Raw genomic sequence first — 70682 nt, 5'->3', positions numbered from 1 at the left:
ATGGGATCAAAGTATTCAGTTTGCTGCAGAAACAGGACAGTAATAAATAAGACCTTGTGGTCTGTGTGATAAATTACACATAATTGTTTTCCTCAGGGTTAAGATTAATTATTTCTGTCCCCCCAAGATGTGAAATGCTTTGCCTTGATATTAACTTTTTTTTTGTTTTCCCCCACCTCTTTTGTAGACTTTTTTTTTTAAGTAATCTAGAATACTTAAAGAGAAAAGAGAAGAAAAGCTTGCCATGTGTGCATTGGCAGGTTGCTTCTTGCTCATTTAAATGCATGCAATCAATAGTGCAAAGACTGTCTCTCAGAGCCTGTGTGAGAGTATCATTGTATGAGAGGAAACCTGAAGCGAAGATAGCTCCCCTGCAAGGGAAGATGTGCTGTAGTGTATCCCAAAGCATAAACCAAACTCTAGACATACTGGGAAATGCCACAGCCAGATTAAATAAGGATGGGGAAACATTTTGTGTTCTTTTCCCTTTGAGCAAAGTTGCAAAACTTTTAGCATCTTCACATCTTTTAACCTGGGTCTGATCTAAATTCCTCTGGAAGAATGATGCCAGGGATTGTTGTTAAGTGATGTGGGTGATATGTTATTTAGTCTGCTCTGGAGCCAAAGCTGAACTTTTAGAGGGGGCCTGTGGGCTCCAGGGAATTCTTCTCTGAGAAACCGTTTAAAATGTCAGCTATCAGCTGTTGGGTAAGGTGTACGCACACCACTGCAGAGCATCCTCACACTAGTATTGGGCAAAAAGAAAGGGGAGAAAACACGGTAGAGGGGTCCTTTACAGCTCTGCCATCTACTTACAGAAACCATGCCCAGGGATGCTTGAAAACAGGGAGATACTCACTTCTCGTTACTTCTCTAGAACAGCTAGCATATAGCATGTTGCCATACTGCACATCTGCTGGCAGCTAAGTAAAACCAACCTGAGCCCTGTTTGCTGAGGCACCCTTACAGGTGCTACTGGTATCAAGATCCACTCTCAGTTTTGATTAGCAGCCTGGGGAGCCAAGCAGTGCTGTGGGAACGCCATATCCAAAACACAAGACAGGAGGAAGAGGAAACTTGAGGAATATTAACAGCTTTAGAAAGGGCTCCCACCTGAAGTCCCACTGTATGGAATGGGATCTTGCTAACTGGACTCATTGGAGCTGTAATGCTATTCATAGTAGTAAAAAAACATGCTGCCAAAGACTGTTGAGTATTTCTCACTAATAATAGACATTTTCACGTAGGGTAATAAAACATAATAATTGTACTTAACTTAAAAATTCTTACACTGACAATAAAGGTGATAAGTTAGTGTCTTGCACAGAGTCATTCATATTCACTCGTTCTGAAATAGAGGATTTCCACTTTTGCATGTGTATTGTTTTGGTAAATGTTGCTGGTTCGATGGTTCCGCAAGAGACCTGGCTATGAGTATTTTGGAAAAGCATAGGTTTTCATCTTTCCTGGGAGGAATGTGCAACAAGATCCAACACAAGCGAAGAAACTTGAGAGAAATGTCATATATGGCTATCTTAAGCATCTGCTCATGAGCAACATTGCAGAGGATGGACGATACGAACATCAGGTGTGAAGCAGCATAGCTGTTCTTGTGTTCCTAGTGGCCATAGTAGAAAGAAGCAGCTCAACCCTGGAGCACCTTTTAGTTGTAACATGCAAATTAATTTTGAAAAACTATTTTTGCCATTTGGCACAAAATATGGCTACTACTGCCCTATTTCTCCATTATCTTCAGTTATCTTGCTACACTGCAACAGTGTGTATCTGAAACCAGTGTACCAGACTATGCTTTTGGGCACTGTTAAGACTACGAGGCACTTTGAAATCCCATGAAAATATTGTTCACAGGAGATGTTGAGTTTATTTTTAAAGAGCTTAGCTGTGAAAAACGCAATGCAAATGATTCAAATAGTTAGTGGTAAGTGCTGACAGGAAAATATTTGTTTGTGTAAAGTCAGGAACTTTCCACTGAGGGAAAGCTACTATGACTTCAGCGTTTTTCTCCTGTCTCTCTTGGCACACTATCAGGGGTTGGCATTTTTTCTCACGGGTTTCAATTCTCTTGGCAAACACTGATCAGCTAAAAATTATGTTGTCACTTAAAGGTGGGTACAACAGACAGTCACTGCTTTTTTATTTTTAGGAAAAACCAATGCAGGGGGAATTAAGTTATTTCCCTAAGGTCAGGGGAAAAGGCAGGAGAGAATGGAAGAATCCCAACTAGAATTTAATTCTGAAACAGCTACTAGTGTTTTGAAATGAGTTTTCTGAATACCCAAGCCTACTGGTAGAGGAGATCAGGAGGTGTGTGGAGTGGGATCTACTTCCAGAAGGCCTTTCTAAGTTTCTCCTTTTCTTTCCTCACAACTGGCCAGTGATTCCTGGAACCTCAGAAATCTGCCTGTCAACTTTTTCCCAGCATTTCCGCCATTTCAGCTGTGATAAACCAGCGTGTTCCATTGATGAGACATTTCACCAGAACATCTCTCAAAGGCTTCGGGCCAGTCTTTTTGCACTGTGCTGTAGTCATCAGGCTCAGTCCCCACACTCAGAGTGAATGCAAGAGCTCTCTTGAAGAGTTTGAGAAAGCATCTTCCCCACCTCCTATTAGAAACATGTTAACAAGAATTGACAATATCCACATAGATCAAACCCAAGGTCAGTTACAGCAAGTGGGTGGTTCCTGTGGGCTGTCTTGAAGAACAGTAAAGAAGCTTTTTCCCAGATGGTGTGCTGAGCAAACTGCCTCTCACAGCTTTATGGCTGGTGATATTGGCATTTTATGTTGTATTGAAGTTTATGGCTCTGGACAGGAAACAGGACAGACGAATGCATGGGCAGCCAAGTGATGCTGGTGTGCCTCGGGGGAGGAGTAACAATGCTGCAGGTCAGATTTTCACCATTTATGATGTGACATTAAAGAAAGATAATTGAGCTATGAAGCTAGAAATCATCATCTCTTTCGCTTCTTGAAGAGAATTTTAGTGCTGCTGAGAAATGGCAGATTGGCAGCCCTTGCGTCTGGAGTCCTTTTGTTTATCAAAGAGCAGGTACTGTATGAACAGCAACAATATGTTTTCGCTCTCCCTGAAAACTTCCAGGGTGATGAGACTGCTTGCTTACAGTCTTTTTCATTTTCTTTACTTGCTAGTGAGAATGCCTTCAAGGTAGCCAATTTTATTGGTCATTTTTGTGTGTGCACTGAGTGCATAAGCTGAATTTAGGTCTGCTCCAAAACCCACTGGCATGGATGGACAACTTTTCATTGGTATAAGAGAGACTTGTCTGGAGATCTATGAATGGTGATGAGAATCCTTTAACTTACGGTCCGTAAGCTGCTAAACACCCATTTGACAGCATCATCACCTGAAGGACCCATGGCCTAAGCATCCTGATGGCCTGCTACCAGGTTCACCAGAATGATTCCCTCTTCAAATTGCAAATGATCACATCATATGCCTTCTGATCTCCCTCAGATGACTGCACCTCATAACATGTCTACACACCATTAAGTACCATGAGCAGACTCTACTAAACCAGTAATGCTAACAAATCAAAAGTTTGTCCTGAATGTCTTGACCTTTCTGGAATTGCAGGTAACAGCTGCCAGTTTCCAAGTGCCCTAAGCATGTTCTTTGCCTTCAGTTATTTCCCTGTATATATGTGAGACACCCAGGGGATAAGGGTGTCGCCATCAAGCCCAGAAATGTCCTCTTTTTCAAGTGGAATAACAAAGTAGTAAAAGCCATATGTATGTATGACTTTACTAGACACTGGCTTTTAATTTTATTTTTTTTTACTGAGTGGTTTGCATAGAAAGGTGAGAGATGTATTCAAAATAACTTGCATTCTGCCTTCCCAGACTAAATAATTGTTTTCTGTTTATTTTGATGCTTTTCTTGACCTAGATCTTTGGCATTTGTTACTTTACTGGCTGCTTTTGACTTGGAAATGATACTTGGACAAAAGAAGGTAGCATCTCAGAGAAAAAAACACTCAGTCCAGCCAGCTTTATTGTGCCTAGATATCAACATGTTAAACATCTGCTGTAAGCTGATTGTGGCGATTTCCCTCCATACTGCAACACAGACACCACAAAGCTCATCCATTCTGTCTTTTTTACTCTAACATGAGTTGAATTATCTATTGGAAATGCCTGTTTGCTCTTTGCCTATAAAAATAGCTTAGGCAATCAGCTGTAAAACAGAGGCTTTACTTTTAGGCAGTTAAAATTAGGTGACGTCATTCCTACCCCCAGTGTGCAATACAATCATTAACATTTGTAAAAATTATATATGGAAGCAATGTTCACCTTCCTTGGCCAAAGCTGATGTAGGTTGTACAAAAGATTTGCTTTGCCTGAGCTATTCCTGCTCAAGTGACAGAAGGAGACTTCTGCTTCACAGGGAGTAAATCTCACATCTTAGTCGGAGAACAGAAAAAACTTACTTAGAAAGCCTAAACTGAATGAGTTTATTGATGGGGATAATTTAACTTACTGCAATACATTCCTTTCTCAGCTGTTTCTTTTCAGCTGCCATGAAAAAAAGTCTTGTTCTTGTCTTTGGCTAGATTGGTGGATTTTTTTTTTGCTTTAAAAAAACTTTTAACTTAGTACGAAGTGCACATTTCAAAGTTTGTATTAAAATTTAGAGGGTTCTTTTGGCATATCAGAACTGTGCAGCTAATGGCCCCTTGTTTTAGATTGGTCCTTCCTGTTTGAGTTAGGGAGCTTAGATCTTCTATACCCTGCTGAGAGTGAATGTTTAGATATTCAGAGAAATCAAAGTTTAAAGGATTCCCAGGGATTTCAAGAATGGACATTTCCTAAAATAAAAAAGTCCTGAAACCATTGTTCGGAATTATGAGCTAAAAAGGAAAGGAAGGCTGAGCATAACATGAATGAGCAAAAATAAAGAATCAAACTTTATGGACTTCTGAAAAGCCTTTTAGTGTTAAAGGTCAAAACCCATCTGTTTCTCCCATCAGCTTAGTCTTAATAACAGAAATAACTTTAAAAAAAATCATAGCAGAAATCCTACTACACAGATTTATAGAGAGTTAAGGAAGGTTTTAATCCTTAATCCACTTGGCTGTGCATGAACATGAGATAACACATGCTTTGGGAGATCTCTTGTATTCAAAATCTAATGCAGTAGTTGGGCAGTGGAAGCACAGAAGCAGAAGCTGAAAAATGTGTTACCAGTAAGTCATCTTTTCCACCTCTTGTTAGAGCAGGACCATTTCGACTAGTCAGTCAAAAACCTATTTTTCCTTGTTACATATGACAGACCTCTTTCCTTTTCCTGAGATTTCCATAATTTACAATTTCATTTTAGAATTGTAATGAAGTTTCTTGTTTGTTTTATTCTCTTTACAAGTTTTCTTACCCTTACTCTTCAAATGCATGAAGACAGCTGTCATATCCCTTTTCACACTGATGGATTTACAAAAGGCATTATCTTTTTTTATTATTATTTTTCTTAGTAGGATTACTTGTAAGGTGCCTATGGGCTAATTCTAGAAAATACAAATTGAAATAGGTTACCTAGAGAGGTGACTGATGCTCCATCCCTGGAAACATTCAAGGTCAGGTTGTACAGGGCTCTGAGAAATCTGATTCAGTTGAAGATGTCCCTGCTTATTGCAGGAGTTTGAACTAGATGACCTTTAATAGTCCCTTCCAACCCAAACCATTCTATGATTCTAGGTCTTATCTTGGCTTATAGACAATAATGTGAAATATGGGCATGTGGGGAGGGTAGGATGAGTTTCCTTCACTTCCTAATATCTATAGTACATTTCCTCAGCCACCAAATTATATTACATTTTGATTCTGCACAATGAAAAGTATGTGGAAGGAATCCAGGGTAGGGGGGTCACATCCCAAATGAGATGCACAGATCTCCGTTTAAATGCAGAGGCCCCAAATACAGGTGGATACAGTGGGTTATAGCAGTAACACAGCTTTGTCTGGGGTGGCAGGAGGGGAGGGTGAAGGAGAAGAGCCGGTGTTACAGTACCAGTAATGCTGGTACCATCAGATATGGTATGTTTGTGGAAAGATGGAGGGTACTTCAGTCTCACTATACTGCAACTTTAAGCTGTGACACAGTGTCTGAGACAAATAGAAGAAGCAGTAACAAAACAGGCTTATTTTAACCAGATATTTGATTGGTTGTTTTGGTGTTCTACCAGGCAACTGGCTTAGTACGTTCCAATGCACCAAATACATTGGGGAAATTTTATCATGTAAACACAGCAGTGTTTTCTCTTTTTGTTCACACTTAGAAACAACAGTTGACTTAACTTAGCTTCAGGAAAAAAAAACCCATACCAATTTACAGGTTGATGAACAGCCCTCTTTTTCCACTCATTGCTGCAGGTGCAGCTCCACTATAAAGGCAGGAAACAAAGTGTAGAAGGGTGGGAAAGTGAACATATATGTGTTCCTCTTTGTTTTTCCCTTAAGTACTTTAAAGAAGGATTTAATGTCAAGTTGTAACATAAATGTCTCATAGAAAGACCACTCCGAAATAAATCCACCTGTTCAGCCATCACTTCAAGAAAGTGTTGACAGCACTACACTGAATTTAAGTAGCAAATGATGGTTCTATTCACCTGACTTATTTAATTTTTAGGACTGTCCTTAAAGAGGTCCTACAGATCTTAAACTCACTGAGGAGCAATATGTTGAGCCGGGTCTTAATGCTCGAATTGAGCTCTGGGTGGCAATGCTTGTACAGGAGACAATCTGTCCTTTGTTACCAGGCAGAGTGACAGATCCGAATGCGAAGCAAAGAATAGGGGGCTTGCTGGTTTTTGATGGCTTTTTGGCTAGAAATCAACCTTGCACGTGTCATTATTTCAGTGTGCTGCATATAACTGTGATTCTACAGTGCTGTTGGGAGAGGAGCCCAGTCAGCTTGTGAAATGCAGTGTCAGGAGGGAAAAAAATGAAAATGAAATCTCTTTCACTCTTTGTTGAGTGCTGTCATTACAGCTCTCCTGGCCTTTTTTGTCATGTGAGTAACTATGAATGAAAACTCTTAATCCTTTGTATGTCTAGATTTCGACCAAAGGAGTTACAGAATTTACCTGCAATCTCTACTCCTGTATGTGCAACCCCAGAACTGTGCAGTGTGACTATAAGTGAAGAATACCCCAAATGACCAGGAACTGTATTCAGTCAACAATTCACAAAGTTTCTATGAAGTACTGTTCAGATTGTCAAGCTTTCACTAGCAAAATATTCACTACAGAAAACTTGGTATGCTTCTTGCCAGTAATGTCCCTGGACCTAAATCACTTCATAGGCATATTACTTCCTGCAGATCAGTGGAACAGGTAGTTTGAGACCTTCAGAGCTACTTGAATGAATCTAGCCCAAAGATTAAAACCTCAGTGCTGGAGAAAATTCTGCACCTCATCCCATACTGACCAAAGCAATAATGTACTAACATTTATTTTAATGGATAAAGATTGTACTTCAGGGCAGCTGGCTGACATTTGCTCATCCGCTTGGGGAGAGTAGAGTCATTTATGGAGGATTTGGCCTTTTTCTACTTGTTTCATCTCCCAGTAGGGGATAGAGGATCCCTTTGCATCTGAAGTGGACAGAAGTGTTGACTAACATTATAAAGGAGCCACAGTTCTTTTCCCAAGTAACTTCAGGAGACTTAAATGTAAAGGTCAGAGCTTTCCTTTTATGTTGAATTTCTGTTGCTTTTCAGTGGACTCTTGAAGGATTCACTGGCCAGTTCCTATCTGTTAATACTTAAGTCAAATATATACACCTCCTGCTTCTTTTCTCAAGGTCAGACAGTTATATTCAGACAGCTACACAAGGAAGTTCTACAAAGCCCATTTTTATATTAGAAGACTGTCCTGCAGCTGCTGCCTCTGTTCATGACGCTCCCTGAAGCAGAAAGCCACTCCTAGGAAAGTTGTAGGCAATAGTATAAACCCATCAAATTAATGTTAATTTAAAGTTCTCCAATTAAAACTGGCATATGGACCTTCAGTTTTTTTAAGATGGAAGGTGAGGCATTTAGAAGGCCAATGTTAGTGTTGCTGCTGAAGGCATAAAATAAAAAAAAGTATATCCTGGGGAAATGCCTGTTTACCTTTCACTTCCCTTTACTAGGACAAAACAGCCAGGTCTGGCTTCATCCTGTCTAACTTCTGGCAGCTGAGAGCATAGTCATCACCTGAGTCTATGTCTGTTGTCAAAGGATGGAGACAAACACCTCCAGATGATGATTCAGTTTTGAGGTATGGTGAAAAGCCCATTTTATTCCACTGACCACTGTGAGTGACCCTAGATTTACCGTATGCTCAACCTGACTTCCTCAAAAAAGTCACAAGAGGTAGATGGAGTTATATAGATTAAAGCCAACTAAAGTTTGACCTAGTGATAAGTATAAACCAAATTGATTTGTTTCTAGATATGCAATTGCTTTGAGTAAATGTGCTGGGGAAAAGATGAGAAGGATGGTTTAGTTCTGAACATGAATTCTGGTCTTTTCTCTGTGTTAGAGATACTCCCCACTATCTACACTTGAAAAATAGGATGGGTAGGAGAAAAAGAGAAAGATAAGCCAAGCATTTAAACAAAAAACCACAGGAAGTTGGATTTGGAATAAAATGTAATTGAAAACCATTGTGAGCCTTCACTGAACTACTGAAAACTGATAAACAAACCATTATTTTTATTAAAAGTATCATTGTTCTTCCCCTCAGACAGCTATTTTCTATTTAAAACTGCAGGAATAGAGCTGACCGATCTTTAAATAAAGGCGAGAACTCATAAAGTAAAGAAATAATAATAATAAAGGCCTGATGTTCAGTAATCTGAAAGCACAACACAAATATTAATTTTTGAGAAGGCACAATACATTTGTTAGTCAGAGTCAATCCTGGTGACATATGAGGCAAAAGGAAATGTAGCTGCAGGTCCATCACAGAAGGAATGAAGAGATGGTTTGCAAAAGTGGGAAACTGAGCAGACAATGTGTTTTAGGCAGGTGTCACGTGCTGGAGATGAAGAGCTATGGGGAGATGACAGCTACCGTGAGACACTGCCATGGGACTGGTGTCTGTCCCTTCTGTCAGACTCAGCGATAATGTGGAGCAATGTTTGTCCTAGTGTACCCTTAAGTGGTGACAACATCCGGTCTGTCTGGGGAGAGGACAGGGTGTTTTCCTGTTCCCTTGTCCCCACCATGACCACTAGAAATGAGACACTGTCCATGTCAGAGACTGCTGCCAGACCCCGAAATAAGTCAGCAAAGCTTTTGCAGTGACTGCAGCCTCAAGAGGACTGACACAGCTCAAGACTCTGTACGTACCATGTCTTCCTTTCTTTTAAAAGCTATAAAGTCACAGCCAAGATGATGTACTTTCATGCTAGGTGGCTTATGGACGTGAAAGCCCATATCAAATAGAATTGATCAAGGTAACTGGAGAAACCAAACCTGGCAGCAGCTTGTCTCTTGCGTGCATTTTGCCACCAAGTGCTCGCAGAGAGTTACAGGCTTAGCTGGCCCCACCTAAGAGACAGGCTTTGCAAAGTGTTCTGCTGTGCAGCGATAGAGACGGTGGTAAATAGCATTAATGGTGAGTGACAGTCACGCCCTATTTTCTCCACATCGCCCAGCTGTGAGTCAGTTGCCTACATTAGGTGAAAGTTTCCTTGGACTTTGCATAAGGCTGAATTTTATGTGGTGCATAGTCAGGGGGCAGGGATCTGTTGAGGCAAATGGACTGGAAATTTTGGGTTATGCACATACACAGAAAAGAACAGAGAGAAAAGAAATGAGCATCTGTGAAATCTGGTACGCACAGGATCCGTACAACCAGACATAATCCGTAGAACAACTGCGGGGGGAAGGGTATACTTCAGCAAATAAACTACTTTATTAAAAATGTAAATGACACGAGTTATAGAATGAGAGCCAACATTCCAGTTTACTCGGGAAGATGACAAGGAAGTATGATTGACAATTTTTTTTCTGCTGTTTAAATTCTCCTTTTTTCAATATCCAAAATATGAAGCTATGGGCTGTAGAAAGTGTTTAATAAACCTAAAACTGAGTAATTCAAACATTTGCATGAGCCGTAGTACCGTGATAAATGAGGAAGAATTGAAATAAAAGCCGTACCAGTGGCGATAGTATTATTTTCAGAAAGGCTGAAAAAGGGCGTTGCTTCTATGATCTTAAATATAGGGATTGCTATCATAGATAAACACTTGAAAAGTCATAGCATGAAAGTGTAGGTGGTAGAGCTGACAGGATTAAATGTGTATTTGATCCTGGACCTATGAGATGTACAATAGAAAGTCTAAGTAACTGATGTGATTCTTTTATGTGTGTACATAACCGTGGTGCGATTCTCTGTGCAAATAGCTTACAAATGCTTTGAGATATTCCGTGATTACTGCCACTAAATAATGTGAGCTGTGATCATTATTAATCATTATTTTATTACTGTTGTAGTAAAGCTCTAGAAACAGACACATAAGATGTAAATCAGCACTGCTCTGTTGACTTTTAATTTGGTCATGCCAATGTGCATCACCAAGGAGTAGTTCAGTATTTGGACACAGATATAAGGGCAGCTTCCCACCCATAGAGAAAATGTGTTTCTCTTTCACCTAATATATATTTGTATAACACCTTTTCCCTCACCATTATTAAAATGTGTACAATGAAACACTTACCTGTAAAATACCAAGTATTAAGTTAATATAAATTCAAAAATTAGCAGGTGGTAAAAATGAATTCAGAGTAATCCTGGTGTTTCATTATTAGATTTGATTGTATCGGCTTTTCCTGCCTTATGGGCTGGAGTTCTGTAAAGCTAAGGTAATAGAATCATGTGATTCATCTTTGTTACATGAAAAAGCAGTTTTGATTTGCCACGTGAATGACATGGCCTATACTGTGGGTTTGAGATCACTGATCAGACCTGGTCAGAGAGTTGCTCCTCCTCATATGGGAGGCCTTGCAGGGAGAGGGATGCTGCTCCAGGAGGGGTGCTGCCAGGATGGGAGGTAGGAGCCCCCATACGCACCCGGGCTGAGCCAGAGACCCCAAAAGGCTCCAGGGCACCTCCTGCAGCAGCATGGCTGTTTCTTTGGAGAGCCCAAGACACCTTCTGAAAGGGTAGGGCTCACAGCTGCCATTTTCTAGTGAATTGCAGCTCATCTGTTTGCTTTTTGCTCTACTGAAATTCTCCACGTAGTTCCCGTAACACGGGGTGCTCTCCAGCTCTAAAGATACGGGACGTTTTGGGTGTTGAGCAGCCACATGTCAGTAAGGGGGCTCAAAGTTATTATTCCTGCATACACAGTATCTGCACTGCCTAGGGATCCAGTTCTTCTGGATGAAAAGAGCTATAAATGTAAGGTATTATTAGCACATGGCTTTGTAGTGAGCCACCCTCAGGCCACATTAAGGTTTTTGATGTTTCTCAGTTGCAGCCTCTAAAGGGATCTTAACATGATTTCAGAAAAGGAAAGAAGAAAAATAAAGAACCCTCAATCTCTTTTTAAATTTTAAATAAAAATGAAAAAAGCTTGTATTTTGATTTCGATTTCTGTTTGGAGCTGATATTTTGTTAAGATGCAGGCTGAACCTCCTGATTATTCTCTTTTAAAAGTGACCTTGATCTTTTAAAAATGTAAATTAAAATAAAAGTTTGGGTGACCTTTTTATTGAGGTCTCCAAAAAGCTGAGAGGAGCCATCCCTCTCTCCTAGAGTTGCAGGAATACCTCCTGCTAGGGAACACAATATCAGACTGCGTTAAAAATGCCCCGAGGGCCATATTGATGAGGGGAAACTCACTCTCCACGGCCTTTTTAACATTCAGCAACGGCGTAACTTGTTTGTTTCCTCTGTGTTGGAAATGTCAACAAATGTCACCCAAGTTCTTTGCTTTCCTTTCTTATCTTTTGACATATTACTTGATATGTGCGTGAGAGTGTAGAGTGTATTAATAAAGGAGCTGTATTCTCCAGTGAATTAACAGAGTGCAAGGCTGTGCTGAAGAAAGGTTTCTTCTATTAGTTTTGCCATTAGGAAAAAAATACAGCTCTACAAAAGACTTACTGAAGAGAGAGATCAAAAGAAGACCTGTTAGCTCAATGTGGTCTGTCCTTCTTCTAGCAAGGGGTCTTTGTTCATTGCTCCAGGATTTTCCTTGTGACAAATTTTGAGTGCTTTGTCCAGACCATTTAAATATGGTTTTTAGCAATGCGACTCCCGCTGTTTTCCTGGGAGACTATTTCACAGTCAAGACTTCTGGGATCAAAAATTCAGAAGTCTTTAACTGTCTTTCATACCTAAGCAAAAACTACATAAATTGCTTAATTCCCCAAAAGTGAGATTCGCAAAAGTTCTCAATGACAGCAGGAGCCTGTAGGTGCCTTAATCACTTTTGGAAATAGGTCTGCAGTTCCTAAACCACTAAGATTCTTTCTTTTGCCTTTAATGAGGCTGCTGATATTCAGATTAAATTATCCTTTGAAAACAGTAATTTATTATTCATTATAGCACTAGGTACATAATATAATTAGAATAGGTAGCATATAACATTTAACATTTATAAGGTACTTTTTGTACTAGTATAATTGTTTAATTAGGGCAGTGCTGAGAGGCCCCCAGAGCAATTGGATTTATAATTTGCACATGTTATATGAATGCATAGAAAGAAACAATTTCAGCCCAAACTACTTTCAAGTGTGTTGACAGGACAGAAAACCAATGAGGGGTGAAAGCTTTTGCTTTCATTGTAAGGACAGAGAACTCACTTAGAAGAGTACCGAGAGACTTTCCAAAGGACAAATACCAGTTGTCTGTGATAAAGCAGTGAAATTAAGTCCATGTGCATGACAAGATCATCTTTCCTTTTCATCTTCAGCTGTATTATGCACATTAAATTCTGATGATTTATATACCTTTGCAATGTATTAAATAATTCTTTTTCATCTTTAACAGTCAGATGTTTCAACTACTTGTAGACATCCATTTCTATATATATTTCATTTTTGTTTTGTTTTTTATTCCAATCTGTCCTCCTAAAAAAAATAAATACTTCTGTTAAAACATCCTTGGATCCATCTGTGAAATTATACCCTGTAAAACATTTAAAGAGTATGTACCAGTGATGTGCTGTCTCCTTAGTGAAATGTGCTCTGACTGCAGTTTTCAGCAGCCAGGGTGGGACATGATGGCAAGGTGAAGCCCCAGGCAGGCAGCTGTGCCACTGGCAGCAGTCCTCAGTCTCCTGCCTTTCTTCCAATTTCCATCCATGGAAATTTCCATGAAAACCTCACAAAAGCAAGTCTATAAAAGGTCAAATGCATACATCGTCACTCCAGAATTCCTAATATCAGGTATCAGGGATCTCTTGAAATAAATAAATTCTTGAAGTAGTATCATTTTAAACAATTACTGTTATGAGAGGGTGAAAAAACCTCACAGGAAAAATAACAAGTCTTGTATAATTCTTCTATGTTCTATTAATTTGTGACCACTTTAAAGCACCCTCTTAAAACCCTATAGTTAACTTCTACCTTCCTTTTGCACTATAGGATGGAAAAACCTGTTTAAAACTTCATAAATGATTGGGAGTCTCAGAAGGGGAAACTCATCAGACCTTAATCCTGATGACCAAACTTTGTTAAACTGGTGGAACCAGTACATGTTATTTTTTTACTGAATATTTTAAATGTAGAATGGTGAACAAGGGGTTAAACACTGAAGACTTTAACTGATCCCAGTTGCAGCCCACCTGCAATTGAGGTATAACTGGAGCCAAGGAGTCCCCAGTTCTTTGCTCTGCCAAACCTGTCATTCAGTTCATTTCTGTACAGAGTGGAGGGTAGCTTGTTAAAATCAGCCCTGTCATTACAGTATATTATCCCCATGCCAGAAATCTCTTGCAGAAATGACAACTTCTTACAAGGAAACAATACAAACGCAGTGGTCTGGATATGCTGGGAAACAGTGAATTAGGCACCTGAAATGAGATGGGACCTTTTGCATTTCCTCCCAGCTCTTTGTGCTTTGATTAATCGTTTGCTTGCATTTTGATAAGCAGCTGTACTGTGTGAGTGTAGCCGAACCTTGAGCTGCTCGTTATTATTTCAGTGTATTGCATCATAGGGGAAGCAGTTTCCAGATGCTTCCTGACTCATATTGGTAAAGAAGTAACTCATGCTTTTACTGGATTTTAAGGATGGCAAGTTCCTAGAAACCAAAGGCTCCTAAGCGATGGACACTTGATAAAGAGAGGTTAGATTTCTTTCATGCTTCAACAAAGCAGTTAGGTTTGTCAGGTTATGAACAATTTGACCAAGGAGTTATTTTGGCTGTAAGATGGCTTTGTCAGAGGGATGTAAGCTTTCTGTATTTGAGGTGAAACATGCTGTAAATACTTTGCAGGCTTGCATGTCACTGCAGCGATGATGTACCCAGTTCCAGGGGTAGCAACAAAACTTGTTTTGTTTTCAGGGCCTCACGTATTGGAAAGCAGTAAAGCAATTCACAGGTATTACAAGCTCCATCACTGATTAGGGTGTGCCTTTCTCATTGCAGTGTTTGACCTTGTTCTTAAGTATGGACTGTGGCCAAGTGGAAGATATGATACTTGAAGGGAATATTTCTATATATCTTAGGTTCAGTCTGTTTTCTGAACATTTGTGTCATCCCTGTATTCTGTGGCTCTTTACATTGTGCCAGACATGAATCTGTATTTCTGGAGATGGAGCTTTTCTTTAAATGTTGGAATTCCTTAGATTCAGCACTTTTTTCTGGAGAGACATTAATTCCAGATGACCTTTACTCTTCACCTTTTGCCAGAGAAAATTTGCATGTTCAGGGAAGAGGCCTTGCTGCAATGAACCACATGCACTGAACCATCAGGCCAGGAAAGATGGGAAGTCAGTACAAACCAGAGATTGAACTGCCTACCTTTTACTCATCTCTGTGCCATAACAAAGCCTATTTTATCACTGTTCTCACTTTGCCTCCTTAGAGTGACGAGCACAAGTCTCCTTTCCTCCTCCTCCCCACCCATTGCACTCCCACGCCTACCACAGGCTTAGGAAAAAGTGAGATGATGACTTCTTTTGCTGCCAGAATTTATCTAAACTGAAAAGAAAGAAAGAAAGAAAAAAAATTAAAAATTGTGCAATTTAAGTTGATTTCCAAAGTAGATAATAATCTCAGAAGAGGGAGTCTATGATCCTTGCTTCCCTGACCATCATTTTGCTGCAATCATTCTCAGTCATTTTAACAAAGGATTGATTTCTAGCAATGGCTTTACTGTAACTTATCAACCAGCACAATCTGACCCCCACTTTGTGTCTGGAATATTGATCCATGAAAGTTGACTCTTCTTGGCTCTGCTTGGTACCTGAGCCAGGACTACAAAGTGTGATGGATGGGGGAAATTGTTAGCTTGTGTTCTGGAGAGAGGTATTTGCTATAATTGCCAGTTTGACAGAATCATCTTCACTAGAAAGTAATTTCCTTATGAATAGAGTTCATTATTGTAGAATCCACTAGTCCAGTTACTGATCTCCATGGTGTTCAAAGTTGTGTATGAGAGAGGTAATGTTACAGACAGCACAAGGGCAGAAACTGTTCTGGCTGTGCACTGAGATCAGGAACATCCTTGAGATAAGTAGCATAAAAATATGCAACCAGTTTGCACCACAGAATCACAGAATAATTGAGTTTGGAAGGCATGTCTGGGGATCATTTAGTCCACCCGCCTGCTCAAAGCAGGGTCCAGTAGGACAGGTTGGCCAGGACTGTGTCTAGCCAGGTTTCGAACATATTCTGGGAAGGAGACTTCTCAACTTCTCTGGACAACTCATTCTGGTGTTCAGCTGCTTCCACAGTAAAAAATTTTTTTTGTTGTGTTTAAATTAAATTTTCTGTATGCTTATTTGTGCCCGCTTCCTCCTATCCTATCACTGTATACCACTGAGAAGACTCTGGCTCCACTTTCTTTATTCCCCACCCATCGGGTCTTTGTACACATTGGTAAGATCCCCCCTGAGCTTTCTCTTCTCCAGGCTGAATAGTCCCAGCTCTCTCACCCTTTCCTCATAGGAGAGATTCTCCAATCCCTTAACCATCTTCATGGCACTTCTCTAAACTCCCTCTGGTATGTCTATGTATCATCTTTTGCCCTGGGGAGCCCGGGCTTGGATCGAGCACTCCAGAAGTGTCTCACCTGTGCTGAGTAGAGAGGAAGGAAAACACCTCCTGTCCTGCTGGCAACACTCTGCCTACTGCAGCCCAGGAGGCTGTGTCAGACTCATGTTCACCTTGGTGTCCACCAAAACGTCCAGGTCCTTTTCTGAAAAGCTGCTTTTCAGATGGTTGGCCCTACATTGCCACAGCTGGGGGTTCAGGATGTTGTACCTACACAGTCTTGGAGAAGATCCAGTTGATCTCTTTCTCACAATTCCTGATGCTATGTAGCCTGCTGACCTTCTTCCACAGTTCCATTACTTGGTGATGCAGACCTTTCACCAGGGTAGGGCTAGGCAAAGACCCCATCTCCCTCAGCCCCAGGCCCACCATGAGGTCCCAGGCACCCCTGCAGTCCCAGACATGCAGAGTTGCATCCTCCCTCGAGATCTTGGCCTGAGGTGAAGTCTCTGATGTACCAGGGGTAGTTGCTCTGGTGGGTGCTGGGGACTGTGCCCTGCCATGTGTCACCACCATTTCAGGAGCCCTCAGCAGAGGTTCTGGTCTTGCTCTGTGCACAAACTGCTGTGTCTATAATCTGCTTCTGTTCACTGTGCTTGTGGTGCACACCAGAAAAAATGTGGGTTGCTGTTGAATTAACTATGTGAACGCTGACATATATTTAACACTTCCTATTGTTCTGTCTTTTTTTCTAGGTCTCAGTGTGTCATCACCAGTGTTATTAATCCCTTATATTGAATATGATTTTTTGAGTCTCAGTGCTGTATACCAGGCAACATAATTTGCCTCTTCTGTTGTTGGGGAAAATAAAGCATAGAGGGTGATAGCAGCCAGAGGTTACAGATTAAATTGTCAGCAGAGGAGATCAAGCATCCTAACCCTTAGCTCAGTGTTTGCATTAAGTTTCATTTTTGTTTGCTCCAGTTTAGTAACTATTTGCTGTTACAAAGGAAATGTGAGACTCCTTGGCATCTAGCACACCCACAGTGCATCCTTACTATTGATGAATGGGAAAGGGAGCATGAGTATACTCCAGTGCATGTCAGAGATCCAAGAAAAAGCGAGCTATTGAAAAGAGAGAAAGTAAACTTGATTTCATTCAGATAATCTTGAAATGCCTTCAGAGGAGGTCTCACTGTTGTGATCGTTTAGAGCTCTCCTTTAGGGCTCTCCAGCCAACTCAGAGATTTATGATGATTCTTTTGGCAAATAAGTGTCAAACACTCACTAGTGTCCTGGCAATGAAACCCTGGAGAGGGCTTGCCACAGATGCTGTAACAGACACCACTAAGTCCCTCTGTACTGGAGGAACTGAGACATCTTTGTGACACAGCGCTCAGTTAACATGATGGTGTACATTGGACAGGATTTTTTGCCATTTTTTGGTGCCTTTTCCAAGGTATCTGTGGCTCAGAGGTCCGCGTCTTGAAATCCTTACTCATATTTTACTTGGGCAAACCTACCACAGATTTTGAGAATGGAGACTCCAGAACTTAGTCCAGAAAAAGGAGGGGACAGATCAGTCTCCAGAATTCAGACAGACAGAACATCCTCCATGAGCCAACAGGCATGAGGCAGCATGAGCGGGGAAATACCAAGCAGGACCTGGTCCCTGCAGGTGGACACCTCCCTCCCCCTTCCCATTTCAAGTAGTTGTTACAACGATGTGCATGTGTTTGCAGACCTTGCTGTGAGTGAACTCAGAAGTGGAAGAATGAGTTGGGTGTGTGTTGGGCAGATAAGTTTCATCAGGAAGACAGGTTGCGCTGAGGTGTTATAAAATATTTCTGAGACTGAAAAGTGTTACGCTGTGAATTGCTTTGGTTGAGGTAAGAGATGTGCTTCTTGGGACACTTGGACACACATGGGAAAATCAGTGGGAACTGTGAGATAGTAGGATGGATAATCCAAGAGGGTTTTTTTATTTATTTCTGAATTATTATTATCTGATTGTTTTATTCTCTTCTTTTATATGAACATCCAACTACTGGGAAGAATTTCTGTGACTTCTCATTATGTGGTTAGAAATATACAGATAGCATAAGGGAGGTGAGAGTACTTTTCTCCTATATTTAAAATAAAAAAATCAACACAAGCAAAAAATCTTCCATCGGTATGAAAGACAACATCTTGTAACGGTCATGGTGAGCAAGGAGGGACTGTCAAGATCTCTCTGGATTTCAGCACCTCTTACATTGAAGTCCAGGAGGCCAGCACCTCTTCTCTTATGGTAGCAGATATGCCATCCCTGTTTTAGCCTTCTGCTTTGGGGGATGGATGCTGTGGTCCTGAAGCAGCTCTGGTTTTATCCAGAAGCTCAGCTTCCTTGACACCTGTCAGTCAGGGTCAAGCGTAGCAGTTGTGCTGATCTTATTCAGGCTGTTAGCTTTTGGCAGCAGGCAAGGATAGCTCATTCAGGCTGGTCTACTTAGATTTGACATCATCCTTGGGTAGAACTGGACAAAGTGGATTGAGGCATCTGTAGATCCTGTCAAGCACAGAGCTGTATTTAATTAGCTCAGTCTAATTCAGAGAGACCTTTGCCACACCTCGTGCTCACTGAACACCCAGTGTCGCTACTGTGCAGTTGTCACTGAGCTCTTCATCCTTCTGGATCTCCACTAAATGCAGACCCTATGGAAGCAAGGGATAACAGCAATCATCACGGACATTTTTTCCCCTTTTCTTGACTGGAATATTGCAGTTTTCCCTCCCTGGGATAAAAAAAATTGTATTTCAGTCTTCCATAACTTTTTCTGCTGCAGAGAGAAAGCTTGTACAGCTCTACTGAAGAATGCAGCTGTTTATTTGCTTATACGGGGGAGTTTTTCACATATATCAGCCTGGTATTTTATAAACCGAGCTAGCTTCTACCCGCTCTGGGTGCCATCAAGACAGCATGTTTTACTCTGTAAATATTCTACAGGACTCTTGTTCTTTCTTGAAACCATGCATTTGCCTTTCCACTTCAAAGCTTGAAACATCTTTCTGATTATTTCCCGAATGGTGGATGACAGGAGGAGAATTTAAGAAGGGAAAGTCTGACAGTGTTGGATGTTGTTTTCATAATAGCCCAACAGAAATTAAATGTACAGACCTTTGGGATGTGTTTTAATTTACTGAAAAATGCAATCTATTCTTTGAGGATGCTTATGAATAGTGAAGCAAGTGCTTTTGTTGTAGTATGAGAATACCTCTAATTGTTTCCCCTTGATTTCATGTTAATGCATCTAGACTTAAGGGCAGGGAAGAGCGTATTGTATCCACTGCAAATAAATCAGTACAATTAACTGCTGATATATGCAAACTGACCTTGAGAGCTAATACATGGCTGCTTCCAATATCAGGAATCTAGTTTAGAACAGACTGTACAGGGATCTGGCCCTGGATCAATGAAGGAAATGTCTTGAACAAATTGGGACCACAGAGGTCAGTCTTCTGAAAAACATAATTAAATTGGGCCTGAACTGGAAGACTCACACATCAAAGAACTGCAGCGATCAAATGATTAGGGGATGAAGGGGGGAGGGGGGTGGCAGCAGAAAGGGAGAAAGGAACAGCAGAGAGCATATGAGACAGCAGCTTTAGAGATGGTGTTTGAGAAGTAGAGAGTGTTTAGAGGCATAAAAAAGGGCATTTAGTCAAAGGCAGATTAAGTAAAAAAACCAAAATGTTTGAAACAAATATCAGGATGTGTTGGCACACACTAGAAAGCAAAGAGCATGTAAGGAAATGAGGAACAATAAAGCATGCAGAAAGACAATATTAGGAATGCAATGAGAAAATCCTTGGGTAATGGAGCCTGTTGTTTGCAATATAAATTTAAATGCAGCGTATAACAGCTGGCCGCTCTTATCTGATAAGACTGTCATTCTGTGAGTAGTTGGTGAGCAGAAACTGCAAAGTGAAGCAGAATATATATTTGAAATATTTGGGGCTTATATGTTTTATTTTATCGCATGTTTTCCCTTCATTTTAATTTTAAGAGACTTGTTCTTTTTTGCTGACTTCATGCCAGTGAAAGGTGCTATATGGAGAGCCCTGGGGATTGAAGGCTTTTGTTTCCTCATAAATAAACATAGTAAGTGTAACAGAAAAGTAGATATCCTCATCTTGCCTTCCACTCACCTTCCTCTAGCCTCACCTGGAAGACTTTCCATGGGAGAAGGTCTCTGCAGACCAGTGTTTGACAGGAAAACAGCGGTAACTTGTTTTCTATTTCATATTCAAAATTCTAAGACTCATCAACATGACTGAAACTTCATGACATGCTTGTACTGTTGTTATTTATAAAACAGTAGACTAGGGATGCTTTTTACTTTCCATTCTTTCGTGGTGATGTTTCCCTGTGTACTCATTTGCACTAGTCAAGTTTTCTCCACAGCCAGGAGAGTTAGGAACATACTCTGCTATATATGAACCTACTATGGGTGAAAGCTGAGACTCTGAGCTACAGTTAAGTCACAGAAATAGAAGAATGTGAGATGTCAGGAAAGTGGGCAAAGCTTCTTTCAGGGGTTTCTGTGCTGCAGGTACTTGGGGCAGCAGGCGGGGGACCAGAGTCTCTTCGGCTGTGCACAGGCATCCACCGCCTCTGACTTCTGCTGACTGCCAGTCTTGGGATGATAATGAACCAGCAACTGAGCTAGAGAAAGGGCTGTAAAAGCTGTCTCTTGCCTGAAATCTCCCTTTCTGTGCCACGACAACAGACTTCCCCATAAACTGTCTTTACACACACACACACAGAGTCTCCAGGTACCTTGGAAACAACCAATTAGTGGAAGTCAATAGGTATATTTATCTTTATATTACAGGGGAGAAAGAAAAGTTAAATGAAACTCATCCAAGGCTATGTATCAATACAGTGGTAAAATAATCCAGGAGTCAGCATTAAGACCAGATTTCTTCCCCAGGGACACAGGCTCACAGCCTCTCCTTTCAATATAATTATGCAAACACTATCCACAACACTAGATTTGTATTAACAAATTATACAGTGACACGTCTTCTGTGTGGAAACATCACTGGGCAAAGAGAAGGTATGAGAGTCAAGAGAGCTGGGTTTTCCAGGAGGAACTTGGTGAGAAACCTTGAGCAAGATATTTGAGCCAGATTGTGCCTCTTTTTACTCACCTGTAAAAATGAGGTAGTAGTAGCCTCTTCTGTAAAGTGTATTAAGAACCTGAGATGAAAGAACAGGTATTACTACCAAAAATCCACGCCTCCTTTCTCTTTTCTGTCCAGTGACACAGCAGTTTGGGAATATATAACTGTATAACCAGATGTGACATGGTCTACAACTTTAAAAACCCAATATTCACACAGTAGAAATAATGAGAGTGTTAAGTCCTCCAGAGAAATGGTGAATTATCCTCCTGCATGGGAATCGGAAATTGAGAGTGACTAGAAAGAGAAGATTTAACTGACAAATCTATTTCTATCCAAACTAAGTGAAAAACAAGAAATTACAGTAAAAAATTTACCAAAAAGAGCCCCGAGGCTGTGGAGACCGTGTGTTATGTCATGCATCAGACCTCTGCCGATTTCTTACCAAACCATAAGCCAACCACAGTGACAAACCATTGGGGGTTTACTCCCTGTAACAGGAGACCTCTGCTACCGAATGCCCATGCTATAACATGCTTAGGAATCCTAATCTGGGTCATTAAGCAAATTTTTCTTTTTTCTTTACTGTTGACTTCAGTCTGCCTTGTTTCATAGCATCTCCAAATCTTTGCATCTGACTTTGTGTGCCAAATTTAATTTATGAGAAACACCAGAAAAAGACTTTTTTGTATGTATGCCTTGTTTTTCCTGCCAGTGCCTCTTTGAGTGTAGGTTTTACATGAAAGGAAAACTGCAGTCCATATTGTAAATAAAGAATACTTTCTAAGGGATATCGGACAGAGTTTGTCTCTAGGGCTAAATGAAAGGTCAATTAAAAAAAAAAAAAAAGGGGTTACAAGCCCAGATAAAGAAGAGAATCCCAATTTTAATTATCTCCCTTTTCCTTTGATGTGGAAGGAAATAAGAATATATAAAGGCTTTTATAGGAATTAGCGTAAGCTAGGGATAAAGAGTTACCTGAGGAGTTGCTGTTATGGCTAAGAGCCATGGGGAATTTGGATCCAGATGATGAGAACAGGCCTTCAGTTGTATTTGCAGAAAGCAATAGGGTCTGTTGATGGTCATTTATGTTTTACACCATAAGCAATATCTCTGAGAGCTGCTCCTTAGTAACTGTGCAGCTTCCCTATGTGTTCAAAATGAGTAAGAGACAGAATAACTGGTAACTTCTCCATTGTGCTGATAAAGCAAAATGCAGGATTGTTGTAAAGAACCAGATAAATAAATGAACTAGATGGCTAAAAATAGCAAAGGGGCTCAGCTTAGCTGACTCATGAGTTTGTAGATGAAATCTGATGGACACTGGTACACAGCATTAAAACAAGAGGCCAAGGTAAATGTTGGGGGGCATTAAATGAACAAACAAAAATGAATGGACCTGCAAACAGTCTGGGGGAAAAAAAAAAACAAACCAACACAAGCCATTTCTAATTAGTGCTGTTGAAAATGTTGTTTGGCATTTCCTGTGTGCCTCTTGTTGGGAAATCACCATCCTCCACAGATGTAGCTGCACTGGGAAGTTCTAAGAAACAGGTCAAATAGACCTGTTGTTGATGCAACACACTCCCATGCCTGGGGAAGAGGTTATTTCTTCCCCTGGGACGGATCCACCAGGTAACTCCTCAGCTGCTTTGGGGCTTCTCTTACCCCCCATCTGCAGCTTTTCCTCTGTTGGTTTAGGCAATTCAGGGGCAGTGTCTTGCCCCTGAAGAAAAGCGACATTGGATGCAACTGAAGTAAACACAGATGCACGTGTACATATCAAGTGGTGCTACCTAAGTCTGTCTGTTTACCAAATGTCTACATTTGGATTTCTAAATGGCCTCTTTCTCTTCAGTTTGTTTTTGTATGCTTATAAGTAACTGCATGTTTAAATTTTGTGCGTATTCAAAAGCCACACAGGTAGCTAATCAGTTTTTTGTCCCAGCAAATCAGGCAGTTAAAGCCTATGCTTTCCAGTCAGCGAAGGCAGAATGATGAAGATGCAGCTATTTTCACAGGTAAAATCACACTTGTCAGCCAAATCTGGCTATGATTATTAAGGTTATAATGTGCCACTCACAAATTCTGGCTAGAGCTAGACAATTTTTTCTATTTGGCCAGAAGTTTTACCCACTGATAATATTAGTCCGTATTGGCAAAACAGATTTGTGGGAGTGATCAGGTTTCATGAGACCACTTTAGGACAGGTATTAAATGAAGCATTCAAAATATTTGTTTCTAGTGTTTCTGAGATGTAAAGTTTTCATTTTGAAATTATGTGTTTTGTATAGATATTTGCTTAAAGTAGCTTAATTTTTAATGATGAGTAAATCAAACATGCCTATTGGATTCATGTTATAGGACTGAATTAATTTAGTTACTGCAATCAGCATTCAGGAATTAAAAATTGAACCATAAACCTCAGGACTGATACAAAGGAAACTGACCTTGGCATTAAAGGTAAACATCGTTCTAGAGTAAAAATTTCCATCTTCTGCAGCACAAGGGATTTAGGCTAATTGCTAAGAAGAGTTTTAAGCTCATGTTTCTTTTGCTCTGTTCTGTGTATGCATATGAAGGCTTTTCAGTCCCAGCTTCAAGCAGTGTGGTGCCAAATCAGACAAGGTCTAGAGATTAGTTATAACAAAGTAGTGTCACCTGTTGGGTTTCCACTCTTTGGGTGGAAACTCTCTTATTTTGTTAACTAGATCACTAAATAATACTCAGATTTGCACAATGTATTTGCAGAAACAGCAGCCCTCACTATAACAGCAGTGTAGCTATTTTCACAGAACGATGTCACTATCTAGTGCCAGTTCTTTCAAAAACATCTCAGGAACATGGACCTTCAAGGAACATTGAAGTGAACTGGATTAGGGCATTCAGGTTCCCTGAACAGTTTTCCAGGTCTGCATCCTCATCAGTATTTACTTCTCTGAGCTGTCTGGAATGCACCTTTCTGTGGAAACCAGTAGAAATCCTGGCTTCTAAAGGATGTGTGTCCTTAACTGTCCTACTCCTGAATTTTATTAGGACTGCAGTGACCTTACTGCTTATTAGGCACCGGAGAACCTGTACAACTCAGACCACCTTAACGGCAGAGTGGACTGCTCTTGTCTAAACCAGCTGAACTCAGGTTAAAGCCTTTCAACAGCCATGATATTAATAATGTCCGTCTTCCGTGTGGATTCTGTGATGCCCAAGAGGTGGACTCCCGATGCATTATTTCCTTTGCAGAAATCTAATAAATCCAATGAAGTCTCTCTCCTCTGATTTCCTGAAACTTACTCTATATTCTTGAAATGTGTGTGTAGAAAATATTTCTGAAGATTCTGCACTTCAAATTTTATCTGAAGTGATAAAAATGTCCCAAATATATTGTGGGGAAGTGCCAGACAGGCAGATGCTCATAAGTGCACAGAATGTGTTCCCTAAGTTTTACTTTCTCACAAAATGAATCAAAAGCTTAACTAATTTTGCACATTTCTTAAAATCAAATGGTTCATAATGATGTCTTCATTTCAGCAAAGTGCTAGTAAAACTAAGGGGGGATCTAACGGACTTACACTTGGCTTCCTCTTGACTTCAGATCTCTTACTGCATTTCCTAGGAACTAGGATGTAAGCATATCCTAGGATGTAAGTGCTCTAGGGTCACTAAGATTATTTAGACACACATACTGTCCAGCAGCCAGGGGTCCATATCTTTGGCAGAGAATCTACAAATATATGACATTTCTCCTTGGATAAAAACCACTGTGAAAAGTTAAAATCTCCGTGTACAAACATATGTGAGCACATACACTTTTCCATTAGAGCTTAAAATGCCTTTTCCAGGTGATTTCTATATATTGTGAGAAAGAGACTCTAGGAAGGGAATTTGTCCCATGTATTTCAGGATTTCACCTAAGCAGCACTTGCTGGTAGTTTAATTATGTCAAACAGAAGCAAGGTGCTGATGTTTTTGACTGACTGAAATTTGTCTGATAATATCTGGGGTTACTATTGTCTTTCAAGTATTACAGATGTTAAACCTTCATAGAAGTGTCAAGGTTCTTTTTTTGGCCTAAGTAAGCTGAAATGTGAAGAGGTGACTAATTGCAATGATTAACTGTGCTGGGACATTAACATATGAGTTTGTTCTTTTAGGGTGTATGGGAAGTACTGGTTTTAATGGAAGAAATGAGATAGCTTTAGTAAACTAGGAGACATGAAATGATGAAAATGTTTATCTGCATTAAAACTGTGAGGTTCCTGAGTCAGAAATCATCAGTGTTATAGCCCTGTAGTTCAGCAGAAAAGGTGCTGTGCAGTCAGAGCTTCCCCTTCCAAAATCTCACCGTGAATAGAGGTTTGCAGTGCGTAAAGTAATATATGTTCCACCACGCTCATAGCCTGGTGATGCAAGGATGCTCAGGTTGTAAGTGAATTACATCTGACTTAGCTCTGCACCCGACTAGCTACACTGATAATTTGGGCTTTTGGTCAATGCATTGCTTCAGTCTTGGGAATGGTAGAGGAACTGCATGAAGTTAGTACTTAAAAAAAGAAATAAAATTATTAGTGTCAGGGAAAGATCAGGAAAGAATTATGAAAAATAAAGAAAAGCCTCCCAAAAATGCGCACAAATACAAACAAGTTTTGCCAATGAAAGCCTGAGAGAGACCAATATATTCCTGTGTAAGATAGCCCTACCTAAGAAAGTACTGGGTTATTTCCTTGGGGGATCTGTTGGATGGATTAAATCAGCCTTCAGAGTGAGTCCTGTTGAAAATTGTCTTTATGGATTATCCTTAATGTCTGTTCTGGATCCAGATACAACCAGTTCTTTAAAGACTGCAACAATAACAGAAATGTTCTTACATTTAAGACCATCCTGTGAGCAAAATTCATTTGGAGACATACACCTCTTTAGCATAGCTTTTCCTAAATAATCTCAAACTAGGACTGCTGCCATGGCTGGGGAGCACAGAGCAAGTAGGACAGAGCCTGCAACTGCTTGGAAAGGTGAAAACAGGGGAACAGCATTCAAATGAAGCAAACCACATAAATGTACCTCATGATGGTACTGAGGTAGTAAAATATTATTGGTTGCAACCTTGAGATGGCTGCAGTATTCAAGAAAAAGTTGTACAAAGGCCAATAAATTTGCTACAATTCACCCAGAGTTCCTTTTTTTTTCTGTTAATGTGGAAGCAGTATCAGTCAAATTAATGAGTGGAGCTTAGTAAAGACAGCCGCAAACACCTGAAGAAGTGTATGTTTGCATACATAAGTTCCCCCTCCATGATTTATAAAATGTAAGGTAGCTGGAGAAAGCAAGCACTTCACATTAGAGCTATTAATTCTTTTTAATAAAACTAGCTCCTAAAAAGGCCTAGCCAAAATCTAAGTTGCACTGTACATATTCACACCTGATGATAAGCCTCTTTACCCTCAAGGAATGCAGCAACCTAGACAAACACAAAAGACAAAAGCTAAACAAAAGTAGTGTTAGTTATCTTGAAGTTGAGCCTGTAAGCACATAGGTACATAATTGACTTAAAACACTGGAATGGCCTCACAGATGCTCACAAAGGGAGCAGCAGCTTAACACCCAGCCCATGTTGCAATGTATGTAGTACTGAGGATAAATTCAGATGGATAAGCATATATTCCTTATTGCCATAGTCATCCCCTGGTGAGCTAGGCATAAACTACCTGCACAGATCAGGGAGTACATGAGACCCGACTTTCCCACATAGTTTTTTGGCAATGCAAGGGATGAAGGAGTAATTTTTGTTCTGACAGGGTCCCATATTGTAGACTAAACTGCTACAGAGAATATGCGTGAAACTTCACCCATCACTGCAGTCCTTCAAGCTTTGTAGCTGGGGAGTAGAATTCCTAGTCACAGAGGTTCCCCCTGAAAACAGGGGTAGAAGAAGGTTAAGAAAAAGGAAAAGGTCGGCTCACAGAAAATAAAATCCAATTCCTCCACAGCACCTACAAAGCCGAAGAAAAGTATATGAACTCACCCATACAGTCTCTGGAAGCTGGGTCCCAGGGCACTTGCAGACAGTAGAATCAGAGCCAATATCCATCGACCTCTCCTTTTTTTTTTTCTTTCTTTTTTTTTTTTCCAGCCTGTATGCTGCAGCTATAGCTTATTTGTCTGACAGTTACCTTGTACTTGGTGCTGTGGTACGCAAAGGTTATTGGAATTTATACGCAAAGCTCAATGAATATAGAATTAAAAAATGCCTCAGAGACATTCCTGAAATGAGATGCCAAATCTCAGAAGTTGTATCTTTATGAGGAAAATTTGAATACAAAACACCAAGGTTTATGAGTCTTGCACATATTAATTCATACCAATCCAAGTTATAAGAGGACTAAAGGGGCTATTTTTCATCTTGGGCTGAGACAGGAACTCTGCCAGATTTACTGACTTGCTGTGAGAAATCTACTTTATCTGGCTGATAGATACCTTTAAAATGTAAATCAGAATGGCAAGCTTATCACAAGGCTACCATTAGTAGCCCATAAAATGCTTGGTGTTGCAAGTCACAAGACATTTTGGGAACAAGGTGAGCAAACTGGTCAATGAAAACAGACCCTAAACTTAACACTTTATTTTCCGTCTTATATGAAAGTTACCAGAACTGAAATCAAAACAATTTTGATTATACATCCATCTGCTTGGCAACTAGCAATTACCATGACGTTGTGGGAGAGCCTAGATTTTAGAAGATACTATTATAATTGTGCAGACTCAGGAATTCTTGCCTCATCTGTGGCCCAGGTGCTTTGTCTGTCTGGAGAGAAAAAAGGAAAATGGCTGCCCTATGAATCCCCTAGATGTTCTCCTTAAGGAGCCCTGCCCACCTCTGTTCTCTACAATGTCCTTTGGGTTGGTACCATATTTGCTGTGTTGTGAACTGGTCACTTCAGGACTTCCCAAGGCTCAGAAGCTTGAAATACTAATGCTGGCAACAGATCACAAAGGCTGGAAATTTCCTCTGCAGACAACCAATATTTACATTAATACTTTCAAATGCATTCAATAATGGGAATGACAGCAGCCGTGATAGCTCCATCCTAGTATGGTTGTTGCTGATTTGTCCTCCTGCTGGTAAAAGCACATATTGCGCTCGCTGTGTCGTCTTCATGCACACATGCAAGCACACACAGGCAGATGACGCGCTTTCAAGCCATCCACAGATGGTTTCCCCATCAGGGTTTACTTTGCCATTTAGATCTCCTGCCTCACAGCCTCCTCTCGGAGTTGCAGTCCCTATTTTCTGTAATTAACTTCTGTTCCTCCCCCCATTATTTTTTACAACCGCTTTTCACTCTGATGCTTAGAGTCAACCGTCTCCCCAAAGCACTGTGATATTTAACAGCATCCGGAAAAAATGTGGTTAGAGAATTGGGACACTTAAAGGAGACGCTGCTCTCGTAAGTGTGCATTCACATTTTTGAATAGATATTCAGAGGGTGGGAATGTAGATGAGGGAGAAGCTATGAAAGGGCTTATTACTAATTAACTGTATCTATTTTTCCCCCTTTTAAACTGCTTTTTGTTTATCATTTCAGCTGGTAGGGTAATACACTAAATTAAAGCTGCAGAACACAATTATAATTAAGATTCAAAAAGCCAATTGCCTGTTAGTAAACTACCAATTGATAATACTGTAAGGGATATTTATAGTTTTTTGCTAAGTGTGCCACAGATTTGCATCAATAACGTACTTGCTAATCTCCAACATTTTATTCAGTAGCCTTTTATTTACTATTGAAGGTAAGATTACTCTTCTCAAGCCGCCCTTTCTAAAAGTGTCTCGCTTTCATCTTGTTTGCAGAGTTCAGCAAACACAGATGCTTCAGTCCTTTCCTCTCCTATGAAACAGTAACAACGGTATATAATTACTAACATCACACCATGCAGAAAACCTTGCCATAAAGAACATACTTCAGCACTCATAACATCTTGCATTTCTACAGCTCCTTCTTTCTGAGTCATTTCACATACTCTACAGAGGGGAAAGCAAACCACCTTACACAACAGAGGAATCAGCCACCTTTGGGCAGAGCCCCAAACATAGGGCCCTTGTTTTCGTTCCTTTCATGGGGAGGCGGACCAAGACCTGTTTAAAAAAAAAATTCCTGAAGTGATAGATTTTGTTTTGTGTGTGGGATTAATAACTAACTGTTATGATTTCTTTTAATTATTATAAAACATCTGGTAACTGTCATTTCAGCTGTGTGATGAAGTGTAAATAATTACCATGTGACTTTTTGGAGAAATATGTTTCTTGTGTCATGTTTGCTGAAGTTTGAGTGGCCTCATAGTACCAATTATTGGAGTCATTATGAGACACTGTGTATTATCCCATCACGTGCACCACAGTAAGAGAACCAGCTTGGGCACAGGTAACTTTGCCATCTGCTGCGTTGGCACTGGAGGGGCAATTAATGAAGCATGAGGGTGTCTCATCTTTTGTTGTGCCATGACTGCTCTTAAAATATGGGTGCCAAAAGCTGGTAAGCCTATGAGCACCTGCACGATTGAGAGGGGATATGGTGTATACCAAGGACCAGGGACAGTGATCCAAAGTTACATGGTGGGGTGATGTAGGTTAAATTGAGGCAAAATGTCCACGTTGGAAATTATAGCCTGAATTGTGCCTGTAGCTACTGCCACAAGTGAGGGGTTTGGAGACTAGAGCACACCATCTTGGCAAAAAAGCCTGGCACATCCCTCACAAAAATATAGCTCCTTGTCAACCTGCTCCTTTCCTCAAAGGGAGAATGAGGGTTAGAAATGAATGATCTGCTCATTCCTTGTCCCTTCTTGATAGCAGGGTCTAGTAATGGGAGAAACAGAAAGCAAACCATTTTACCTATATCCTGCACATGTGGGAAGAAGGTCAGCAAACCTATGTAAGAAGATATTCCCAAACCTGAAGCAGGGCTGCAACTTCTCCCAGCCATAACTGGGCCTGTACATACATTTTGTTCATTCTTCAAAGACACATACCATAAAGCTCAAGCTGAAAAAGCATGTGAGAGCTGAAAAAAAAAAAGGGAGACAACTGTGCAAAGAGAAATAAGCAGGATGCTAGGGAGGAGCATGGATGCAGGTGAGAACCCCACTGTCACTACGACAGAAGGGATTGCAGCATGTGAGCATGGGGACATCAGAAAGTGTGCCAGGAGCCTAAGGTAGCACAGGTTTCCCCTGCATCTCTTCTCTTTGGAGCTAGACGATGTCATCCTTCCCATAGGTTGGCTGAGCACAGGGTGAATCCAGGTGACGATTATGCAAGAGATTTCTTCTTCCTATGCTGCCTGTCATGAATTTTATTATGGGTGGGCAAGTGAAGTGAGTCGCCCCAGGACTGACCAGATAATTACATGGTCATTACTAACCACATTACTGAAGGGTAAATATGCAGTTATTTTTATCCATAAAATCAGCTCTTTCAACCCTAAGACTAATTCCACATTATTATGCAGCAGTATGTAATTACTATGAGACAGCTTCTGCCCTCAAAGAAGCAGGCACTGTTCCAAATGAAATCTTTCAGGGTTTTAAGTAAGGCATGCAATCTGACGGCAGGGTTTGTCCTCTACCAGCTACCCAGTAAAACTTATAAAACTGTCATGAGAAAATAAGTAGTCACAAGACCCTATTGCCAGATGTAAGCATTAACAATTCCTATCCAACTCAGATTTGGAACAAAGCCCGCTTGTTTTTTTAGAAGGAAATGCATTATGTGGGGAAACATGTTGCTATAACACTTAATGTTCCCATCCCAGAATGCTGATCACTTCAGGTGTGACTCCTGAGAGAAGGCACTGTGAAGTCTCTCTGGAGGGAGATGTTAGGTAAATCGTAAGAGGAAAGCTAGCTGTGTCATCACTGCTGATGTTCCTTGTAACTTTTTTCATTTCTTGCAGGTACTGTTGCGTGATTTACCATGGAAAAATTGCTCTGCAGCATCCTGGTGTTTGGAATGGCTGTCATGGTCAACGCTTGTCCCAAATACTGTGTCTGTCAGAACCTGTCTGAGTCGCTGGGGACTTTGTGTCCCTCCAAGGGTCTCCTATTTGTACCGCTAGACATAGATCGAAGGACTGTTGAACTCCGACTTGGGGGTAACTTTATTATTAATATCAGCAGACAGGATTTTGCCAATATGTCTGGACTTGTTGACCTTACTTTGTCCAGAAATACCATCAGTTACATACAGCCCTACTCTTTCACCGACTTGGAGAGCCTTCGGTCTTTACATCTGGACAGCAACAGGCTACCTGACATTGGAGAGGATATTTTGCGAGGCTTAATTAACCTTCAGCATTTGATTTTAAACAACAACCAGCTAAGCAGCATCTCTGATGAAGCTTTTGAGGATTTTTTGCTAACATTGGAAGACTTAGACCTTTCCTACAATAACCTCCGAAGCATTCCCTGGGAATCCATAAGGAAGATGATAAACTTGCACCAGCTCAGTTTGGATCATAACCTGATAGATTATATTACAGAGGGGACGTTTGCAGATCTTCAGAAATTGGCCAGATTGGATCTAACATCCAACAGACTTCAGAAGCTCCCCCCTGACCCTATATTTGCCAGATCTCAAGTAATTCCATTAGCTGTTACCCCATTTTCTCCACCTTTGTCTCTCAGCTTTGGGGGCAATCCGCTGCATTGCAACTGTGAGCTACTGTGGTTAAGGAGACTTGACAGAGACGATGATATGGAAACTTGTGCTTCTCCTCCAGGTCTAAAGGGAAGGTACTTCTGGTATGTACGGGAGGAAGAATTTGTTTGTGAGCCTCCACTTATTACACAACATACTCACAAGTTGCTTGTTTTAGAAGGACAAACTGCCACGCTGAAATGCAAAGCCATTGGGGATCCCACCCCAATCATTCATTGGGTGGCCCCCGATGACCGTCTCATTGGGAACTCTTCGAGGACAGCTGTTTATGACAATGGCACCTTAGATATCCTTATCACCACCTCCAAGGATTACGGGACTTTCACGTGCATAGCAGCCAATGCTGCTGGAGAGTCCACCGCAACGATTGAGCTCTCAATTGTCCAGCTCCCTCATCTCAGCAATGGCACAGGCCGAGCAGCCCCACCAAAATCCAGGCTGTCAGACATCACCAGCTCCAGCAAGTCTAATCGTGGGGAAACAAAAGGCCCACCAGAAAGGGCTGTCCTGGTGTCAGATGTGACCACTACCTCAGCTTTGGTAAAGTGGACGGTGAGCAAGTCAGCCCCTCGGGTAAAAATGTATCAGCTGCAGTATAATTGCTCGGATGATGAAGTCCTGATCTACAGGTAAATGCAATTGCTGTTTTGTCCTCTGATGGAACAGGAAAGCAGGATATGAAGTCTTTTAGGTCATTGATTTGACTTTGAACTGAGGTAGCACTGCCACTGCCACCAGTATCATTAGCGGTGTCTGATAAATTTGATCTGTGTCTGTCAGTTTATCTGTTGGTCTGTTCATCACTTTTCTAAGTCATACGCTACAAATCTCTGTAGTATTCATTCTCTAACATCAGCTGTTCTCAGTAAAATTTCCAATTTCAGAGAAAATAGTACCACAGTTGGTAGCCTCCTTACTAGGCTTAACAAAGAAAGAAAAACTTGACAGGCTGGAAGTCAGAAGTTTCCCTTTCCACCTCCTGTAGGTGGGACTGAAACATACTACTGAGAGAGGAAGCAACGTGGGAGGAAGTTTGTGCTGTCTACCCATAACACAGGCTCTAATTATCCTGCGATTCAAGATTCAGGGTTGTTAGCAAGAGATTTTTCACCTATATGAAAGAGCTCGTTTCTTACTTCACTAACATCTGTTTTACACAACTGTAATGGCTGACAACTTTGGAGCATTTAAAGTTTTATACCTTATTAAATGCAAGAAGAGATAGACATAATTTCAAAAGCAAGCCTTGAATGTTCATTATGCTCCTCCAGTTCCACAACTCCTCCAACTTTTAATGATGTAAAAAAAGAGTCGCTCTTGCACTGATCCTAACTATGAAAAAGAAAGAAGCAATAAATTTTAGGGATTAAAAATGGGTAGGAAACTGCTTAACAGAACAGGAAAACAGTGTTACTGCTTTTTTCCTCTGTATTGGAAGAAAGATTGATGTAGTATGTTCATGCTAATGATGAATCCCTAGAAACCACCCTTTCCTGCTTTTTTACTGCAGAGGCAGCAGTATCGGGTGCATTGAGCTGAAGCCTGTCTTTGGTTATATGTGAGCTACCAGCAGAAGTTACAATCCCAGGGCAAAGTAGAAACAAACACATAAACCTCTATAGCTTCACAAGCATCCTGAAGCAGAAATGAGAGACAGATGACGTCTTGCTAACCTGGTCTGAGGAACAAGTATCTGTCAAGGTGACAGGCACCCTAAATTCTTATCCGGTCCCCGCTGCTGCCTCTCAGTGAGGTTTTGGGCCTTTGTTGCTTTCCTTGGCTGTGGCTCAGCTTTCCAGAAGCACAGTGAGGACAGTGCTATTTCCATAAATCTCCCATCGGGGCTTTTTGAGCATTCATTGGTGATGGATAGCTCTTTTCATTCAGAGCTCTCAAAAACACTTCACCAAATAAAACAAATTTTATTTCTCTACATTTTGCACCAGGGAAAAATGAAGCATGGGAAGATGAAGTGAAATTGTCCAGTTCCTGAGAGTTGATCAGTGACACTCATAATATCAAAACTGGCTCTTATGACCTTCAGCCAGGGAACCACTCAGTCCCTTAGAGTTAATTAACTAAAGCTGTTTCGCTTTAATTGGTCAGATGCACATCACTGCAATGAACATGTAGAAAAACCTAAGGGAAAAGGATTTCTACAGTGCTCTACTCTATAAAATGCTGTGTATGTGCTAAATGGGATGTGATACTGCTTAGCTGCTAAAATGATGGGTACTTAATATACATTAAGATGTATTGGTATGCCAGGACTGAGGCGCATTGGCTGTGCTCAGCTCGAAGGAATCCTGCCTCACTAGTAAGAAATGTTGTATGCGCAAAAGACAAATGTTTGCTGCATTCTCTGTTAAGAATTTTTCATGAACATTGTACCCACAGTGAAAGAGTGACAGCAGTTGTTCTTCCCTCCCCATTGAAATTAACATCTCTCCTGATCATCACCCAGGACATCAGTCCCATTCGTGCTGCCATCCCAGTTGTGGTCTTCCACTTGCAGGAGCTGGAAATGGTGCAAAGGGGACCGCGATGGGGTTGAATGGCCCCATGAAAATTCAAAGGTGTAGGAGATATAGTGGCAAGTGTTGGGCCTCCCGACTTCACTGAGCTGAAATGGTATCAGAATCTGAAGTTTGACTCTGGATACACCATTGCCATCATAATGAGGATTAGCAGAAGGAGCACAGTTTGTCTGCTTCCCTCATCTGACCTTCCCTTGTTTTTGCTGTCTCAGGGCCATTGCTGAAGCTAGCAGCAGGATTTTATCTCTTTCAACTGATTCAGGATGCATGTTTCTGATACTGATCTAATGAGCATGGTCCTGGATCAACACTCTGTTCCACATGGCTTACCAGAGTGAGAAGGAGAAGCTGAAGGGAAAGGAGTGATAGCTTGTGCAAACGTCTCAAAGAGGCAGCTTGGTCAATGTTTACTTGCAAAGACAATGACTGCCCTTAACAATGGCACCAAATCAATAACCTGAGGCTGCTCAGGGGTGACATGCTATATTATCTTTTTCACATCATTGGCAGAAGGGAACATTCGCTCTTTAATGGAGCACGCACTTAACTCTTAGTGGTATCTCAGAGATCCCTTTTTGTGCCTTGATCTGTGCTCATATTAAAAAAGCTCCTACAACATGGGCCTGTGCTGGAGTCATGTGTCACACACAGGTGAACACCATTGCTTTCCTGATCTATGTGTGCTCCTGATGAGCTCTTTCTCTCTCTCTGACTTGTCCTTGCACTGTTTTTAATAATTCTAATGTCAAGATAATTATATCGTTTCACCTGGAACAGAAGCAGGATTCCTCTCTTTCTAGGCAGAGTAAGAGGAAAGTTTGTTTTGCTTTTTTGGTTTGGGTATTTTTTAATTTGCTTTTCTTGGGTTTCTTTCTTGGTTTGTATTTTTTTCCTTTTCTGATTTATGTTGCTTATTCATTCTAAGTTTTCTTTCCTCTTCACTCTCTTTAACTGTCTTATTCATCTTTGTGCCATTCAAACCCATGCTACCCTGGATGGAGCAAATGGAAATTGGTAACATCGTGGCTAGCAGATGCCACAGAGAGAAAACAATAGATTGGGAGTCATCAGCATGGATTCACAGTCATGCTTGACAAACCTCATAACGTTTTATGATGAAATAAGAAGGTTGGTAGACAAGACAAGAGCAATAGATGTCTGCCTCAACTTCACTAAGGCTTTCGACACTGTCTCATAAGATCTTTGTAGAGAAGTTGATGAACTATGGGCTGGATGAGCAGTGAGGTGGATTTAAAACTAGCCAAACGGCTGAGCCAGGAGGGTTGTGATCAGTGGCATGAAGTCTAGTTGGAGACCAGTAACTAGCAGTATGCCCCAAGAGTCAATACTGGTCCACTACCTATTTAACATCCAATCCTGTTTCATATCTTCATTAATGACCTGTATGATGACACAGAATGTAGCCTCAGCAATTTTGCCCATGACACAAAACTGTGAGGAGTGGCTGATAGACTCGTGTCATACTGTCATCCAGAGGGACCTTAACAGGCTGGAGAAATGGGCTGAGAGGAACCCCATGATAATCAACAAAAGGAAATCCCAAGTCCTGCCCCTGAGGAGGAATAACCCCATGCATCAGATATGCTGGGGCCACCAGGCTAGAAAGCAGCTTTGCAAAAAAGGACCTAGGAATCTTGGTGGACACAAGATTGAACATGAGCCAGCAATATGTCCTTGCCATAGAGAAGGCTAATGGTGTCCTGGGCTGCATTAGGAGTGTTGCCAGAAGGTTGAGGAAGGTGATCCTTCCCCTCTACTCAGCACTGGTGAGGCCACCCCTGAAGTACTGTGTTCAGTTCTGGCTCCTCAGTACAAGAGAGACATGGACATGCTGGAGAGAGTCCAGCAAAGAGCCACTAAGATGATTAAGTAACTGGAGCACCTCACCTATGAGGACAGGCTGAGAGACCTATGACTGTTCAGCCTGGAGAAGAGAAAGCTCAGGGGGAACTCATCAATGTGTACAAATATCTGAAGGAAGTCATGTTTTTTTCAGTGGTGCCCAGTGCCAGGAGAAGGGCCACCATCTGAAGGTGCACAGGAGGTTCCATCTGAACATCAGGAAATACTTTTTTACTGTGATGATGACTGAGCACTGGCGCAGGTGGCCCAGAGAGGTGGTGGAGTCTCCATCCTTGGAGATTCTTCTATTTTGAATACCTTGGAGATATTAAAAAGCCATCTAGTAATGATCCTGGGCAACTGGCTCTAGATGGCCCTACTTGAGCGGGGGGGTGGACAAGGTGATATCCAGAGGTTCGTTATAACTTCAACCGTTCTGTGATTCTGTAATCCTGAGTGCTACTCAGGTGGACACTTCCTTTGACTCTATGAGATAATCACTGAAGAAAAGATATTTGTAACCGTCCCTCCAGAAAAGGACAATACAATCTGCAAAGGCCAGAGCCAAGTGAATTTGGATATGCTTGGACAGTTATGTGGGTTTTAATGCAGGAGTTTTTCCATTCTTTCTTCCTTTTCTGTAATATAACTTACCATTAAACATACAAGAGTGACCGTAAATGTGTATTGTACCCATCACTTTTAGCCAAGATCAGAAGTTTGTTACAAAATGCAGAACTAAAAATCACTTCTTATTTGAAGGAAAAACATGCAGGAAGAGTAACCAATGTCCAACAGAGAAAGGGATGGAAGAAGACCAGAGGTCTGCAAAGCAATGTCTTTCCTTAGGGTTAAAGGAGCAAACACACAGAGACCTGCTCTATCACAGAAATCCTATCTGCTCTTGGGAAAGTTGAGTACATTTTTTCTCAGACTAGACTCTCCTTTCAGATGTGTTATAGATGTTTAAGAGCATCATACTTATGATCAGTGCAACTTAGGCACTGGCATACTTAATTCATTTTGTATAAGAGTTTGAACTGAAATATAAAAATCTGGAAAATAGTATCTTTGGGCCTCAGTTTCCCATCTGTAACCTGGGGTCACAGCACTGCTTTGCTTCGTAGGGTTAAACACGTTAGCAAATACTGTGGAACCAGGAGCCCACATAAATGAATAGGGAGACTGTTGCTTTGAAGTCATTGTGTGGTCTGCAGCAACAGGGATAGTCATGAATGATTAAGATGGAGCATTACATAACTGCATCACTTGAATTCAAGTAAGGCATCTGGGGACAGAGATTGTGTCTTTTTTTTTATGTGTAGAGCACCCTACATGATGTGGGACCAAATCTCAGTTTTGGCCATCGGGCATTGGTGTAATATATAAATTCACCACTATTTCAAAAGATGAATAAATCTGCAAGTGTTTTGTAAAACTTCCCAGGTCGTGCTGAGCCTGCTGGCTGTGTTTTGAATTAAAGCAATGATGCAACCACTTAAAAATGTGCATCTGAAGTGCGACACTGCCATTAGATTTATGAGGGATTTAGGTCTGTTTTATTTGGTGGTATTTCGTACTAAGAGTGATAAAAACAACTGTACAAATTAAGAATTACTGTAGCACTATAGTCTCCCTAGCCTATAAATTCAGCACTGGAAAAAAATGTATTTTATATATCTCTGAAAGCTTATTTTTTCTATATATATTTTATGTAGCAGGCAGTCTAAGCATTAAAATATGAATAAATGGCTCCATATCTCCAGTCTATTTAAACAATGGTGCCATGAATTTGATTACTTAAACAATATAATAATGATTTACATTTACACAGCTCCTTTTACTGCAAGTGCTTTACAGACTGGCTGAACAGAGATCACTCCACCAACCACTGCTATCCTGTCACCTCTCAGTTAAATATTAGCTGCAGTTTGGCAGTCAGGTGATAGAGCAACTCCATTTTATGAGCAAAAACCTAACTTCAGCATTTGCGCTTACGCATACTTTAACTGAGGTAGGAAGTAATTAACTGAGTTTGAATTTCCCACAGCATAATGGGATAAATATGCACTCTTCTAGTCACTTGCATGTCAATAAGAAAATGCTTTATGACTAAGGTGCTGCAAACTGCAGAAAGAGCTAAGTAGGTAAGGATGTTCTCTCAAACAGCAGTGCCACATGGAAGACCAGGTTACTCGTCAGAGGGGATGCCACTGTCTAGCTGGCTAATGCTTCTTGCAATTCAAGCCTATTCTGTGAAGGTCTGCTAGCTGAAGACTGAAAACAGAGGAAGCCCTGCCCTGTTGCCATTAGGGAAAGTAATGTCAATAACCTGATGCTGTAGTAAAACATGTTTACATTATTTTCTCTCTGAGGAAAGTTAGAAATACATAGTTCTGGTAACTTTAGAAAAAGTGGAGGATTAATTACATCTGAAAGGCCCTGACATCTATCCTTGCTGATGATTTGGACAGTGGATTTGTACAGACGAAGACTTATGGGTAAATGCCTGCCACTCTTCTACCCCTTTTTCAGTTCACCCTTGATTCCAATCTGGCTAGGCACTGACCTTCCTCTGTGGCTCACAGCTGGTGCAAAACCCCCTCCTCACTCTCAACATGTAAGCTGAGCTATTCTGGTTCCATTGTATCCAGGATACAAACCTAGATTTGGTCAAAGCATTTATATATTTAAACACTGAATAAAACAACTATTGGGAGGAAGGACATCACATGAAGACATTAATCATCATGTATTAATAATTTGTATTTGACAGGTTGAGACAGCAACTGTATAAAAATAAAAACATGAAGTCACAGTCCCAAAAGGAAGCAAAATTTATATAAGCAGAGCAGGGGAAAGTTTGACATGGACATTTGGTACTTCAGGTCATTTGAGAGTGGTTTGCAGCCGTAGTGTACATTGACTTCTGGAGGACCCTCAGCAAGTGCAGGCTTGCTGAAAGGCATCAGACATAATGAAAAAGATGCTTCACAGAAGCACGTATTCTGGGACCATGGGGTTTTATTTTCTTCTGCTGAAGAAATTTTCATCTAGTATTTTCTTTTTATTTTGTCTCTCTTAATGGGAGAAGTACAGGGACAAAGGGTATTTTAGGGTGTTTTTTTGTTTGTTTGTTTGCTTGTGTTTGTTTTTTTCTTCTTTCCTTTTCTCTTTGCAGTATGACAAATCTTTGAAAAATAAGAAAGAAAATGTGGTGAAAACTACAAAAATTACACCTATTGCCAGATAATGAAGTGGAAAACAGAAATATAATTGACAAAACATAAATATAAAAAAAATATAAAAATAATCAAGAATTAAGGAAAAGTAGATGTACATCTTAGTATTACTAAACTTGTCCTAGATTGTTGTGACAAACTGTCATCCACCTGATGCTTGTACAGAAACTGGTGAGAAATCCATTGGTGAGAGCCAGTCCAGCTCATCATGAGTGGAGACAGACCACTCAAACACTACCCAGACCAATATTTTCTTTCTTGATAACCACCACAGAAAGGCAAAATACTAAATGTCCACTTATCCCTGCAGGAGATATGTCTCTGTATGTCAGAAGTATACGAGGGCGCTTGCATTAGTGCTGCCCAAGCAGCACTGCCCCAGCAGAGCAGAGAAGGGAAAGCAGAGAAGGGCAGGACAGCACCTTTCCATGGTTTGGAGTCATTCCCATCTCCTTCAAACTTTAACAACTGTCAAATAACATTTAGTGAGGTATGTGGAGAGGCTGTATGCTACAGCTCTACCCCCGAGCTCTGCCTCAGGAGCTGAATACAAAGGCAAAGAGCCTGATTCTCATCTCAGCCCCTGTTGTGCTGCTGGGAAGTAAGCCCACCACAGCTAAGTGTGTTGCACAGGGTGGAAAGGAAATCAGAATCGGTTTTCGGCATAAGACAGCAGTACTCCCATTTTATCTCTGCTGCTAATTATTTATTTAGCTCATCAAAGGCTCAGCATTTTTACTTGAGGGGAATTCAGGATGAGCTAATGCTTGCCCATAACATCTGCCACATCCTCTCTCTCAGCTGCTCTGAACCCAAATGCCAGGAGCTGTCCCCACCCGTCATTGCAATAACAAGCTACACATCTGATGCCAAAATGAACTATTGAAATAAGATTTTTCATTAAGCTTCAGGTGAGTCAACAATTTGATGTCTAAAAGAAAACTTTTAACATATTCAGGTTCATACCATTCCTGAATATTAAGAAGCCAGCATACAGCTGCACAGTTACAATTATCTTTCCTATTTCAAATCTAGGGCAGATTTATAGCAGCTCATGTAGGGCTCTGTGTGAAAAACCTATTGCCACTTGCTCACAGCTTAAAAGTGTCAACCTCCCATGTCATTTGTAGTCATGCAAAGTGATAAGTTAGCGCTGATAGCTACAAATGTTAGCTGATTGAATGCTTGACGGAAGGCTTGACTCAAAGCCCTTACAAATGGGTAGCCACCATTCACTCTGATGGGCTTTGGTTCAGCCTGAAAAATCTTGCATTTTCGGGATTACCATTATTGTCTAGAGAGGCAGATGGAGGAAGAAGAGGTTAAATAGTTTGCTCAAGGTAATTCGGTAAGCCAGTGGAAGAAAAAACATGCCTACAGAATCACAGCTAAGAGTAGTTCTGATTTAGCTTTCAATGTGTTCCTAGCAAAGTCCTTCCTCACATTTTCCAAATCTGATTATTTCCCCTCACAAAGTCATGGTTTGGGGAGAAAAATATAGCATTCTTGGTGTTGTTACTGTTGTTTGGCATAGGTTATAAAACTGTTTGACTTGGGAAAGGCATCTTCAACAGTATCAAACTTGGATCAGGGCTTCACTGTAAGCATGTACCTGTGCAACAGAGGTGTGTCGTCTCCTTAAAGGAATAGTGAAAACAATGAGGCTTGATTTCCTCCATTGTTTGTATATGTAATGCACATTTAAGCACCCAAGATGCTCCACTTGATGTCCAGGTTTTCACTTCTTCAAGTGGTGCCTGCAGCAGGTTACCAATACTCCTTGTCTCTCCAGTGCTGATCTGTTGAGTTCCAGGTGGTGTCAGAGATCCACTCTAATTCCTTCCTCGTTTTGGGTCACGGCTACTAACATCTGGGTCCTTTTAGGAGACATGAAAAAAACACCAGTGACCACAGAGCATGACAACTACTCCTAGCCTTTCTAAATCTGTATCTGAGAATTTCCTCCCTCCCTTCACTTCACTCTTCAGTTTATCTGGGACACCAGCAATCCAGGTAATCTCCAGGAAACTAGGAAATCTCCTTCAAGAGTGGAGACCCTATAGTAAAAGTAGTGGCTGAAAACTACCTGCCTGAAGAGAGGATGAATTTATTTTTATCTGCAGGTGTTTTGCAAGAGAGCTATAAATATAAAAGAAAAGCTTAAAAGCATATTGTAATCCTAAAACATATTGAGTTCCTAAAATTTGCCTTGCCAGTTTGAGATCATTCTGCTTAACTTAGCTCCCACTTGCTCACGCGCAGGCTTCAGCCTGTGGGTAGGTGAAATAGGGTGCCTTGACAGCTCCTGCCTCCCAAGCCATCTGACACCCTACCCAGTACAACCCTCTCTGAAGTCACAGAAAGCCTTTTTAGCCATTTCAAAGTTGTCTTTATTTTAGATTTTTGGTAGGAGGTACTTGGAGTAGGCCACCTGCTCCTCCTGCAGCAGGTTCCTAATACTCCTTGTCTCTCCAGGGCTGACCAGTTGAATTCTGTCTGTGGGCATTGTTCTGGGGTTTGTGCAAGAAATTATGTTTAATTTTGTATGTAGGGCTATTTTATCTATCAAATACATGAGATGGGACAAAGAGGATGGGAGGGGGAGAATAACTCAAAGTTACAAACATAGCCAAAACCTAGTGCCTTATTTCACTGCCATAGCTCAGACTCACCTGTCTGATTGCTTGTTCTGAATTTCCTATTATACCCTCTCTCTTTCATACCAGGCTTTCTGCTTGTATGCTCAGGTTGTTTCCAGAAAGACTGTACCTTTTTGTACAATGATTGCATTGATTAACCCTAAGACATGATAGCAAAGATACAGCTTGTTTCCCTAGAGAAATGACTTACAACTCATCATTTGAAAAATATAGAACTGCAAAAGACACAGCACTGGAAAAATAAAAAAGAATACACTGGACTAAATAAATTATATTATAAACTCTTTATTAGCTTTAGCTCTTACAAGCATGGTTATTTTTGGATTTGCCCATAATAGGCAGATTTTATGAGCAGAATATATGCATTCAGAGTGGAAAAAAAAATCATTCTTCTCAGGTGAATGCAACATTTGTTTCTCATTTAAACCTATTTTGAGGCTTTAATTGAGATATTGATGGTGAGTAGTCTTTGTGTTAATGGTCTGGTCAGGGAAGGATGAAAGAGGAGGATTTCAGACCAGCTGAGGAACTTAAAACTTGAGGCAGAAAGCAGTTTCATAATCCATGTAATTTTTTGAGTGTTGTACTTGCAGGATTTCAATGAAGGCTTGTACTACAAGGAAGTCATTTATCCTTTCTTTGTTTAAAAGGGGCACAGGAGAAATGCAGCTCAAATTTTCAATGGTAAAGAAAGAAAGTGTGAAGTAATGGATGTATTTGAAAACATGATACAGGTTATTCCATTGTCGTATTACCTTTTTTCCCCCAAACATGTCTTTTTTTACAGTCTAATATGAGGGCAGTAAAGACATGTACCCTGTAATCCATAATAATCTGTAATAGGGCCAAGCACAAAGGTAATCCAGTCCTAGCTGAGGATAACAGGCTAGTACTGCAATCTAAAGAAACCTTGAAACTATAATGCCATTGAAAAATGTCTATGTTTAAAATGAAATGTTCTGATTTTCATAGCAGAGAAAAAGGCTGATCTGTTCTATTGCCACAGCCCTGTTGATGTCTCAGAGTCACAGCGTGATCATATTAGGTCCCAGAGCATTTGACAAGAATCCCACAAAGTGATGCTGCCCAGAAAGGAAATGGGAATTGGCTTCAGCCTTTGGCGGAGGGCACTGTGGGGTGGAAGCAAAATCACCTGTGTGTCACAGCAACAGAGAGGGATGCACTGGTGCTGGGCAAGAGAGAGATACCTGGCCTGGCATGCTCAGGTGGGAAAGAGCTCATCCACAGAGGCTACAGCTGTGCTTTAGGGTGGCTGAAAAATCCCTGTAGACAGCAAGGTAAGGCTATACTATAATCCCCTTCTCTTCTGCTGCTCCTGGTTTACAGATTAGTTTATTTGCAGAGAGGAACACTTTCAGACAGCCAGCACTAGGTGTGAATTTGTGCTGAATTTGCCCATCTGTCCTCCCTCCCCTTCCCTTTGCATCATTTTGAATTTGCATAGGTTTAAATTTTGTAATATATTTATTACTTCATAATTTACTTCATTTTGACAATAAAACAAATAAAAGAGCTGTTTGCTCAATGCAATTTTTTTTTTAAATTACCTATTTGTTTATTTAATTGGCTTGGATTGTGGAATTGGTTCTTATGTAGATATCCCAAACCATGCTCTGAATTTTTCTGAGGGCTGGGACTGCACAGGCAGTAGCTGCCCGATAGACATATGGGCAGCCAACAGCATCAAGGCACCCCACCAGCAGCTCTGTCGTCTGGCAGATTGCCTCAGAGAGTGAGGCTTGATGAATCAGTCCTTCTGCCAGCGCTGGGAGGGTGGGGGATGCCTGCGCCTCTTCTCCAGAAGGCTGCTGCAGAATGAAAAAGATACGCAGCAGTGATCGCTGAGCCTCCCCACATGTGGTACAGCAGAGCTGGGATGGCAGCAGCCAGGTGAACTTGAATCTTGCTAATTTATGTATGTAGAGGCAGAATTTCAGCTTGGTTATTCTGGGGCAAGGATGGGGCACTAGCATGGTGCCTGCTCTTCTCTCTGCTGTGTGCAGAGGTTCATGGCCTGGGAGTGCCATGGGGAGGAATTTGACAGCACTGCCAAGGTTGGGCAGTGAGAGAGGGGAGGAGAAACGAAGGTAATTTGTTCAAAAATGAAGGTAATTCATTCAAAACTGTCCTGTCTCTCTGCCTCTTCCCTTTCATCCCTAAAAGGGAGCTAGATGTTCATGTAAGCTGAGCAGGCAATATAGCCAAGAGGACCCCTGCTTCTCTCCTCCACTGCTTGATCCTTCCAGCCTCCTCTGGTTGCTGTTTCAGTCAATGGCTTGACAGTGCCTTGCTCTCTGAGCAGGTGAAAGGAGGTGTCGTGAGTGAGTATGTTTACACAATTTGATTTAGTAGAAGTTTAGAATTTATTTCTGCCTTTACGGAAAATCACAGAATTGGATTGTGATATTTTAACAACACTCAATCATCAGTCGATTAACAAAGTGATTCGACAAAAATTAGTCAAAACAGCAACTTAGTTAAAGATTTGAAAATGGCAAGGTTCACTCTATTACTGCATGGAAGAAGTACACAAAGGAAAATTAAGTTACGCTGGAGTTATAAAGGTTCACAGAGATACTGTGGATGCAGAGAATAAGGAGGACCCTCCTGTTGAGTCACAAGGTTCAGAGTAGACCCCCTTGCTTTCTAAACTCCTTCTCAGAGGGGCATCTGTGTGTGGCTAGGTCCAATCTTAGTCTCAGACTTGGTCAATGGTTTATGTCTAAGGATAATATGTGCCTAGCAGCAGTCTAAGACTCACTTTGTAATTAAAATGTACATCTACAGAATACTTAAATTGATTCACACATGCAGGCACACAGACATGATTATATTTTTTATGCATATATAAAGGTATACCTGTTAAAAATTCCCCTTGAGTTCAGTGAAATATTCACATCGAATGTCTTGGCATTTCTCAATGAGTGAGGCTTGAGCCTCAAGGAGTGAAGGGTTTCAGCCCAGGCTCCACTATCATTCCTCAGCAATGGTCCTCAAATTTTCACAAACTTACAAGTTTGCTAGCTCTGAGAAGCATCCCACTCAGAGAGAGATGCTGGTTGCAGCCCACTGTGGTCCAGGAGAGCTCAAAGGGCCTCACTTAGGACCACTGTTTATAGGGTTGTGAGACGATTGGCTTTAGTAATTTGTAAACTTTCATCCTGACCACAGTCCAGCTGGCAATTACTGGAATTCCTGTAACAATGGTACTGCTTCGCTTGGGTGTCAACCCAGGTGAGGTGTGCTCCAAGGCTGTCAGGGGTTAACTGATTGTTCCTGTCCTGCCCCTGCCTTGACCAGTCAACTGACGGTTTTAGTACAGACAGTGCCTCTTCCTGCTTCAGCCATGTTGGAGTTTCTGGTACAACTAAGGGGCACTTAACCAACCAACTCCATACACAAAGGCTGGGGTCCAGACGGAATTCCTGAGGTTGTAAAGTGGTAGAAAAGGGGTGGGGGGTGGGAGGGAAGGCATCACCACAAGAGGAATGGTCACCATGGAAGGAGTCACTTTCAGAACCTGTCTCCTCTCATCCAGGGCCTCGTGGTGCCCAGGGTGACTGCTGTCACAGGCTACTGGCTGGGCAGAGGGCAGTGACGGACCCATCTTCTCTACATAGTGTCCAAAAACCCTCCCGTGCTCTCAGTGGCACTAGCAATGCTGCAATCTCTGTTAGAAAAAATGCAGAAGTACCTCTGATAGACGCTTGGCTCTTTTATGATTTGTGTAGGGAGATGGGCCACACCTAGGACACAAGTTTATATGTACGGCTAGTAGTTTAAATTCTGTTTTCTTTCTCTGGGGACACTAATGCTTTTTATGAGGTGAAGGACTGTTTGCAAGTGGAAAGATGAAATAAACACTGGGAGCAGGATTCACGCCTGTGAAGAGTGTTAACAAAAGCCCGAGGGACTGCAACAGTCCCATTCCAGGGCTCAGACCTGCACCTTTGTACAACACCAGGTTGGAGTGGGATGAAGAGGTGGTGAGACCTTGTGCTATACAAACTCTGCCTAATGGAAGCATATAAGCTTTTAGTTGTTTGAGTTTTTTCCCTCACTAAAACATAATATTGTTGTTTGTTTCACCTTTTCTCTTTGTTTTCCCCATCAGGGCTCTCTCATGGTAGATAATTATATTGGCTGTGGTTTAATTAGCTAATTATGCCAGAACTGGAATATTTTTCAGAGTAAATCCTTTTATTTCATTGTTCAAAGCAGCTTCCATTTAGGTTTTCTCCTAGAATTTTCTTTGTATTTCATTTTGTGGTAGCACTGGTGTTTATAGCTGAGTTTTATGAATATGCTGGTTATCCATGCGGAGTGCAAGGAATAGCACTTTGGAGGGCAGAAGTGGCATACTCCTGGAGCTAGCACACTGACATAAAACTTCTTGCAAAATTTAAGTGATATTTTAGCTTTAGTGTAGAAAACAATAATAATGGTATGGCTTTACTTCAGAAAAAGTGATCTTAACCTTCGTATTAACACCTTTAAAGGACACTTTTTATCTAGCAAGTATAAGGCTTTTTGAATTTGGCCTTTGCATCTCCAAACAAAAAAAAAAATCCCTTTTCCTTAGCAGGCTTAGATTATTGGTGTATATAAATCTTGCCCCTGTTTATAGCTGTACTGTAGGCAAAAATTTAGATGCTCACTGAGGTTACAGGTGAATGGAATCAAAACTGCCTGTTTTTTCTTGAAAAACCCAAAGAAGGCAAGGAGTAGCACAGAGAAGCAGACAAGGAGAGCTGCTCCTTGGCTTGATTAGCACACATAGTAGTAAGGTTTATGTTGCTGCAATGTGGAATTGTAACGTGTATTGTTTCCAGTGGTACCTCACACTGGCAAAGTCCTACAACTTCCTGTCCAAATCCATATAACCTTGTAGTGGCAATGGCTGATCACACTTCTCCATTCCTTGCTATTTCATAGCCATCCATTTAGAGTCACTAGATGTTGTTCAACTACTGCAGTCAGTATTGAGCAAAGTCTTAGTAAGATTTGTTGCTGCCTCACTGCTTTCACTGCATGTATTGTGGGATTGAGCTGTAGGCAATTTTCTTCTTTCTTGGCACCCCTTGGATGCGGCTAGTCACAGTAACAAGGTCAGGGCTTTGATGGAACATTTGGGAACCTGCATTTACTATGAACTTAGTCAGGATCACGTTCCAGCTCAGGGTGGCCAAGGTGTGACCTTACAGCTGCGTGGTGCTGAGAAGTTTCCAGCTTTGCTAGTCCCAGCGACCCACCTCCTGACACTTTCCTAGTCCCTGTACCTCTCTAGTTAAGATTGGGTTAACATGCTTGCCGAGCTTCATGTCCATCTGTTAGTGAAACTGTGTCTGTCTGCACTAGGTTAAAACCCGTTTTCTACCCCACTTTATGTGATTTCAGTCCAGAAACTTTCCATGTTTTTAGAGTAGCAAAGGGAGTCCAAGAAAAGCCATAGAAGCAGAGTCCTTCCTAATTAGAGAAAGTCCCTGAGGACACGATCTGCAAGTGTTTTCCTGGCTCCTGCCAGTTTCCTGTCTTCTGTTTAACCCTGGTTAAGCTTGTTGATGACAGGGAGGCATATACTCAAAAGAGGTGCAAGCTGCTTTTCAAATCAATTCACATTTATAGTCCCCAAAAAAGAGATGTTATCTTGGGGAAATTTTGAAGCTAATGCCTCAGTTTACCCAAAGCAGACCTTAATCTGCCATATAATGGGACAGAACCACAAAGTAATTGATTGTTCCTTACATTGAACAAGAAGCTGATTTAAAAACTAATTTAAAAAAAAAAAAATCCACACTAGCTGGTCTCACAGTCACTGCAGCAGTGTGCAACATCTGTCTAGCACAGCCTCCAACCACCTGCCTCTGTAATGGCTATGAAGCAGCAAACCATATATCAACTCGGTTTTATTTTCTAGCCCTGTTTAAAATGGAACAAACTCTGGAATATCTGTCCCATGGGAAATTCCAATATTGCAACATCTGTTTCTGTCAAGAATCAGGCTGAAAATTCTCCATAACAGTTGCTTTGTTTGCTTATGGAAATAAAACTTTAAAAGTATTTCATTTGGAAATGTGGAAATGTTGCTATCAATCTCTTTGTGGATGTTACAGCTTTGGGAGTGACAGCCCCATCCCCACCATACATCATGCCCCTCGGGGAGTTATTCTCTTCCTGGAAGCAAAGCTCCCTAAATTCATCACGTTCACTTTGATCTCTCTCCCCTGACTACAGAAGTCTGTCTTCCTTCCCCGCACATTGTCCCCGCTTTCAGCCCCTGCAGTGGCAAAGGGATGGTCGGGGCGTACAAGGGGAAAGGGGTGGCTGTCTGGGGGGGCATGGGGAAGGGCTGGAGGATGTGGTGGAGGAGCAGAGCAAGGGCTGGAAGCAGAGCACCAGGTGCCAGGGAGAGGAAGAGCATTGTGACTCCCCACAGCTATAGCTTTCATTTTAATTTTCCTGACAAGAGACAATAAAAAAGTGGATCTAACAGAAACCCCTATTTAAACACTAAAAATTTATTTCATTTGAGGTATCTGACCAGCTTTGCCTTCGGAACACCAAGGTTTTGCTAAATGCAACTCGTGTTAGTGCCTGTAAGAGCTTTGAACACGTGGTCCAAGAGACATCCAACTAATGCAAAATACTTGTGCACTTTACACAAGCTCCCTCAGGGAGGGGATGATTTGACATGAGTAATGAATCCCTCTACCAGACAGAAACCGAACGGCTCTGCCTTATGCAGCCGCAGCTGCAGGAGCCGAAAACCACCAGCTGAAGTTCATGTTCTGGGAGCCATCACATTTTTCAGTTGTTCTCTGACACTAGCAATAGATACAACACTTGTCCCATCCCAGCTGCACCCTCCCCGCTAAGGTTTGCACTTAGGTGAACCAATAAGGCCCTCTTGCATTTTCAGATATTTTGCTCAATTTTGAGTGCATGATGTTTTGTCTTTTTTCCTTGCAGTGACAGCACAACTTCCCAGGTGACACGCATTGCTGTTTATCCGCAGTGCTGTCTTACACGTTGTCTTAATGGCAGTTCAAAAAGCAGAGAGCTGCACAACATTTAGCTAAAGGCAGAGGAATGAAGATAGAAGATACGGTATGAAAAGGGTGACATGTGAACGCATAAAAATGTACATGAAGGCAGAGGGATTAATTTGGGGGAAAAAATTCTTTATCTTTCCTCCCTCTTTCCATTCCCAAATATGAATTACATGTAACTTTGCTTAGTGCAATCCTTTTTTCTTTTCATTTTGTTCCCCTATGGATTTTTCTACAAATCAAGAGCTGAGTAGAGCTAAGTCACAACAGACCACTTGTCAGGACTGGAACCTCTTTTTCCACTTGTGATTTAATCTATGACCAGACTGAGAATTCTTCACCTTTATTTTCTATTCAGAATTATCAAGCTGGACGTTTTGTGAGACTTTTTGCTAACTAGTGTAATTAGGAGAGCTACAACTTTTGAGTTTTATGTGCAGAGGGTTTTTTTTTTTTAAATGTTTCTGCTAGATGAATCATTTGGGACTGTGCTTTATGATTTGACTGGCTGTTTATCCGTATGGTCTCTTGTCCCACCCCACTATTTTGAGATACCTCTTATGCTAACCATTATTTTGATGAGGACAGGTAGATGAATATATATTTTGGACACAGTTTCGTCAGTCAACATAGGATGTTCCTGATACATGTATCTATCACATACATAAAGGCAACTACACTTGAGATAATCACAGGTGGAAGCAACCTATAACGAGGACTCAGGGATAAGAAATGCAATATTGCTTCCAAGGATGGGTTAACACATACAGTTCTCTAAAAATTCTGTGTTTTCTTTACTCCAGCACAGGGGTAGCATAAGGTGCTTTCTTTTGCTGTAGAGCAGGCGAGGAATGGAAGCAGAACAGCCTTTTCTGTGGGTTCCAGTCCTATTTTGCATCCTCAGAAGCTATGGAAATTTCACTGCTGTTCAGTCAGATTTGGATAAGCACCAAAAATCTGCAGAGACTGACTATTCAAAGAAATATTCAAGCTTTTCTTAATTAGGCTATTGCTAATTCTAAACGTCTATAGGTAGAACAAGTCAGAAAATTGTAAATCTTTTTCCCACAAAATGAAAAGTGAAACTTTACAGCATGTAAGAAAAAATATGTAGGCAATAATATTCTATTCCTTTAAAATTTTAAACATTTTCACTGAAAAATAAGCAGTAAAAAAGATCTTCCTAAATTCTGCTTTTCAAAATGGATAGCTGAAAAGGCTAAATTTCTTTTTCTTGAACCTGTGAACACTCATTAAAAATAAAAGATGCAAATAAAACTGCTTAATTTTAATTATTTTTTTTAAATAAACCACAGCTTCTGAGAACTACAGAAGACTTTTCTGTTATGAGTCCTGCAAATCTCTGTTAAACTTCAAAGCAGAACTTTACGGTGTGTAGCTGAGAGTTCCTACAGTTGGCATTTTGGCAATCTCACATGCCTTCTGTTTTGTTTATGAAAAAGCTGAATGTAGTTGACAACATACACAAATAGACTGCCTGGCTCCCCAGGACAGGGTTCCGTACCACCTAGCTCCAGCACCTTGTTCAGACAGTGATTGCAGAGGCAGCTCAAGGAGGGTTGCCCTTCCTTCTCCCACCAGCTCCAGCACACAGTCAGAGTGGAGTGACAACTCCTCTCCCTTTCCTGGGGCTCATGTCTCAGATGGACCCATGAGCTGGACTCACCACAGCCCCAGGCAGCAGGGCTGGCCCCCCACATTGCCAGGATGGGTGCAAGACTCTGTCTCTCCATAGTGGTATATTTTGAGCTCTGGCCAGCCAGGAAGGTGGAGCTTTTTGTGTCTGAGCCATTTGTAGATGATGCACTAGCCTAAATGTAATCCAGCTCTCTCTGATACAGGAATTTGTTCTACACAGCTATGAGAAATAAAAACTTGGTGGCTAAAATCGACAGATATATCTCTGAATGACATGACTGGTATACTACTCCCACAGGCAGTCCTTTTGAAGGCTGGCTCGTGATGTTATTATACAGCTGTTTTGGGGTTAAGTCGTGTGCTTCAGAATGCATTTCCTAGCACGACTGCAAGTGAAATAACTGCCATGGATGTGGATACTGTGGAAAATAAGTGATGTCTTCCTGTCTGGCATTTTCTTCCTGCAAAGTGAACAACAGTGAGCAGTGTATCGAAAGTGTCAATAATCAGCTTTAAATTACTTCTCTGATTTCTCCTATCGGTGATCTGGTTCCCCTCTCTTGTGTTACATGCACATATTAATCTGAAAGCTATAGCCTGGCTTGTGAAGAAACTCTTAGAGAGCTGACAATTTTTTGTTGGCTTGGAAGGATTTATGGATTTATCTGTTCCAGGGATGTTCCATCATTCTCAAATGCTGAAGCTTTGAGTGAGTTATGGCCTTGAGGAGAGTGAAATGCAACTATTAATCATTGGCAGCAATGGGATATCCTCCATGGGCATCATGTGCCATTGTCAATAGATCACAGAACTGCTGTTGACCTTGAATGGAGAAAAGTAAAGGATAAAGGTCATCTTTATTTCATCTACACAACAGAAGTTTTGAAAATGGCTTGTCATGAAAGCACTAAAGATCTGCCGCACAAAACCCTTGGGCTGAATGATACTGGCTTCCCCCCCAGACTTTCTGATGATCAAAGGGATAGTAGAAGCACCTTAGAACTGAGTAGTACTGCAGAAACTGTAACTATAATTCTAAGCTGAAAAGACAGTGGTTTTACATTCTTCTGTGTTCATGTGGACCTATGACCTTCAGAAAAAGCTTCTAAATGTTTGGGGGTTTTTTCTGTGTCTCTTTTAATAGTGATAATAACACAGGGAAGTACCTCACAGTCACAGGCATGTTTCAAGTGGGAGTGGCTGGATACAAAACAAATAACCTGTCTCTGGACATTCCGGAGCTGGCTTTAAATACCTGGGACTACTTTTTCCTTTTACACAGGAAACGTCATGCTCTTCCTTTTTCCTTGATGTCTTTGTAACCCCTTCAATTTCAACCAGTTGTCCTAGGTCTTTTCTCATAAATAAACTTGATACTTGCTTTCATGTTTATCATGCCCTTGGGCAGATTGCTTGTGGTTACCTGGGCTTTCTCAAGCCTATACCTCAAACTTTTTATGAGGAGCTATTGACTATTTAGCAAGTCTTCTTGGCCAACAACAGACAATCCATCACCTATGACATTATTCTTTATATTCTAAATCTCCGCACCCCCTCCCCCCCAAGTATAGAAGCTCATACCATCCTCTGATTCTTCCAAAAGCAAAATTTACAGCTTTAGTAATTCACAACAGCTTTAAATAGGCTGACTTTGTCTCCATCCTGCCTCAAAATTTGCTGTTTGCTTATTGGTTTGCCTTTATATGCAGATGTGTAAACCACTCTTTTTATTTCTCAGGCTGAGGTGAAGACCTATACATTCAAGTTGGAAAGGAGCTGTGACATTTTAACTTTGTGGTATGAACCAGTAGGAGCTGGAGTTACCAACTCCTCATCTCCTGAGAAATTTTTAAGACCATACGTTCAGTAAACCTCTGTGCTGGGGTTCAGTGGAAGAATCCCTGGATAAACTCCTCAGCCTTTGCTGGATTCTAATATCCAGAAGGTCAGACTAGATGATCATGGCTATCTGTACTGCTCTTAACATTTGGGAACCAGTCCCCTACAAAGGCAAGAATGTAAAAGCAGTCAAACTGTCAATCAAAGACTTCTGGTAAAGCCAGCAGGTTCAATAAAACTGAACATCTCTGTGTACAATAATGCTACAATTGTATACATTAAGATTTCTATTGCCTTAACTTTTGTGACTGTGAATACTCTTTGCTTTAACTGGCAGTCATGTCACAGCAGTTGTATGCTGAATGGATCTTCTTAGGCTGTATCAAAAATAGGTATTACATGGCCTCATCTCCCTTGACAACTAAGAAGAGCCTGTTTAACTGACACGATAGAAGGCTGTCAAGCTTTCAATCAGTGCTTGCCTCCAAGTACCAACCCTCCCCTCACAGTCCTGAAAGTGAGGCTGACAGAAATAACAGGTACTGATCATTTCAGAGACTCCTGGTCTAGAACTCTTATAGGAAAGATTCTACCAAGCCTTAAACAATGTACACAGGTGCAGAAAGCACATGGCAGGATCAAAGTCTCTCTCTATCACTGTTTATTCCCCGAGTAAGCTATTAAGCTACGATCCATTAAGTCTCTCCTATTCTGTTCCTCTGGGATCTTTTCAATGGATTTTTTTCTCAGCAAGATCCAGCTTGCAAGAAACATTTGTACTTCCGAGTAAACCGAGAAGAGGGTATTACGATAATTTGCACTGGGCTGCAATTGAGAGGGGAAAGTATGAAAATGTATGCTTCTTTTTTGCCTGGCTGTAAGGATGCTCTTTGCTAGACAGTCCCTTGGACAGTTGCATCCACGAATATTTTGAGCACTGCAGACACATGTCTCTGCCTTTCATCCTGCCTTCTGTGCTGTTAGTCATTGTGGAAGAGGTTTGGTCTAGATCTTTTTGGGTGTATTGTTGTCTGGGATTGTCCCATCCTTAAAAGTGTGCACTCCTGATGCCAGCCATCATCAAACTTGCAATTTCTGCTTAGGTAAGGGGTTTGTGTTTCAGTCAGGTTTCCTAGCTAGGTCTGCTTTTGTCATGCCTTAGTAAACTTTTGTGTGGGCAACTGCAATAGCCATTGCTCTGCCAAGCCTTAAATCTGTGCCAACGCACAGACACATTGGAGGAACCAATTCCACCTGTATAGGATTGTCTCATAGCCAAGAATAGACCAAGGTGTTCCTTCAACTCAGAGTAGCTGTCTCTCAAATTTTATGAAGGGGTTCCTTTAGAGACTATTCTAGTTACTTTTGGATATTGGTCTGAAGTCTTCAAAGTATTTGCCTAAAACTGTAGTGAATTCCATGACACTATGCTTTCATCACATGGGTATTTCTGAATATGTTTATATGTTCTTGAGGCAGACAAACCATGTAATCTGAGATTGCTTTGGGATAAAATATCATTCTAACATCTTCTCTCTTAAACTCAGAGCAGCATAGAAATTTATAACTTTGAAAATCCGTCTTTTCACATGATTGCAGCTTGCTCTCTTCAAGAGACAAAAAATTATGGCATAATGTCATCAAATATTCCAGAATCTGAATTTCATTCTTATGGGAAATGAATCTAGACAAATCTAGGATGATGAACACAAAAAGGAGGATAACTTGTGTATTTGTTTTTGCATCTTATGCATCTGGTCTCTGGCAGTAGATCGGATCCAAGTTTGCTGAGCAATACATAAAAGACCAGTTGTAATGGGAGTGGCCTTTTCTCTCTCGAGGAATCATTAGTTTGTTGGAAAGCAGTAGACAAAAAAATGCTGTACATGAGCAGTTTGAGAAAGAAAAAGAGATGCAGTCTCCTAAATCCTCCATTGGGGAATGTGTGATAAGTGATCCATACAGATACACTCCTACAAGATAACCCTTTTTTTAGGCTGTACCATATGTTCAGGAGCAGCAACCACATTTGTCTTCATGCTGGAGGGAGGGTGGAGTGATTCATTCCAGAGCAAGGTAAAAAAAAAAAAAATCCACAGAGCAGTGGACTCAGAAATATGTCTGTGAATGTTCTGGGACAGCTCAGAGAAAAAAGAGGCCAGTATCTGCAGACAAACCCAGAGTGCACATGAGAGCACAAGACCTAGCTGAAACCTGTGGCAGGCCACTGTGTGTTTACACTATGGAGTGTGACATTGCATTGGTGGTTACAAAAACATTTCCATCCATTCACCTTTTCTGTGGTACTGCAAGAAGTTGCCAGCATGGTCATTAAAAAGCAACTAATTTTCTGGAGCGTAGCTCTGAAGCTTAGTCATGACAGAACAAATTCTTTTCTACTGCTAAGGTGTTAAAACAAAATAAGCATTTTTTAATATTTCATTGAAATTTAATCACGGTGAGTCCGAGTTATACCTTCACTAAGTGCATAGCCACATGAATTTAGGACAAGACTATCTTTGACTTGTAGCTTATAGTCAGGCTAATGTGGAAGAGAAAAACACATGTACTGTGTGGAATCATTTGGCTCTGTCTGCAGTTTCTGTTGGCTGAGATAAGTTAATTTTAATCTGCCCACGAGGCACATTAGATAGTAACTTACTTCTCCAAGTTACGTAAAAGGCAGCAACTCGTAGAAGTTTTCTGCAGTGCCACAGCTATCTCTACTTCATCCCTGAATGTAGCACTTTTCTATAAACAAATAATGATTTGTGGCACTGTCACAGTAGGGCAAATATTTCCCAAGTCAGGACTAGGAAAAAAAATTCACACGGAACGTGGGGGATCATACAAATACACCCCTGCAAGACAGTGTGCACATGGCCAGGAGAGTTCCACACCCTAAATGTCTCTTCTTAAAGCAATCCTGAATCTTAAAATGGATTAAAAGCCCTTGAGGTGCTTGGACACAAGATTTTTCTTACCTTTATGATGTACTGGGAAAGGCATAAGGAATGAGACAGGGGTGTTCTGCTTGAAATGTCTCCAGCGACTGTGGAAACAAAGGCAGCTCCAAAGTAGACTTTAAGGACAAAAGACAGCTCTTGTTAGACTATTCCCATGTTTCTTCTTTTGATACATCTTTTGGGGACAATGTGGACATTCCTCTTACAGACACCTTTTACAGGCCACATCCTTCACATATATATATAAAAATATAATCCCTTCTTTCCAAAGCTGGCTGACTTCCCCTGCTAAAAAGTAGGAAAGGTCCTCTCAGCAGTCAAGATGCTCAAGTTTAGCCCTTATTCTCTCCTCAAGCAAAAAGACAGACATTGTGCCTTGCTGAAATCCTGCCACAGACTGATTCCTTGTGCCTACCCAAATTCTACACGTGGACAGCACTGTCTTGGTGTGACCTAGAAAAGGGACTCAATCATCACTTAGAGAAGGGAACTTGGAGCCCAGCAGCTGTGCATCAAATGGTGCAGAGGCAAGTTTAGGGCTCCTCCCACCCCAGCCCACTGCAGAGAAGCCAAAATCAGCAGTTCTGCTAGGGGAGCAGACTTCATAAGGGAGTAAAGTTCTTGCCTACTTTATTCCCTTGCTCATACGCTCTGAGCTACACTCCAGTGCTTCTGGGGTGATCATTTGTTGAGTAAAGAAGGGAAAATGCTTTACTGAGGGCAACAGATTTTGTTCTTTCTTGGCTGCAGATGTAAGGAACTCTCCCAGCCCATATAACGTTTAAGGAAGGACATGTTTAAGTTTCCTCTGAAGGATTAGATTGGCTATTACAAAGGTTGAGTTGAATGCCTTTATTGATAATACTCATGATGAATATATGTATGGGAAAACAAAGTCATAGAACCAAGAACCCCTAGAATGCAGTGTGGGCTGTGCTCTCTAAGAAGCCTGGAATCTTAAATATCTGTGTAATGATTTTTTTAGAGTATTTATTTTACCCTCCTTTCTAGGAATGGTAGTCTGTTTTTTTACTCCTTAGGCTTTTCGGAGGGGTCACACTGAGGTTTTGATGCTGCTTCATGTTATGAATCAATGTTCAGCTCATCTTTTTTGTTCCTAAATATCAATGAACATTTGGTAAATTTCTACTACTGTTCACTTTGACAGGATGAGGACAGCATTCCCTTGTCTGATAGCAGAGATGACAAATGACTCTGTATTCTCCAAGTGGGCAAAAATTGTGGGTTTAGTATCATTGCATGTTTGATTTGCATTTCATTCCATGCTCTACTTTTTTAGCTCTCAGGGTCATTTTTGCATGTCCTACTTACTTATGCTATCTGGAGTTACAGCAGGAAAGCTCAGAGAAGATTTTACAGAGTGAAGAAGAGAGAGTTTTGCACTCTTTACACTTGAAACTCCGCAGAGCAGAGCAATCTGCCAGTCTCTTCATTACTTACTGCTTTGAAAGTTTTTTCAAGCAAAGATAAAGAAAAATCCATTCTTCTATTTCACTTTCAGGGTGCTCTTACACATATGATTCCACAGTATTTATAGAATTTTTCAATTACATTCTTCACAAGCTGTTTTCCATTATCCATAATGATCTCATATGGATGCCTACAACATGTAAAAGCTACTGTTCTATTGGTGGACAATGAAATGTCCATGACTGCAAAAACCTTCAGGTATGATGACTAGTAATTAATCATGGTAAAGAAATAATAAATCCAGCAGATCTAGGTGTAGCTATATCAACAGACTGATGGCATACCCAGCATTTGTTTTAGTTGGTTTTCATATGAAAGCTTATTAACTTGCTGATCAGCTGCTCATTGCTTAAGTCTATTTGATCCTAAACCCATATTCAGCAAAATTGCATATCTTAAGCTGTAAGTGGGTAAATCTCAGGAGCCAGGTAGACCTTGAATCAGTTAGAGAAGTGGAAGCATGAGAAGACATTCTAGTCTCTTCTTAATGTTACACCATCAAACATTAGCAGATCGGTTGTGGTTCTCTGACATAAAAGAGAGACACCAAATTTGAGCAGTCTTGTAAACTCATTTAATAGGTAACCTTGCTTAAAAGTAGGATTTAATTCCTATCCAAGTACTTCTAAACCTTCTGTGTACTTTCTGTGAGTGAGAAACAAGATGCGGAGGGCCAAATCTGTATTTGCAAAGTATATGGCTAGTCTGTGGAAGAAGAAAATACACTGAGCACTGCTCATCCTTTCCTCTTTGCAATGGATTCATTATTGGGATGACCAGGCTGGGATTCTGGACTGCTTACATTCAGTTTTTGGGTCATGCCATTAGCCTATCAGATGACTTATGTCAGCTTCTTCAGTTTTCTGGGTCTCATTTGTAACATGTAAGGAACTAGTAGACTACTTTTTAGTACAATTTGTTCACGTACTAGAAATCCATGACACTTGCCTAAGTTCCTTCAGCAGAGAAACATTTTTCTAGGCGATAACACCATGTTACTATTGGAATCTATCATTGACTTCTTTTCTTCCTCCTGAGGTCATTATAAATTAAAACTTGTTTTCTTACTGGATGGATTTTACTTTCCTTTTCAGTAAATGTATTTGTCATTCTTCACACAGTGTGGTTTCAGTCCAGGCTCAGCTTTGAAAGAAGCAGAGTGTCTCTGGTTGCTGGGAAATGCTTTTATCTAATTTTGGTATCACAAACTGAAAGGATGTAACTGTGTTCTGGCCTTTAGTAGAGCATTCTGAAATTCAACGTCTCCATGTCTTTCTAGCCTATCTAGTCCTTCTAGCCTTCCTTTTCCTTTGTTTTATATGCAATACCCAGAAAGTGGCAAAATGTCAAACCTCTGCCTTAGGAAATGTCTTCATTACATATCTATGCTGCTGCTTTTTTTTTTTCCCCCTGCTTTTCTCTTCCTCCCATAGGAGACGATACTTTTGACCACTAGTGATTTTTACACCCCATGTTCTCATTCTGCAATTGAAAAAAACACATTTTTCTCCAATGTTATTGTAAAAGTAATCCTGAATCATCCTGGTTCTCTTTACCTTGTGCATTGTTGTGCATGTTCCACAGAGATTTCTATTACAAAAGATTGTCTCCCTCTTCTAACTCAGATACTAAAAGCTTGATGATTGATAACAGAAGTTGTTACTCAAATTTTGCCTTATTGTTTTTCAATAAGTTTTCTTAATTTACAAGAAGCAAGCAATTCTACTGTATCCATTTTAGGTAGTAAAAGGTATTTCCAGTCTTTGCTGAGAGGCTAGAGGATTGAGTCCTCAATCTTACAGTTTTTCTGCTTGCTTTTCAACCCACCTGTGATGGTAAAAATCTCTCCAAATAAACACCTTTTTCATGTTGCTAAATCATGGCTGTTATTCTCTGAATATAGGCATACTTTGTCTGTATCTTTGGTAACTTGGTATTTCTTTAGCTCATTTTTTGAGAGTTGGAAAATGCAGTTCTCCCTTCTTCTCTACTGGGAATGAAACTGATTTTTTCAACCTCATAATGAGATGCTTGAGATTTTGGTAGGTAACCAGTCCAGATCTCTTGAGACTATCCACAACAATGACTGAGGTGGGGGAACACTTAACGTGATATGTGATTAAACTTTTTAATAACGCATCAATTGTGTCTTAAACTGATGTTGAAAGATTTTTTCATACAGACTGATGTATCAGTGCATACACAGTTTCTGTAGGTAGTGAGACCTCCAACTCACTCAATAAGACTCTTTCTTTGGGTTGGAATAGTTAGAGTAGTCCTGCCAGCTGTTAGCTAGCGCTACACTTCTCCCACCAGTGCACAAAGATTTTGCGACAGAAGAGCCTGAAACAGTGTGCTGGATTTTACTTTGACCAGTTAATTACAAAGCTCAGGTGAACATAACTTCAAGCAGTGCCTGGAGTTTTTGTCATTCCAGCACAACCTTCCAGAGACAAAATTAGCCTGTGTGATAGGACACAGAGTTTCTGCAGGATGTTAGTTGCAACCTAGCATAAGTGCTCTGGGTAGAAAGCATGAACAAAATTACTAGTAAGTCACTGGAGATCCTCCTCTTCACCTCAGCCCACGTGAGCTCTTACAGAAAAAGGGGATGGGTAATTGTCAACCCCCATAGGATCCCAGTCAGCTGTCTTTGATCCCATCGTTATAATTTGCACAGATTTTACTGCCTAGAAATAAGTGGAAAGCCCCACTTGTAACTCTCAAGAAAGGACAGCATAAAGCTGACTCTCACAGCTGTGTTCTGCCAGGAAAATAGCAGAATCCCTTTTGAAAACTACCTTCCTCTGAGCTCTAAATGTGCTCATCACTTCTAATGTTGCTTCTCTTCTGGGAACTTCTGTTGGTAAGGTAGGATGACTTTTCTGGTTTAACTGCCCAAGCCTGCCTAAGAGAGTTCAAAATTACTTGAGTCAGAGAGAAAAAGCATAACACTTCAGCCATGTGGGTGGGCCATTTTTCTATAAAAACCTGGGAAAAGTGTCCCAGCTCCCACGCTCTGCTTGATAACTTGAATGCACCTTTCATGGATAACTTTTATCTCTTCCCATCTTTAGGAATGGGGTAGCTGCAAAGTGTTGTGACTATCAGTAGAATAACTCACTGACTCTAGGTATTTTTTATTTACTCTCAAATTTACTGTCTATTTTTTTGAAACATTACTGTGGATTATGATAGCTTTCTAACTCTACATTAACATGATACAGAGTGAATTTGTTAGTATGGCTATGCATTGTTTCCATAAATACTTCAGCTTCACATTTACTAACAGAAATGTTGTGTGGGCTTTCAATTACTCTGCTAATGAGCTTACGTATGTTTTAGCTGGGTTTGAATTAGTGTATTTTTTTGAGCAGTTAGAGTCTCAGATATACTGAAGTGAAAGGTGTTCTGTGTGTAGTGAATAGCTTGGGTGTGACTGGACTTGTCTTCTGTGCTGTCAAATGTTCCTAGGGTATGCCTGCATTCCCTTTAAAGATAAAATTTAATGAACAGGGCACTAAATGCTTGCTGCTGTCATGTCCATGTGAAAGAAATGGTAGCATAGATCAGGGAGCTTGAAAGTCTAATTTTGTATTGTCATACTGACATTAACCAAAATGAAGTGGTCCTAGCGCAGGAGCTTGCACCTGAACGGCTGAACTGAACACCTTCATTGATTCGGGGCATTATGGGATGGTTCTGGTGGTCTTTATTCATCCAGAAGTGCCTCACCATTGCTGCCTGCCTGTGGCTCCCTGTGAGAATCTGGCTGGGAATTGCAGAGAGAGGAGCATCCCCTCTTAGAGCAATGGCTAACGGAGGGGAGCAGAATACCTTGTACCATGGTTCCCCTTTCTCAGCCTTGTGCAGTAATGTCCCCTAGAAGCCTACGCTTTGTTCTGTCACCAGCTGAATGACTTCAGTGGATTCCTAGGGGACACCATTCATCAGCCTATCAGAAATTTATATTCTCTGAGCTAGTAGTTTAAAGTTTGGGTTGTGGTTTTTTTTCCTTTCCCCTGCAGCACAGGGAATATATTCATTATCAGTATCTCCCTGTCTCACAATCTTGTGACAGACATATCAATTGCTTTTGGCTCTGCCTTCTCTTCCCCACCTCCCACCCCACTTTTCCAAATGATCAGAAAAGAGCATGAGCAAATTAGGAAATAATAATGAAACGATGTTATATATGTTTCATTTGACAAGACGGATTCTCTGAAGGGCAGCTGGATGCATGAGTGATGAGGAGACAAGAGTCAGAAGAGCAGGAAGGGATTTGTGTTTAATAATAAATGTTTCAGCTGAAGGCAAAATTATGATTGTATGTCATAAAAGCCCCAAAAACTAATAAAATAAAAAATGCAGGGAATTATTCATGCTGGGCTGAGTTAGTGTTTACTGAAAAAGTCCTGGTATTATCTGACATTTCCTTATGTTGACATGACTGATAGAGGAATTATGCCCTGTTGCTAATACTAAAAACTATCCTTTTTCCCGGGACACCAGAAATACAACTGTCATTTTTTTGAGATGCAGGTCACAGAATCACAGAATGGCAAGGGTTGGAAGGGACCTCGGGAGATCATCTAGTCCAACCCCCCTGCTAAAGCAGGCTCTCCTAGAGCATTCTACACAGGACTTCATCCAGGCGGGCCTTGAATATCTCCAGAGAAGGAGACTCCACAACCTCCCTGGGCAGCCTGTTCCAGTGCTCTGTCACCCTCGAAGTAAAGAAGTTTTTCCTCATATTCAACTGAAACCTCTTATGTTTCAGTTTGCACCTATTGCCCCTAGTCCTGTCGCTGGACACCACTGCAAACAGACTGCTTCCATCCTCATGACTTCCGCCCTTAAGATATTTGTATGTGTTGATAAGGTCACAGTGGGTCTCTGTCTTTCTCAGATTCTTAGATTAAAAAAAATCTTGAATTAGGCACCAAAAGACTGTGAGATCTCACACAGTAATATACTTGGTACTTTGTATTTGTTTTTTTGATTCCTGAGGCTTTAGGATGATCTGAAGATATATATTCAAGGGCTTTTGGGGAAATTTGAAGGGTCAGAAATTAATCTCCATTATTAGCTTACTTAATTTTTAATAACATTTTAGATTCTACTTCCATTCCATGACTGTAGAAACAGGGTCTTTTTAGGATAAAAACACAGCAAAAAATGACAGCAGTATACAGCCATAAAACTTTCAAGGAAATTATAAAAGTTGGCAGCAGAGAAGAATGCCAACTGTGTAGTCCAAATTTGTCAATTACTTGCTCTTGCTCCTAGGCAATACATCATGTGTGACATTTTCACTGCAATTTGGATCCTTCTAGTCTTCCTCTAATCTTTTGTTGCCCTTTTCTCCAGCCTTCTTTATCTCTGTCCACCATCTAAACTCTTCCCACTGCTTTGATTCACTTCACTATCTTTCTAACTGTCTTGTTTTCGCTGAAAGATCTTCACCTATATTCGATTGCACTCAACCATATATTGAGCTGTTTTTGTGGTCTTAGTCCCCATTCAGTGGCCACCTGGACTTCTTCCATCATTCTGATGAATAACCACGTGCCTTATAGTGCCCTGCCAATGGCTGCTTTGAACCTGTTTGTCTTTCTATCATTTTCTGCTGCTCTGACACTGCCAGAGCCACCAATGCTCATTATCCTCTTTTCTTCTTGCATTCTTTCTCATTTCAGTCTTCTCTTCCTCCTTCTTTCCTTACCTGTCCTCAATGAATTAACGCCTCATTACTATCTCTGTCTGGTAAGAAGCAAGATCTGTGTGCCATTGAGCTACATCCACCAGGCTTTACTTTATGCGGTCCTTCTTCAGGCAATGAACACCATCCTCTGATTACCCACTCTTTTTTTCATGCCCTTTAGCCAATCTTTCTCCAATATGTTACCATCGATACGTTCCTTCTCCCCTTTCTCTCCCGTCCTACTTTAATGCCACTGGGACTGAAGGTGGACATCCACCTGAAAAGTAAACTCTATCAGACCCTTCTATAATACTATAAAGGAAGATTAACTGGAGTCATCACTTTTTTTCAGAATTACCTGTGAAACTGGAACAAAGGAAAAAACCCAAAGATTTTAAAATAGGGGACAAAATTACTGATAAAATAAATGAACATTTTTGGTTTGAGATTTTTCACTGAAAAAATGAAAATTGGTCAGATTCCAGTGACAATCTTTTCTGGATTGATTTCTAGTTCTGAGAGCAATGAGGGTAACATTTTGCACTTATGTGAATTCAGCTTTGAGTGAGAGGAAGTTCAAGAGTAGGAATGGACAGTGAGATTGATATTTTCACACTAAGGCATTACTACACAGGAAAGTTAGTGTGCTAACTAACTGGAATATGTTTTTACAGAACACTAGCTATTTCACCCTGGCACCCCTCTTCATTACAAACTGTGACAGTGTTTAGCTCTACTGTTTAGCAGTTGCTTTATAATTGGTGTATAGGTTACAGCTGTCCTGGTAAATTAATGAGAGCCCAGAAATATTCCCATGCACTGGAACACCGTCATCTATACTGCTAATGTCTTGGTACAGTTCCTTGCATGCTTTATCGAGCATGGTTCAGGAGCTAATATTCCAAGGGCTAATTTTGATATACAGCTTTCTGAAGTCACTCTGGTAGAAAAGAGAATTTACCAACAGAGACATGGACCATTTCTTGTGAGGTGTCTGCCCTGGGACATGGCAGTGTAGACAGAATCTTACAGGAGGAGTTTGGGTTGAGCAGCTTAGGCATGGAAAATTCACACCCAAGAAATTAGGCTTTTTTTTTTTTTTTTCCTCAGACACAGGCATTTAATAAATTAGCGTGACTTTCTATTTTATACTCCTAGCATTCACTTCAAAAGGAGACATCCTATTGCAATATAGATAGTATATAGCCCTGGATAACATAAAAAAATGGACCAAGAGAAAGCAACATAGCCTAGCAGGTCAGTATAAAACTGAGCCTTGGGAGTTGCAAGTGCCTTCCCAAAGGAATTGCCTTGACAGCTCCCTGCAAGTTCTGTGATTAAAACAGTTTCAGGCTAAAACTAGATGGTATCATACCCTTTTTTTTCTAGCCAATTATCCTAATCTGTCTTTTCTCTAATTTGTCTGTTTTGCATAACCACGGTATTAACCAGCAGTTCACTCCTGCTAATCCCCAGTGCTACAAAGAAGAAAAGAACCCATTTGTATATTACAGTGTAATCATAGTATCTACTAATTTCCTTCCATACACTACAGGCCTCTTTTGAAAGGAGATTGCTGGCATTATCTCCATTTTATAAATGAGGAGACTTACAGTACAGCAAAATGATTTCTCAGGAACTGAGAGTTGCTGATAAAGTAGAGCCTGATATCAGTGTAACTGATAAAGTAGAGAATAAAGCTCAGGTCTCCTAAAATTCTTGGCACAGTTCTCTCCCTGCAAGCTTCAGTGCTCACTTGCATCTGGGATTACAAGTGAAGTCCACAGCAAACCTTTTTCTCCTGCATTTCTAAGTAATTTCTTTTCTAATTTTTTTAATATCACCACACACTGAAGTGAGTAATTACAAAATTGCTTGCTTTCCGTATGTTGTGTCTACAAGGACATAACAAGGACACATTAGTGGTGGTGGTAGAAAATATGGTTGACTTCAAAGAAGGCTGCTAGTACTATCTTTCTGTTTTTTTAAAGAGGGTCTCGTGGTCTTATTTTGGTGCTTTCACAAAATGAGACATACATTCCCTTCAATCCATGGAGATTTATTGTTTGCAAAAGCCCTGCAGACTTTTGTCTCAGCTTCACAGCTCTTCATCACACATAAACTCTCATAGGAGCCTCTGTCTATTGCTGTTCTATTTCAGGTGCTTGTGCCAGGCCCCAGTCCTGGCCATAGATCTCCTCTTCCAATAAGTGATGCTCTCCTGCCAAAGGGTGAGAGAAGAGGGCTTTTTTGTAAAATAAGTTGGTCAGTTGTAAGACCCCTATGCTCATTTCATTCCTTAGATACAAGATTTTCAGAGAGGTCAGATCCATGTTCTTATATGAATAGTTTTCCTTGGGGTATTTTGATCTTCAGATAGGATTCAGAAACTAGCTTAAGAATCGGGTAAGAAAATCTTGGTACCAACGTGGAGGAGATTTACCTGCTCCTCCTACCCCAGGGAAAATAAACCAGAGGAGAAAGACAGAAATTGCTGTGTCTTATATGTCTGGACAGTGAAATTTCCATAAGGAGATTTTCAAATTTCTTGCTGTCCTAGCTACGGCTACATTTACACTTAGACGGTTAACATATTTGAGTATTCATTTGCTTTCCCAGTCCTCACTGTTCCCAGGCTCCTTCAACTGTACACATTAAAACCTATCATAACCTATCATTAGTTTAAAGATAAGCAGGTGTTTTGCTAGTCGATCTCCTCTTGCAGTTAGTCAACTGTTACTCTTCTTTTTCCCTAAAGAAAAGCTAGTATCAAGTTTCAATCTCTATTCCTCTTCTGTGATAAGAAGCATCTCTGCAAGATCACATCGCCCTGAAGAGCAGGTGAACAACATCAGGCTCCTTGCCTCAAGATACTACTGCAATTAAGCCTGTTTTCTATCTGAGGGCTAAGAAGTGAGCACTAGGATCTTCTGAGTTTCAAAAGCTAACAACTTCCAAAAGCTGTTTTTGTTCTCCAGTGAACCAGGCTATAGACTCTTGCTACCTGGAACCAACTTTCTGTGTTTAGCTGATGAGTTGACTGAGCAAAGCCTTGCAGAATCTCTGCCTAGACACAGTTTTAATGACCCCTTTTAGTTTTGTGGCAGGTCCTAGCTATTGTCTCCCAATAGCAGGACATGGTGGTCCATGATTAATGGTGCTAGACATACAGAGCAGCCATGAAAAGACTCCCCCTGTTAGGTAGGAAAGCAAAGATTGAAGTGTCATCTTGCAGCTACCCGTGTTGGAGACAATCAGAGAACCATCAATATCCCAGAGTGAAAATGTGTCTGCATCGATTTTAGGTGTGGGGAACATTATGAGATGTCATCCATCATAGCTGACTGGCAGTATGTTTGGGGGAGGGTGGGCTAAAGCATGGAGAAATGCCAAAATACTCTTACAATGTGGCAACTCCATGAAAACAAGATTGTCTTCCCTGCAAGCTAGAAAACTGAGTCTGAAATTAATTACTTAACTCCTAGTGCTCTTGAACTTGGTGCTTATTCCTATGTTCAGCTGTTCTTTTACAATAACATTAATTTGAATATTTTACAAGAACATTTGAAGTTTATTTACGGAAACATCCGAAATTCTTCATTTTAGATGTATATGGAGAGTTGATTGCTTTTTCCGTAATTGGGATTGCAACTGTGATCTTTTATAAAGCTATTATTAGTCTCAATATTATCACAGCTGTAGTTTCCAGGACTGATTGAGTTTAGGAATGACTCAGTTTCTTTTAAAGACTAAGATGAGCTTTTATGGCAAGCTTCAATACAGTTAACCTGACCAAGCTTTAGGACTGGTTGTGGCCTCACTGCTGCACATTTTAAAATGGACTGGCTTTACATTTCATGCCACTGTCACTACCTGCCAGTCCTTGAAATATTCCAGACAGTTACATTTCCTTGGAAGCTTGTGTGTAATTGTATTTGAAGAAAACAAGTTGTAAATGATTGAAGTTATCAGTGTTCACTCTATATAAATTGGCATAGCGTGTTGGGCTGAAAGGCTGTATTTCTATATGTGTAACATATGTGCAAAGCTATGTATTATGTAAACCCAGTTGTTTGCTGCTTGCTTGGAGAGAATATAGAGGTCTCTTTGTGTTTCATCAGTGCAAAGCAAAAGGACCCACTCTAACAGATGGTGCTATAGCTCTATTTTTTGAGAGTTATGACCCAAGTCCAAGACTCCCTTTATAGGGCTGCCTATTCTTTCTGCTAACAGTGCTACTTGTTTGTAATGAGGTTTCACAGTGAAATAATTTCTGAAGGACTTATGCACTGCAGATTTTTTTAAGTACGTGGCTGGGAGTGATGGTGGTAAGTGGAGTATAACACTAGGTGATACAGAAGGAGATACGAAGTAATTGGTGAAACTGAGAGTTAGAAGATGATACATTTGAAGATCAATAATAGTCTGTTATTCCAAATATCATCCCTGTGTGCATATGATATTCCTTGAACAATCCAACAGAGTGCAGGCATTGGCCCAGCTGCTGTGGCCAGTGGTGCGTTGTTCTTAGAGCCACAGGCAGAGGAGAACAGTTAGAAATAACTTGAGACCAATCATTTCAACTATCAGAAACCATTTTAGCAACTGTATCTGGATTTTCCAGGGGGGCTGCTTTATGACCTCTCAGCTCATTCTGAATAGCTCATCTATGTATGTGCAGAACATCTCCATTAGGATGATAAATGTGCCAAGAATTTCAAATACAACATTGAGTAAACCTGCCAGGTGACGTTTATATTCCAAGTGTCTCTCACAGATACTTCTTTTCCTTACAGAAATTTTTTCTGTGTTTGCTTTTTAAAAAGAAAAATGTGGTCATCCTTGCCTGTGGCCAGACTGAAGGGTTGTGTAAGTGGCGTGAATGCATAAATGCAAAGATGATCAGAAGCTCATCTCTGCAGTGCCTTGACATTGCTGCTTCTCTGTGCAGGCCTCTTCCTTCCCACTACACAGAAGGGCCTCTGCAGAGCTGCAATTTATGCAAGCTGTGATGATGATTTGAGGCTACGAAAGCCTGGCACTCCCACAAGGAGTATGCTTTTTTCCTCTGGCCAGGCCTCACCGTCCCACTCAGCTTTGCTGTGTGGTGTAAGTGCCTGTGGGGCTTCCTTGTTGCTGGTGCTCAAGATCTGCAGCTCTAAGTCAGAATTGGCTGGGTTTCATTTCAGCTTTTTTCTCTCACTCAGGCCTGTTATGTGGAAGTAAAAGAAACATGCATGGGGTAGCTCTCTGGTTTTATTCTTGACACTGAATTTGGGATTCCACTGTATTCCACTAATGTGCTGCAATTTTCACTAGTTTGAAGTGGGGGTAGACAACATTCATTCCCACCTGCTAATTTTGAATGTTAGTGATGCTCTAATATTGCATGAGTTCAAATGACTACTTAAGTTGTGTGGCAGCAAGGAATAATATCCGTAAATGATCAAACTTGGCGCACAGCTTGGGCTATTTGGGATTTGAAAATGGATTTTTATTTGAGTAGAATTTTCTACTTTAAAGAAACCTTCTTGCTTCCATCCCTGCATCTTCCTACCTCTCCTCACACTTCCACAGCCCATACTACCAATGACAGTATTTCTTTTTCGCTCACACTGAGGAAAGTGGTTGCAGGGAAAAATTTCTGGCGAAGAAGATGATATTTTCCACAGTGGAGAGTAGGAGGATTGGGAAAGTAGGTGGGGGAGTGGAGAAAGAGAAAGAAGTGGCTGCCTGCCTTGCATTCTCAGGGAATGAGAAAACTAAATGCAACCCCTTGTCTTCACAAGGTAAGCAAGCTGCTGATGTTACACAGCAAATGTTCAGGCACCCGTGAAGCGATGTGACAACTGCCAGGTTCAGATTCAGCAAGTGCAAGGGTCATTTGCACACTCAGAAAGCACTGCTCTTTCTAGGCACATATTTTTATTCTGATGTATTTGTCAAGGTTTGAATATACTTGAGATTAGGAAAGACACAAGTGAGGAGAAAAAAAAGAAGACAGACCAGTTTGGTCTGCTTTTTCTTATTCCTTTTATTGTACATTTGAGAGATGGCCCTCAAAACTTGTGCATTACTGAATGCTGGGATGTTGGACCCACAGGAGCCGGGAAGCTTAAATGCTTGTTTAGATTTTATGGCTCTGACTCCTCTCTGCCAGTATCCAGGACATAAACACCACACTGTTCTTCTGTCTGTTCCTCTTTCTTTTCCCTTAGTGTCAAGTGTAACCATTTTTTTTTTCTTTTTTTTTTTTTTAAAGGATGATTCCAGCTACAAACAAAGCCTTTGTTGTAAACAACCTTGTTTCAGGAACAGGCTATGACCTCTGTGTCCTGGCAATGTGGGACGACACAGCCACAACCCTCACTGCCACCAATATTGTGGGATGCGCCCAGTTCTTCACCAAAGAAGACTACCCTCAGTGCCAGTCGATGCACAGCCAGTTCCTGGGTGGGACCATGATTCTGATCATCGGAGGCATCATTGTGGCAACTCTGTTGGTATTCATTGTAATACTCATGGTCCGCTATAAGGTCTGCAACAATTCCCAGGGGAAGATGTCTAACGTCAGCAATGTCTACTCACAGACAAATGGAGCACAACCAGTTCAGAATGGAGTCTTGCCTCAAGTAAACCCCAAAGTGGTGGTAAGAAACGAACTTATGGAGTTTAACTGTCAGTCTGCGCGGAGCAGCATCTCCTCTTCCTCCAGCTCTGCAAATAGCCGTGACTGTGATGACTATAGCCTCCAAAGTGAACAGGGCACATTGTCCAGTAAGTGGAGGCCTCCTTCCAGGTCAAAACACAATATTGACCGGCTAATGGGAGCTTTTGCCTCCCTGGAACTGAAATGTCAGAAAAAGGAGGAGATGACAGACTCCAGAACTTCCACAGTGGCCCGCCACTCGGACAAAGAGCCACTGCTGGGCCAGCCGGAGTCCAAATTTCGCAGCCTCCTCATGTTGCCTCTGGAGGGCAAAACTAAACGTAGCCATTCTTTTGACATGGGGGACTTTGCCACATCTCAGTGTTGCACCTACCCAAAAAAGATAACAAACATTTGGACAAAGAGGAGCCTCTCGGTGAACGGCATGCTTTTGCAGTACGATGACAATGACCTAACAGGGGCAAAGGGGACTTTTGGGAGCTCAGAGTGGGTAATGGAAAGCACAGTGTAAATATCAGTGTCTCCCCCACCTCCTCTTCTCCCCTCATGTGTTATAAAGCGTGGTTTGCTGCAGGGCCATGCATTTGGAAGGAGAGGGGAGGAAACATTTTCAGTTGTACTGGCCAAAAAGATAGGTAAGCAAATAAGTAATAGGGATACTAAAAGAGAAAGGAGGTCATGAAATGTGAATAGGCACGTATGGCACCATTCTTGTCTGGCCCCAACTAAACCATGCGTGAATGTTTCAAGGAATTTGCTAGTTGTATTTAGCACTGCTTTCCAAAAGTTACTCAGACTCTTGGTGAACCATCACACAAGATTAAACAAGGAGGATGAAAAGGGGTTTAACAGCACAAATTTAATTTTACAGGGTTTCTTTTTTTTTTTTTTTTTTTTTTTTTTCCAAAGG

The 70682-nt window shown here is 40.9% G+C and overlaps 1 protein-coding gene across 1 annotated transcript; it reads left to right on the top strand.

The window, feature by feature from the left end:
* Positions 1–31327: 31327 nt before the first annotated feature.
* Positions 31328–70283, top strand: LRFN2 (leucine rich repeat and fibronectin type III domain containing 2). Its single transcript, XM_009649479.1, has 2 exons — positions 31328–32700; positions 69365–70283. Exons 1-2 carry the CDS (start codon positions 31328–31330, stop codon positions 70281–70283), a joined length of 2292 nt encoding a protein of 763 aa, XP_009647774.1.
* Positions 70284–70682: the final 399 nt, after the last annotated feature.

Source organism: Egretta garzetta, unplaced genomic scaffold (genome assembly GCF_000687185.1).
Source record: "Egretta garzetta isolate BGI_Z169 unplaced genomic scaffold, ASM68718v1 scaffold102, whole genome shotgun sequence".
Lineage (NCBI taxonomy): Eukaryota > Metazoa > Chordata > Aves > Pelecaniformes > Ardeidae > Egretta > Egretta garzetta.
This window is presented reverse-complemented; position numbering and strand designations above follow the sequence as displayed.

Excerpts from the sequence above, each read along its gene's own strand:
- LRFN2 (XM_009649479.1), top strand. The coding sequence starts at position 31,328 with ATGGAAAAATTGCTCTGCAGCATCCTGGTGTTTGGAATGGCTGTCATG. Across the intron at positions 32,701-69,364 it reads GATGAAGTCCTGATCTACAG|GATGATTCCAGCTACAAACA; the intron begins GTAAATGCAATT and ends TTTTTTTTAAAG.